Source organism: Erpetoichthys calabaricus, chromosome 2 (assembly GCF_900747795.2).
Source record: "Erpetoichthys calabaricus chromosome 2, fErpCal1.3, whole genome shotgun sequence".
Classification (NCBI taxonomy): domain Eukaryota; kingdom Metazoa; phylum Chordata; class Cladistia; order Polypteriformes; family Polypteridae; genus Erpetoichthys; species Erpetoichthys calabaricus.
This window is the reverse complement of record NC_041395.2, coordinates 97,202,911-97,274,999: the sequence shown is the minus strand read 5'-3', so window position 1 is coordinate 97,274,999 and position 72,089 is coordinate 97,202,911. Positions and strand designations below refer to the sequence as shown.

At 37.8% G+C, this 72,089-nt stretch overlaps 2 protein-coding genes across 2 annotated transcripts; both read right to left on the bottom strand.

The window, feature by feature from the left end:
- Nucleotides 1-28,469: 28,469 nt before the first annotated feature.
- LOC127526686 (intestinal mucin-like protein) lies at nt 28,470-36,647 on the bottom strand. Its single transcript, XM_051922827.1, has 5 exons — nt 35,986-36,647; nt 34,027-34,155; nt 33,073-33,112; nt 29,666-29,789; nt 28,470-28,989 (listed from the first exon to the last, which is right to left on the bottom strand). The coding sequence occupies exons 1-5, from the start codon at nt 36,145-36,147 to the stop codon at nt 28,956-28,958; spliced, it is 489 nt and encodes a 162-aa protein (XP_051778787.1). The 5' UTR covers nt 36,148-36,647; the 3' UTR covers nt 28,470-28,955.
- Nucleotides 36,313-68,876, bottom strand: LOC114645307 (mucin-2-like). The gene is made up of 17 exons (XM_051922500.1): nt 68,801-68,876; nt 68,290-68,551; nt 66,787-66,887; nt 62,964-63,089; nt 58,432-58,549; nt 57,888-58,026; nt 53,383-53,496; nt 52,777-52,846; nt 52,538-52,679; nt 52,288-52,349; nt 47,365-47,459; nt 45,745-45,871; nt 44,411-44,666; nt 40,329-40,411; nt 40,193-40,233; nt 37,926-38,048; nt 36,313-36,384 (listed from the first exon to the last, which is right to left on the bottom strand). The coding sequence occupies exons 1-17, from the start codon at nt 68,874-68,876 to the stop codon at nt 36,313-36,315; spliced, it is 2,007 nt and encodes a 668-aa protein (XP_051778460.1).
- Between the last annotated feature and the right edge of the window lie 3,213 nt (nt 68,877-72,089).

Sequence of the window (72,089 nt, the reverse complement as noted above, 5' to 3'; positions counted from 1 at the left end):
GTATCTATGTATGTGTATATGTACATATGTGTGTATGTATGTGTGTGTATATATATATGTTGATATATATATATGTGGATGTGTATATGTATATATATATGTACATATGTCTATATGTAGATATGTATATATGTACATATATGTTTATGTGTGTGTGTGTATAGCAACACTCATAACAATGACAACACAATTACATTGACAATCATGTTACATTATTTTTAAAATGTTTTCTTTTTCATAACCTCTTTAACACACTACTTCTTCGCTGCAAAACGTGGGTATTTTGCTAGTACAATAATAAAAAAGTGCCTCAGAAGTTTAAAAAATCCATTTACAGTGATCCCTCGCTATATCGCGCTTCGCCTTTCGCGGCTTCACTCCATCGCGGATTTTATATGTAAGCATATTTAAATATATATCGCGGATTTTTCGCTGCTTCGCGGGTTTCTGCGGACAATGGGTCTTTTAATTTCTGGCACATGCTTCCTCAGTTGGTTTGCCCAGTTGATTTCATACAAGGGACGCTATTGGCAGATGGCTGAGAAGCTACCCAACTTACTTTCTCTCTCTCTCTCTCTCTCTCTTGCGCTGACGTAGGGGGGTGTGAGCAGGGGGACTGTGTGCAGCTGCTTCCTGAAGGACATGCTGCACAGTGCTTCGCATACTTAAAAGCTCAAAGGGCACGTATTGATTTTTGACTTTGTTTTTCTGTGGCTCTCTCTCTGTCTCTTCCTGCTCCTGACAGAGGGGGTGTGAGCTGCCGCCTTCAACAGCTTTGTACCGGCGGTGCTTCGCATACTTAAAAGCCAAAAAGCCCTATTGATTTTTTTTTTGACTGCTTGCTTTGCACTCCTTTGAAAAGGAAGATATGTTTGCATTCTTTTAATTGTGAGACAGAACTGTCATCTCTGTCTTGTCATGGAGCACAGTTTAAACTTTTGAAAAAGAGACAAATGTTTGTTTGCAGTGTTTGAATAACGTTCCTGTCTCTCTACAACCTCCTGTGTTTCTGCGCAAATCTGTGACCCAAGCATGACATTCTAAAAATAACCATATAAACATATGGTTTCTACTTCGCGGATTTTCCTATTTCGCGGGTGGCTCTGGAACGCAACCCCCGCGATGGAGGAGGGATTACTGTATAATAAACCCTATTTGATGTGGTAAAAGAGAAGGGCTTTTTCCAACCTACTTGACGGTACATTTACTAGCACTTTTACATCAGAATTAAGAAGAGAAATAGGTCAAAATTAGTCACATTTAATTTTTTTCAGTTGGAGGGAGATTGAATCCTAATATAATGTTGATGGGAGAGCTTTGGATAGGTATAAATCTAAAATGAAAGCCGGGAAAAAGGCAATATCTGATTTTTTTGTTAAAGTCAATGTGGAATCCATCTGAATCTGGGCTCTGCCATTTTGCATTCATTGTATGCTTTCTACCTGTTCAGAAAGAGAAAGTTATGCTTCTAGACTCTAATGTAATTGTGAAGAAATTTTTTGGAATGCCTAATTTAAGAAAACGAAAACTCAGCCAAAGAAAGCAAAGTGGTTACTGACAAATAAGGGTTGATGTAATATTTTTAAATTGTACATTAATTGCAGAATGGTCAGTCATTGGCTGTAGGCACACCAGATATTATTTGAACTTCATTAAATTTGCATATCTGATGAGTCAGTAACAATTTTCTTTATTATCCAAGCCAGAAGTTTTAATTTCCCCTTAGGGACAAATTAAGTATATCTATCTATTGTGACGGACAGCCCATTCTAATGGAAGGACAAGGAGAGATAACCTGCACAGGGTTTTGTCTCCACCAGGATGCTAGATGGTAGCCCCCCTGGGTTATATCATTGCTGTGGATTCCCATGGGGCATCTTGGGAAATAGAGTTTGCTGACTTAGCCATGTTGGGTTCTGTGGGTGCCTCCAGGGGTTACTGAGGGGTTTGGCAAGCCCTACTTTGATTTAGTCTCTAAAACAACAAAAGGCAGATTTTTGTGAATCATAATCACAGCTCCCCTTGTGTTATATTATAGATTAGAGCAATAAAGTTGCCCAATCCAATTACAGTTGATCACAAAGCAAAAAAGAACTCAGTACAAGTGTTAATGGAACAGAAATATATGTTAACAAGACACCAAAGGATGTAAACATGCACACAAATATAAATCATTACAACTAGTAGTAGTAGTTTGATGACATCCATACGGAAACCTGGGAAAATAAAGTTTTAATCACTATGATAGCAAAATGTTCCTTGACAGCAAACTTGTTTGGTAACAATGTCACTATTACTAGTCGTGAATGATGTCTATTGGGTGGTTTCACTATGGGTGCTTGATTTGCTCTATACAACTTCAGAGAAGATGTTAGCACCACGCTGTCCATCAACTTGAGAAAATACATACAAAACTTGAGTACCTTCATATGTAAACCAGTGACAAGACAATACACAGATTTTGTGTTTGAATATGTCCCTCAAGATCTGTCAGTCTCATTTTAATCTTTCCAATATTAGAAGCAAGCCAAACTTTTTTTGCCTCCAGTTCCTGGATATGAGTGGAGAAATCTTCAACTAAGCACTCCAGAGTGTTGATGGTTTGTTGATGTCTTTTTTGAATGGATAGTCTCATTCTTCTTTTTCTTTGAGTCTTTGATGATTTGCATCCAACGACAAGGTGCATGGTAGCCACCTACTGTGGTAACGTTTGAAGCAGACAAAATCAAGTCAATTTTTGTCACATACAGATTATTACCTACAGGACAATATGTAGTGGAATACTTATTCTGCTGTAATGTCGTTGTGCTCTATTGAGGGTAGTTTTGTTATAATTATATTTGCCTTTATTTGTAGTCTTTTGTTCAGAAATGTATTCTAAATATATACTTATTAGCATAATATTGCATACGTTAATGGTTGAGTTTCAGTCTGTGGAATGGCACACAAGAATTTCATTGCACTTTGCATTATGTGTGAGAAACAGCAAACTTCTGAACCTTTTTGAATGTTGAAATTCTCTATCTCTTTTAATCCACTCCAGGGTCACATGGAAGCCATTGTCTGCAGAAGCAGCATCACAAGGCAAGAATCAGCCAAGGTTCATGGCAGAGCCCATGCATACACACACACACTCACATGGGGAAAATTTAGAATCGCTAATCAGCCTGACGAGCACATTTTTGGGGATGTAGACAGGAGACCAGAGTGCTGATACAGACATGGGGAACAATGTGTAAACATTTTAGCATTTTGATTTTATTTCAAGATAGTGACTTCCTAATGAAATTTACTACTTGGCAATTTACTTTTTTCAAATATAAATAAATGAAGGAAAAGAAGAAGAAGAACAAAGGCAAGGCATTTTAAACACCTCTGAAGCTGCTTAATTTTCCACCTCATTGTCTTTTCTTTAAAGTTTAAATTCTTCCCTCTACCATGCTCCTTGCACAAAACTTGTATCTGCAGAGCTGATTAGATATTAGCCACCACCAGCCATTTCCATAAAGCAGTGTACCTTTTTATTTAAACAAAAAAATCTCACTAATTAGAAATGTGATGTGGGCTTTTCATGATATCATCTAACAAAATTAATTAAAACTACTAAAAATTCATCGCCATCAAGCTTTACTAATTACTATTGTACATACTAATCAGAATGCATGGTTACAGACAGCAGTATGAATAATGTATTCTCTTTGCTTTTTCCTTTTAAATAATTGACCACATATAAGTAAATTATTATTTATTATAACAAACAGTGTTTGCAATTTCATCATTTACGTGGATGGTGCAATTTTTTTTTCCCATTTTGCTTTTAGAATTGATCTCATCCTAGCAAATTAACCCTTTTGGATGTGAAGTGTGGAGTGACAGAATTTAGTGCTATGCAATCAAGATGATAATTACACAGTGATGAATATGAGATCCCAAGTCACTGACAGGTAACACCAGAAAGAAAGTGGGGGAGATCATTTATAGTTGTATTAAAAAAGCCTTACACTTACAGATAATGTGACAGTGAATGGCTGTATCTCATAATATTTTATGCCACACATTACCTCAGGTACCAGACTGATAATTTACCTGGATTACAGAGGTCTTATTCTCTGTTAGTTTTTTTTTAAACTGATTGATTACTTCCCAACTATAGATTGACATGGATTAGCAGACATTTAGGATGACTTCATTATGCTTCTTGATGGTGGAGACACAAAAGAGCAGGTCACGCATACTACCACAAGTTAAATGGGACATAATGGTGAACAGCAGAATGAGAAACACATCTTTTTCTATATGGCAAGACAAACATTACCAATTTTAATTTTACAATTGCAAAACTAGTCAAGTCCTGAAACTGGGAGCTGTAGGTCTTTTATTTCTACATCATTTTTACAGACAAAAACATACAGTGCTTTAACAAGAAAAACAATCTATAGCTGACATCATAATTTAAACTCACATTTCTAAATGGGTTTAAGCCTGTTTGTGCCTCAGACTGGTTTCTCAAAGGATTCTGTGTAGGACATTCATATGAGACAACCCCCATAGGATGGGTATAAACTACCTAGCTGGCAAACTTCAGCTCAACAAATGGTCTTGGGGGCCAGTATGAAAAAGCAGTGAGTGCACCCATTCATCTGAGGTATAGCGGTTTTGGGATTGTTTTTGCATTCAGAGGCCATTCTGTGCCACAACACCCTAATGGTATAAGGAATTGGACAGAGAATGTGTACATTTGGTTGCTTTTACCTACCTCCTGTCTCTCACACACTATGGCCTTGAAGAAAAGAACACAAGCAGAAAACACAACTTGGCAGCCATATTGAGACAGGGATGTGGCCTGTCCTGAAGAAAGCTGACTAAAAATGATTACTTAATTAGAGACATTTAAATAACTACAAGTCTGTGTGCTCCCTGAAACTACTCATCTAGCATTTATCAGGTTGTATGGTTGCAAATATTCACATGTACTTTGCTTATTGTTGTTACTTTCTGAATATTATTAATAATACATTATTTAAAGTTGTAATATAACTCCTCCTTGTCCTTTTACCCTTTGTAAATTGCCTGAGGTTATAGATGTAGAAGGGAAGGTGGGGGGAGATTATAAAGTACAATACCTTATAAACTGTGGGAAGTCTATTCTGATAAATTATACACAATAAAGAATAAACAAGGTGTAGTGTAATATAGAACCTACCAAGACAAAAAAATGTCACAGTCAGTAAAGGAAATCAATGAAACGTGTACACAACATCTACTATAAGAATATTAATAAAAATAAAAGTTTCTTGGATAGACCTTATTTGGTGTTTTCAACTTGAATCACAAATAGTTCAAGTTAATACTACAGAAGCAGGCCTAAAATATAAACCTGCTGCCAAACAGGTTGACTGTCATCCATATCTCACTCAAGAGAACCTGGTAAGATGTGTTCATTCAGATAGAATACCTGTTACTGAATATAGTCTCCTGGACTCACCTGAGAGACCCAGAGAAAAACCTGAAGATCCATTATTATTAGAGGATATTGTAATCAAAGCAATTGCTGAAAAACACCACAAAATTCAGGCCCAGGTTTTGATTCTCTTTTACATTGAGAAGAATAACATTATATTTAGAAAGCTGGAGACTCCCAGTTACATTGCAAAAGTCTTTGACTTTGAACTTGCCCAGGAGGAAATGGAGAGAAATCTGCATTAGGATGTGGTTATGCTCTCCACAAGTTCTTCTGTGTTTCTAACTTCATTTTTGGGTTACATTTTGGTTAAGATGAAAGATGGGTTTGATTTTTTGCTTTTGACATCAGCACATTGTAAGTGCCGGACTGGATGGATGAACATTCCGATTAGAGTTGAGGATGATTTAGTACCCAGCTGAGAGGCTGAAATGGATGGAGCACAAGCATGGAAGCATAATTCAGCTAGGATGGCCCTTGGTTTCTATCCCAGGCGGGATACCCAGATAATGGATGGACGAGGGATGAATGAATATTTTGAACAGTTTGTCCCTCAGCACAAGAGGTAGCAGTGCTCTCCCAGCTCCAGCCCAGTCTGGATACCCACAGGATTACCTGGGAATTGTAGTACAGAAGGGTGACCCTGTAGGGGTTCTTGGGTACAACAGAAGAATGGACCTCCCTATTTCGGGGGTCTTCTGTATGACCTAGAAATGCTTTCGACATGCAGTGCCATGACACAAGAAGTGCTTGTGGGTCCGACATAAATGTAGGCATCTTGAAAAAGTTGGGAGGAAGCAGGATGATGCTCATAGAGGAGACACAAAGGGAGACAGAGGTGCTTTATTGGCTGTTGGTATGGTGCAGGACTGATTTGTTACTGTGACAAGGTGTTATTACCAAATAAATAACATTTTTACTTTATCTTGAACTTGTGTGCAGCTGAGTTGTGCCTGGTGTTTGGGCCCTGGTTGCCCCCTAGTTGTCACAACATTTATTTAATTTCACTTCATCTTCCAACCCTTCCTTTCTGCACTTGTGGGCTTTGCACTACAGTAGTATGTTAAAATGTATTATTCGCTTTTTGATGATTAAATTTAAAAGTAAAATCCTTATATAGATAAAAAATCTGTCGATTTATTTCACCCAATAATAAAGGTCTTTGAGTTAGTTCATCCTATACAAATGTTTTTTTTTTTAAATTGTGGAAATGAATTTTGAGTTTTTGCAGCAATCTTCACAGTAAGACTGGGAATGCTCAGTCATGGCACACAAACACATTGGTGCATCATCTAAATGTAGCATTAGGTGGTTCCATTTGAGACATCCACTTATTTTTGCAATAGATCTTTCAACCAATACTTGAGATTAAATGTTTCATAGTTAAAGTGTTATAACACTATAATTGAAATACTGGGTGAAAAATATTGTACCGGTGTGTTCATTTTCTCCTTATTTCCACTGAGAAGTGTAAAGTGCATTGAAAATGGTTAAGATTGATATTTTCAGATGATTTATCAGTTGTTAGCAAGGTCAACATCCACTAACAGAGATTGTTCATCAGATACAACAGAATTGAAAAAGGAGGATTTTTTATTTGACAAAATTTTTACTTTTTCTAGCAAACTTTGGAGAGTTCTTTAACCATGTGGCCAACTTCTGGCTCCTATGATCTCAGAGGTTCAATAACATATGCATCATCTGATCATAAGATGTTTATCAGCCAAACTGATATAAGACAGCAGCAGAATATAGCTTTCTGTGTTATTAAGGCTCCTGCCCTTTTAATTTAAAATTAGCAGTTCAGGTTGTTTTGATACATGGGGCCACCGGGAGGTTGTGGGAGCTCTGGGTAGATGAAATGTGTATTTACTGATGTGCCAATTAAACAAGAACTAAGAACTCAGATAAAAAATACAACACAAATATTACAAACACAATTTGTACACATATCAAATGAAAACATTTGCAATAATGTTTGTTTGAGCATTCACACCCATCTTATGAAGTCCTTGTCTCCTCTTTCCTGGTTTTCTTGAATTGTGGAGCTGGACATCAATGACCTTGCAAAGTTACAGAGTTGCAGTGGGGAGTGGTGGGCTCTCCAGGCTGACATCAAGGTAAGTTTAAGAGAGATAAAGATTGAGCTATTAAATAATCCACCTGAATAAAAGGATATGTGTCTGTCTGTGTGTCCGGCCAGTTGCTATGTCATTTTTGAAGATGGCACATCACAATCATTTTTAGTACCCTAAGTTCTTGTCAATAAGCCGCGGCTTATCTAAGGAAAAAAGTTGTGAAAATGAAAAAATAGAATATCAGCTTATACATAAGTCCGGCTTATACATCCATCGCGGGGGTTGCGTTCCAGAGCCACCCGCGAAATAAGAATATCCGCGAAGTAGAAACCATATGTTTATATGGTTATTTTTATATTGTCATGCTTGGGTCACAGATTTGCGCAGAAACACAGGAGGTTGTAGAGAGACAGGAACGTTATTCAAACACTGCAAACAAACATTTGTCTCTTTTTCAAAAGTTTAAACTGTGCTCCATGACAAGACAGAGATGACAGTTCTGTCTCACAATTAAAAGAATGCAAACATATCTTCCTTTTCAAAGGAGTGCAAAGCAAGCAGTCAAAAAAAAAATCAATAGGGTTTTTTGGCTTTTAAGTATGCGAAGCACCGCCGGTACAAAGCTGTTGAAGGCGGCAGCTCACACCCCCTCTGTCAGGAGCAGGAAGAGAGAGGAAGAGAGAGAGAGAGAGAGAGATAGAGAGAGATAGAGAGAGACAGATAAAAAAAATCAATACGTGCCCTTTGAGCTTTTAAGTATGCGAAGCTCCGTGCAGCATTTCTTTCAGGAAGCAGCTGCACACAGCCCCCCTGCTCACACCCCCCTACATCAGCGCAAGAGAGAGAGAGAGAGAAAGTAAGCTGGATAGCTTCTCAGCCATCTGCCAATAGCGTCCCTTGTATGAAATCAACTGGGCAAACCAACTGAGGAAGCATGTACCAGAAATTAAAAGACCCATTGTCCGCAGAAATCCGCGATATATATTTAAATATGCTTACATATAAAATCACAATTTAAATGACCGCTACGCGCTCGTGTTGACTCGGCGACGCCCAGAGCAGAAAGAACGCGCTCCGGCCGCTCCAACCGCGCCATGCGGTGAGTGAGAGAGACGGCAATATCTCACACTCTCTCCCCCCTTAAAGAAATTAAATGGGCGCGAGTGAGACCACTGACCTCCCTCCCTTCTATTAGTTATAGGTTATAGTACGTTCGGCTTATCCATGAGTCCGGCTTATCTATGATACGATTTTATTTTAAAAATTCGTATGATTTTTGGTCTCCGGCTAATACATGAGTCCGGCTTATAGACAAGAACTTAGGGTAATAAAAATAAAAAAGTAAAAAAATAAAGTAATAAAAATAAAATACATTGCATTTGTCATTGTAATTGATGGTGCATCACAACAATTAATACTGCCATTACGAATTCCATATCAAATGGCATGTAACAGAGACATAGGCACTGCATGGTGCACTGCAAATGGTAACACTGAGGTCTACATTGATTACTTTAATTTCAGCTCATCTTAGATGGGTTGCTATATAATAACAAAAAACACATGAAATATAAAAATTCTAAGCCAGCAAAAATTACAATACAAGAGACAACAAACATGAACCAGAGAACAAATCAATGGCTGAAACATAACAACCTTGGCCTTCTTTGTTATTTTCCTGGGTTTGAGGTCTTGCTAGAAACTGTTAAAAATTACAAACTTACAGACCCCAATGATTGATTCCAAATATGGATTTCGTTGTCCACCTTGAGTTCCACTGGCAGTTCTCTATCTGTATCAGTCAACACTCTGCTGTAAACGGGTGAACAGGAGCATGGCATTGAAGCAGATAAACAATGAGAAACAGGGAATCTTAAAAACAAAAGGTCAATTCAAACACATGTTTGTAATAAATTCAGTCTTTATGATTACTCAGCAGCCCATGAGTTAAGAAAGTGCTTTGTTATATTTATCTATTGATTCTAAAAGTTCCAAATTACTATGTGGACTTTGGAAATCTGCACATTTGTACAGTATCATGGGGATTTTAATGTCTTTCTGTCCTGCCTTTTCTGTCAGCTGTGCAGTTCTATGATTCACATGCTGCTTTCTGAGAAGTGAATAATTCTCTTACTATTGATTGCACACAGCAGATTGCTGAACAGTACATTTTTTTTTTTAAAATAAATTTAGATTTGTGAGCTTAACTCAGTGTTTTATAAAACAATAGACTTATCCCTGATGTAAATTTGAGCAACCTATAAAGGTTGTGAAGGTTTCTCCTTCAATTACAGGGCTCGGTAGTTTCTTGCAAATTCCCACAACTCACTGAGTAAAGAAGTACTTCCTGAGTTCAGTCCTAAATGCACTTCCCCTTAATTTCCACTGGTGTCCTCAACTACGTAATTGACTATTAAATTGAAAAGAATCCTACTTTATCAATGCCATTGAGAATTTTGAAGACTTGAATTAGTCAAGTCTATGATTATATTCTTCTGTCTGCGAGCTGCAGTTTCCCTATCTTTAAAATGCCAACATCTCCTACAAGCCCTACGTGGCCTCACTCTCTATCTAAACAGCAGATCAGGGTACCCCTGGCATCTGCTGCATCACCTTGAATCTGATGGACACTAACTAGTACATTCCATATTCTCTCATTTGATCTGGGGCCCTTGCCTGTTCCTCTTCTGTATCAAGTCAGTAAATCCTAAATTTCAATATTGATTTTACTGTGTTATTTTAAATGAAGATTGATTAACAATCTGGACAGCAGGTTTACTGCTATTTCTTTCTCAGTTCATCTTTAATCTCCTGTTGCAGCTCAGTAGCCAAAGAAGAGCTGATGTACTGTATGCCCTGGCTGATACGCAAACTAAAATGTCTTAAAACATTGCTTTACTTTATTGCCATCATAACACTAGTTGAATAGAATTAGGTTTAATCAAATTTGGCGATGTAAAGATAGCAAAAACTGTAAAAAAAAAAAGTGCCTGTTTATGACAACTAACAGCAACTGTTAAGGTAAAATCAAAATTGTTATGGTGAGAATTCAATCATTCTAAACAGACCTTGATACATAGCAACACTGACATCAGCGTACACTCCACCCTCTGTATGTCAGCAAAGTATAGCAAAATCACCTTCTGAAGAGTTTATTCCCAAAAGGAAAACATTCAGTGGCACTAGCAATCCAGCAAAGACAGGAAAGAAAGATTCACTACTTGTAGCAAAAATGAGAAAATGCAGGCCAAATGTAAGACCAAGTACCACAACGCCGGCTCTACCATTTAGGCAAATTATATCAGCGTGCTCGAAACATCAACCCTTCTGCACTTTGATGTGATAAACGTAAAACAATGCTCTCAAAACATATGTGTAAGGATATATATAAGGTTTGGAGCTACTGTTTGCAGCTTCATCTAGGGTACCAAAAATACTAGAATTGCCCCTAAGTATCCTTTATGCCAGAACCGTGTTGATCACCTAAGAAAAGACAGAGAAGATCTGGTAGAGGGCCAGGATGCTCATATCCAGTTGCTGGAGGTAACTGTAACTGTTGACTGTAACCTGAATTTTAAATCACATATTCATCAGACCACTAGGACAGCATTTTTTCACTTAAGAAATATAGCAAAAGTTAGACCTCTTATATCATTGAAAGATGCTGAGAAATTAGTTCACACTTTTGTTTTCAGTAGACTAGATTACTGTAATGCACTCCTCTCAGGGCTACCCAAAAAAGACACAAATCGTTTGCAAGTAGTACAGAATGCAGCTGCTAGAATCCTAACTAGGAAAAGAAAATCCGAGCACATTTCTACAGTTTTGATGTCACTACACTGGTTACCTGTGTCATTCAGAATTGACTTTAAAATACTGCTTATGGTTTACAAAGCCTTAAACAATCTCTGTCCATCTTATATATCGGAATGTCTGACACCTTATATTCCAAATCGTAACCTTAGATCCTCAAATGAGTGTCTGCTTAGAATTCCAAGAGCTAAACTTAAAAGAAGGAGTGAGGGAGCCTTCTACTGTTATACACCTAATATCTGGAATAGCTTGCCAATAGGAATTCGCTAGGCTAATACAGTGGAGCACTTTAAAACACTGCTTAAAACACATTACTTTAACATGGCTTTCTCATACCTTCATTTTAGTTTAAACCTGATGCTCTGTATATTCAATTAATTATCATAACTATTCATGGTGGCTCTAAAATTCATACTAACCCCTACTCTCTCTTCTGTTTTTTTTCCTGGTTTTCTGTTGTGGCGACCTGCACACCACCACTTAATCAAAGCAACATGATGTTCCTACATTGATGGATTAAAAGCCAGAAGTCTACATGACCATCATCATCAAGTCCTTCCATGAGAACCCTAAATACAAAGAGGACTGTTTCATTTATATTAGGTAGAATGCCCAGAGGGGGCTGGGCGGTCTCATGGTCTGGAAACCCTGCAGATTTTATTTTTTTTCTCCAGCTGTCTGGAATTTTTTTGTTTTTTCTGTCCTCCCTGGCCATCGGACCTTATTCTTATTCTATGTTAATTAGTGTTTTTCTCTTTTTCTTCATCAGGTAAAGCACTTTGAGCTACATTATTTGTATGAAAATGTGCTATATAAATAAATGTTGTTGTTGATGGAGTATAAGGCACAGTACTAAAGTGGGAGGTGATAAATATGGAGCCAGAAAATACTGTACTCACAAAAAGGAGAGAGATGGAGGCAGCTTTAAAATGGTAACTCAAAAAGTCATTTTACTAAGGTCATTACAAAGAGTAAGCATTCATACGCCAATATGTATTCCAGTCTTCTTTCTGTTCAAACTCCTGACAGTTCAGCTTTTCAGTACACTTGCAGGAGCAATGGGATCATGTTGCTTCTCCAGATGAAACCTACTTTGAATGCTGGACCCTTTAAGGGCTACACAGGGTCCACTGGAAAGCACTATATCCCATAGCCAAGGCAGGTTTTCACTAATCCTGGATACATTCTGGTGTTTACTGTTATGATTCAGGGATTTAATGTGTGCAAACTCCATTTTAGTTTCTGTAATTATTTTTTCCCTTATTTTATTTATACTCCATGTCACTAATTTGCATTTGTGTTTTATCACAAGTACACCCATTTTGTGCAGTGTTTAATTGTTGCAACCAGAATCTACTTACTACCACATGCCAGCTGGAAGTTTTAATGCATGACATCACCACTCCACTACTATTTAAGATGGCGGCACACTCTTACTCCCATCCAAGTCTCTGAATACTGAATGGAAACTTTATGAAAAGATAGTAAAATCCAAGGAGTTTGGGATTCAAGTGTTTCTTGATTTTAATTTTCTTTTTTGATTTGGCATTGATTTTTGGATTTTCTTGATAGCCTTGTTTTTATCCTTTGTCGTATTCAGACGTATCATTCTCTCTCATAGATCATGCAGCAATTAGTTTTAATCTTCCCTTTTCTACCCTTGTGACAGAACATTTACCTTGAGATGGAGTTTTTGCCATTAAGAGCTAGAGGTCTAAGGAGTCTGGAGTCAGTTTAGAGGGGAGGGCTCATGGGGTGGTTTCTACATTTAAAAAAGAGTTTTAGTAGGGGTACTTAAAAGGCAGGCAAGTGGGCAAACCAGATAGACAGATATTGATTGCTATAAAGGAAGATCCAGAGAGGAGGCAAGTTTTTGTTTTCTTCTATTAGTATATATTCTCATTTTTTTCTATCTATCTCTTATTTTTCATAATAAATGATTGCACTTGCTTGATCAATTTGGTCTCCTTAATCAAGGGACGGAGACACCAGAATGGCTCCCTCTGTTCAGTATATGTTTTGGAATTTTTTACATTGTGTTGTGAAGGCTCTTCATGGTGTTAATGAATTAATTTAAGAATGGTTACAGAGATAATGAAAAATGGCAGAGAAAAAAATAGGTATTGTTCATTTTCCAGAGTGCTGTGATTCTGGAGTCGATATGTTTTTTAATTTGATTTTATATGATTTGTTAATTGTCTTTTCACATGATCTTTGGGGGTCAGAGTGCAGGGTCAGCCATCTTATAGCACTCCAGGAGCAATTCTTAGGTTAATCAACTTTAGCACATTATGTTGAAGATGATGCAGGTGTATGGTCTGTCACCAGTCATGCTAATGTCTCCTAACTAAAGCTCCGTTCAAGGTCAAGTTGGATATCTTGGTCATGTCAAGAGAAAGAGAAAAGAAAGAGTGTGCAAAAAACTTACCAACAGTTGATCAAAATTGTTATCACAATTACAAAAAGCAACATGAACAGCTATGTTGATCTGTTGGAAATACTGTATACTGTGCTAAAATAACTGTCCTTTAGCATTGATTTAACTTCTAAGACCAATGGAGCATCTTACGTAGGTAGATCTCTGTGCAGTTTGGTAATCTTGTAAATAAAAGGTTAGATTTATTTTTCATGTCAGTTTCTACAGCCAAATGAATGCAATTTTTCCTGCTTTCTCTATTTTTTCACCATCCTTTTTTTCTGGAAGAGTTATTGTATTTTCTTCTGGTTTTCACAGAAGGTCGATCCTGGTGATGTTACTGTAGTAGCATACGTCATGGAGCAGTGCTGCAGGTAGTTGTGTCTGACCACATAGAGTTAGGTGAGTGACACAAATACTTGTCTCCTTATTTGTTTTGTAGGTAAATGTAATGCCTTGTTTTGGATTACTTGTATTGCATGATGCTTTCATGAAGTGCCTTCTTAGGAAAACTTAGGTGATCCAGGGTCACTTTTGCACCTACTGTAAATTGTATTATTTCTCTATGTCTGCTGAATTGTAACACAAGAACAAACAGACAAATTAGCATTCTAATTTATTTATAAAAATAACTGAAAGCTAATGTAAAGAAAAAACAACCTCCTAGTTCTATTTGATGTCTTCAGAGTATGAAATAACAGCAGAGCAGTGAAATAACAATTATAATATCCTGAAAGAAAAGTATTATAATACTAAACACTGCTTCTTGATTCAGATAAATAAGCTGTATCCATCAAATTAAGAAATCCCGTAAATTTTTCTGTTGTTATGCACCTAAAATCTGGAAGAGCTTGCCAATAGGAATTCGCCAGGCTAATATAGTGGAGCACTTTAAAACACTGCTGAAAACTCATTACTTTAACATGGCTTTCTTATAGCTTCATCTTAGCTAATTTCTGATGCTCTGTATAGTCAATTAATTATCATTATTATTCATGGTGGCTCCAAAATCCGTACTAACCCCTACTCTCTCTTCTGTTCTTTTTCCGGTTTTCTGTGGTGGCGATCTGTGCCACCACCACCTAATTAAAGCACCATGATGTCCCTACATTGATGGATTAAATACCAGAAGTCCACGTGACCGTCATCATCAAGTCCTTCAATGAGAACCCTGAATACAATGAGGACTGATTGTGAGGTCATTTACGTTAGGTAGAATGCCTAGAGGGAGCTGGGCGGTCTCATGGCCTGGAACCCCTGCAGATTTTATTTTTTCTCCAGCCGTCTGGAGTTTTTTTTGTTTTTTCTGTCCTCCCTGGCCATCAGACATTATTTTTATACTATGTTAATTAGTGTTCTCTTATTTTAATTCTTAATTTGTCTTTTTCTTTTTCTCTTTCTTCATCACGTAAAGCACTTTGAGCTACATTATTTGTATGAAAATGTACTGTATAAATAAATGTTGTTGTTGTTGTTGTTAAATCATTCAAATAGTATGTGCAAGGAGTAACATATTATGATCAAAGTGCCGACACCAAAACAAATTTAGAGAGGGTTACTGGATTTTCATCAGTGGGTCGATGCATGATTGCAGTACAATTAGAACTTGCAGTATTTTGGATTCACAACAAATATGCCTGAGACACCATAAGCAACATATTAGAATAAACAGAACTTCATCACTCACAATGCCGAACATCAGGTTTGCACTACAGCTGAACAAGTCAAGCTGATGCTATGTCTGACAAACATGTGTTAAGTGGCATGGGCTCTTGTGTACAGGAAACCTAACACGATGCACTGCATATACCATTGAGTGCAACAGAGTATCATAAAGGAAAGAAAATTAAAATAAAACAAATTAAATAACATAGGGATAAAAATTCAAGAATGTCTCATCTGTAGCTCTATCTACCACTGGATGCAGAAAACTAGGCTGCTCAAACAAAATTGGTTAAGACTTACTATCATAACACTTCATTATGGATAAAGTAAAACAGCACTCAAGGTGGCACACACCATTGGTAAGTAAAACACACATTAATAAAAGCTGGTGTTAAACCACTGAACTTACCATTTAAAGAGTTAAACTTTAAGTCTGAAAACTGAATCTCTGCGATGTTATTTAATCAAAATAGTGGTACACCAACAAAACCACAAATGTACATAGTGACAAATGATCTTGATAATGTCTGATCATTTTAAATAAGTTAAATCCTCTTCTCCATTACATATGCAGCGCAGAAATAAACACAGTTTCAATTATGAAATGTGATTTATTAGAATGATGTTTAAAAATGAATTAAAATGAAAAAGATATAGCAACACAAATCATAAAATGTAAGGAATAACACTATACCCAAGTTATAGTTATATGAAATAAAAAGATGTTATGGCATTGCAAGTGTGTTGACTATAATTTTTGATCACTGTAATGCTACCCTGGTGAATAAAAGTATACATTTCTTTCAATAACATGAACATTTCTGAGTGACTCCAAATTGTTTAATACCTTGATTGTGTTGTACCATAACTCTTACTTTAAGGCATATATTTGGGAAAAAATAAAATAGAATTTTTAGAAAGAAAGAAACAAATAAATAAGTCAGAAGGCAATCATTAAACAAAAATGAAGAACAAGACACAAGAGGTCTTCTTCTTCTTCCGTAGCTATTCCCATTTTTATACTGGGTCGCTATTTTCTTTACTAGACTTCTTCGATAGAGGCCCATTTGGCATAATTTTTTCAGCTGGATGCTTTCCCTGATGCCATCCCTCCCCATTTATCCATGCTTGGGCCTAGGAGCAGATCTACTATGAAACTAATAAGTTTAAGCTTCAGGGCCCGTAATCCCAGAGGAGCCCCAGAAGCACCTTTAATTTGAATAACCCCATAACTCAAAAACTATAAGGAATAAGACATTTGTATTCACAATGCAAAACTTTTCCAATCATCTTCACCTACAGGTTGTATATTTGTAAGCCTTCATGTCATTTTGCATTTTTGTGAATTATGTAGTGATCAGCGACATGGGTCTGCATGTAATTCAGGTCATTTAGAATTCAAGTAGATAGATCCTGGCTCAGCTCAGACAGACTTCCCATGTCCTGTGATTGTGGGCTTTAAGAATATGATATATATTAATTTACAGGCTTGTAATCTCTGAGGATTCATACCCCAGTGACTGGTGTGGTGTCTCCCAAACAAAGCTCTGATTGTGTGAATCTCATCATTGTTGTCTAGTATTCCATGCCAAAAAATTAAACTTTATATTATTTTAAGAACCAATTGTCTTAAGCAATGTCTTACTGCAAACCAGACAGGTGCATTTAGGTCTGTCTGGGCATTGTTTTATTAACAGCCTGCATCTTTCCTTGACTAAAAAGGAAATGAGACCCCTGCCATATCCTGAGATAGCTGGACACTTTCACCTTTGCTACAGTTTGTTTGCACAATTTGAAGTGCTAGCGTAAGTTGTCATAAGAGTTTATTGACCTTCCCATTACTTGTGTTGACTTTGTAGGTGCAGCAGTTATGACTAAAATTAAATACCAAATAGAAAATGTACCTCCCAGGATTTAAAACAGCTACTGCCTTTTTTTCGAGTTTGTCAATCTGATTTAACTTCATATGAACTCACTGGGATTTCTTATAAGTGATATGAATAAAATCATTCAGCTTCTCAAAGGAAATTGACTATGTTGATATTGCTATCAGTACATCTTCATGGATGTGGCTGATAACATTTTATCTTATGTATATATGCATATATATTCATTTTCTAATTTCTTTAAGATACAGTGAGAGACTTACTGTAAATGGATATATTATACAGTATTTCATTAAATTAAATTGTATTATACTGACTCCCACGACTGGCCTTTGCTTATGCGGACTTGCACATTTTCTCTGTGCCTAGGTGGGTTTTTTGCCAGGTTCTTCGGATATTCCTTTCACATTGTAAAGATGTTAGATTAATTGGTGTTCCTCAATTCATTTCACTGGTGTGTGCGTGTGATACCTGTGATTGACTGTCGTTATGTTCAGGGCTGATTCTTGCCTTGCTTTCAAAGCAGCCAGGTTAAGGTTTGCCCCTCTTCAACTATGAAATTAGGGCAGAGAATGTAAAGTCTGTTATAATATGATAAATAAAATGTTACAGTGTTTAATGCTGTACAGCTCTGTGCAATGTAAAATTGTCTGTGTGGCTATTCCTTAGTGCCACATCCTAAAGATACTGTATGAATCTTAAGTCAAATAAAGAATATAAATAGTTGGATGAGTGGCTATTATACAGTCTATTTATTATTACATTTCCCAAACTCAAACTCACTTAATCCAGTTCAGGTTCACATAGTTCCAGTGCCTATTCCAGTAGCAAATGGCATTGGACAGGGAGCCAAGCCATTGCAAGGCCTCTTCACACACAAACACACACACATCTCCACTCAGGAAGTCATTAACCAAGTTAATATGTCTTTTGGTGATGGAGGAGGACAAGTGATGTACCTTAAAGAAAAACCCACGCACACATGGACGACTCCACACTGACCGTGACCAGGATTCAAACTATGGATGCTGGATCAGTGATGCACCAGTGCTATCAAATTTGCTTTCTTGCTGCCCAATATTATATACTTAACAAATCTAAATTCAATGCAATGAAAAATATAGGGAAAGCAGTAAGGGACCTTACTATGTTGGTCATGGCCCCTTGCTAAATAATGTAGTAGACAGGTGTTTGTGAAGTTGACTGGTCCTTTAAATGAAAATTTGGATTCAGGATTGCAGGAATTCCCGAGGTCACTGGGAGGATTTGCAGGGTATTCCTGACCATGGAGATGATCCAGAAATTCAATCCAGTCTTAGTTTTGATGAACTTGGAGTAGAAGAGTTGGTGAACGGAAGGGTTAAAGTGAGGCCAAAGGGAATTGGAAAGGTTTGGCGGTGTTTCGATGGAATTTGTGTATTAAATTGTGGGCATGTGAACAATGCAGCCTTCATCTTAGTCAGGGATGATGCCTATGTAGGAAGGCCTAAAGGCCAGTAGGTTATTTGCATTTCCTTTACTGGTTTTGTATAAAATTGTCCTCTGTATGTGCCTCCATCATGCGTGCTTTACAAGAAATTGCTCTTTTTATGTCTTTGCCTCTTTTAATCCTTATATGGGTTCTGGAGCAGCTCAAGAGCACCCTCTATTGGCCAAAATATCTATATCAAAGTTGTTTAGTATGCCTTTAACAGATAATATTAGTTGAGGTTAAACATTAAATGTGTTATTACCTAACTTAGCCATCCCAAAACTGTCACTCAGTTGATCCCTGCAGTAAACAAATCATTATTTTCAACATCTAAGGAATTATTGGACATCCCACCTATTAATCTTTCTGAATTATATCATAAGTATTTTTTGCTTATTCCTGTTTTGAATGCAGCATATCTCAGAGTGATTTGTGTGGGGAAGGTGTGGATGTGGAGTCAACATATAACTGTTTCTCTGGTAATGGTGGAGGAGATGTAAGATGTTGGATAACAAGGTTGTGCTAATAAACAAGCAGAAGGGAGTGATAATGAAATACAGTGCCTATAAAAAGTTTTCACCCCCCCCCCCCCCACCGTTGGAGATTTTCACATTTTATTCTTATACAACATTGAAACATGGTGGATTTAATTTTACTTTTTGACATTGATCAACAGAGAAAGGCTAAAAATAGTCCAAATTAATTACAAATATAAAACACCAAATAATTGATCATGTAAGTATTTACCCCTTTAATGTAACAGACTTAAATCGTCACTGGTGCAGCCCATTGGTTTTAGAAGTCACAAGAGTAGTTACCTGTCTGTGGGTTTAATAGCAGCATAAAATCACCTTAACTGGAAGATCCAGCTTGTGTTGAGTCAGTATAGTGGTCTAACATACACGATGAAGACAAAGAAATAATCCAAGGAATTCAGTGAAATCATGTTTGAAAAGCACAAGTCAGGGGATGGTGACAAGAAAATATCCAAGTCACTGAGCCTCCATTGGAGTCCAGTTAAGAAATGGAAAGGGTATGGCACAGGTATGAGGCTGCCTAGAATAAGCTGTCCACAAAAACTGAGTGATCGTGCGAGAAGATGACTAATGATGGAGGCCATCAAGAGACCTATGATAATTACAAGCTACACTGGATGAGACAGAAGAGACTGTGTATACAACTGTTCCCTGGGTGTGTCACCATTTGTAACTTTGTAGGAGAGCCACTATTAAAACAATAAATGCATATGACACTTTGGCTCGAGTTTATCAGAAGGCACATTGGAGAGTCTGTAGTCAGCTGGAAGAAGGTTCTGTTGTGTAATGAGACCACAATTTAACTTTTATTTAATCAGACTACATGTCATGTTACACTGCACACTATCAAAGGCATGCCATCCTCACCATGAATTAGGTTGGTGGCAGCATCAGGTTGTGTTGATGCTGGCCTGCAGAAGATCCTAGAAGGCTTGTGAGGGAAGAAGGTAAAACGAATGCAGCAAAATGCATGGAAATCCTTGAGAAAAATCTAATCTGGTTTGTAAAAAGTTTGCCACAGGAGGATAAAGGCTTAATAATAGCAATGTTAATGTCCTGGAGTGGCAGAGGCAGAGTCCAGGTCTCAAATCCAGTTGGGAATTTGTGGCTGGACTTAAAAACCGCTGTTCACTCGCAATCTCCATGCAACCTGACATAGCTTGAACACTTTCACAAAGATGAATGGGAAAAACGTACACTGTCCTGATGTGCAAAGTTGATAGAGGGTGTCCTGTGTACACAGATTCCAGTCTGTCATGGCTGCCAAAGCTGTATCTACAAAAAACTGACTTGAATACTTATGCTAGCAGTTATTTTATGTTTTATATTTGTAATTACATTAGACCACTTTGCAGAGATTTGTTTTAACTTTGACATTAATGAGTATTTTCCTGTTGATCAGTGTCAAAAAATCACTTCAATACTTCCAAGATGTTGGATACATTTTCACTGTAAAAAAGATGAAATGTAGATAATGTCTCTCTGTGCTTTATATCTGAGCATCAATGCAATGAATGGTGGTATGTGACAGGAGACCAGATCCTAACAAATAAATATCAATGAAATGGAAGGGATAAGAAGTTTCTCTTACTAATGATCATATTACTTACAGCCACCGTACCCATATTGTGAAACCATTGAAAAGTACACTTTCAACTAATGATGCCTAATAAAATTCAGCATACTGTTTTTATCAGTGTTTACCATACAAGTATACCTGATCCAAGGCTAGAAACAGAAGGGTCTCCACCACCTGCTTTAGCAAAGTTCAATGAATGTGCTCTTTCTGTGCTCTTTCATCCTCCTCCACTATTTAAAACTCTAACACCTTTAAAGAAACACCTCTTCTAATGACTGATTTGTATCAGAAAAGCAGAGGATGAAAACAGCCCTATTCCCATTGAACACTTCATTCTTAGCTTATGAACAGTCAAGAACTAGAGGTGTTCTTCTGGTCTTCTGTGAGGGGTAACAGCTGTGACTGTGATGGGACAAACATTGACTTACTGGGACACTGATCAAGGTAATAGATGTGGAGATGAATGCCTCATGAGTTTAATTTTTACATAAAGTGTCCAGGAAAACACAACATTGAGCATTAATTGGATAGTTATTTTTATTAATATTTCCTTAATATACAGCCACAGTCCAGAATATGATATGTCTTTGCTTTCTCAGTTTTTCTTCAGTGTATGCTTTTCAAATTGACTTCGCACATGTTTTGCCTTTAGCAAAGGTGAGTACCTTGAAAATTCTCTTGCATACAAAAATTTTAATAAAGACAAAACGTTGCTTTTATCCATTCAGCAAAATCGCAACCATGCACTGCAGGCATTAAAAAGGACTCTGTATCCTGTATACAGTGCAGGTGGAGCTGAGTATCTTATCATTGCATCCTTTGTTCGTCAGACGTCAACACACACCAAAAGTAAATACACATTCTGAAATAGGCCTTTTTCTGGCCAAGAACCATAAAGGGTGTGCTCCTGATAATATTAAACAGCAAGTCCTATATCATCTAAGATAGAGTAGTAGTATTGAAACCGCAGTTATCTGAGCAGTGGTGCTGGTTACAGCAGCAGTGAACAGAGCCTTTAGCGCTGACATTGTTTTAATGCCCATACATTATAATAGTGACTTTTTATTAGAAAAAATAGGATTGAATTGAGTATCGATGAATTTCTAGATGCATGAGTCTTTCTACAGTAAACGATGTAATATTACCAGGATGGTGTTTTCCCTACTGTAGTGCTTCTTTCATTGTTCAGATAGTACACATATTATTAAACTTTGCTATTGCTATTCTAACCTATGCTTCAGGTGATATTATAAACATCAGAAAAAGTAAAATCAAATAATGTGTGCTGATTTGTATAATGGTGACATATAGATGCAGAGGGCAATTCTGGTGCATCACAGGATGTGGTAAGGATTCTGCATGACCTCTTCGAGTCTGAGGACCTCTCAAGAGACACATTCAAGCAGATTGTTGACTCTAAGATTCCCCTGTGGCTGTTCAAATATGTGTGCCATGTGGTGAGAGCGGCTTTCTGCACTGCACCTACTGCTAACAGGATAAGCTTTGACCCCATGAAAGCCCAACAAGGAAAAATCGGTTACAGAAAATGGATGATCTGTATTGTCTAACTTCAGTGACGCATGCTTATACGATTTACATTTGGCAGACTTGTTAAACTGTAACCATGTAAATATTCCAGGCTTACACAATAGCACACCAGTTCAATCAGCCATTCTTATTTACTGTTGGGGGGGGGGGTCCTTTGGTCTTTTATGCAATAATGAAAGATGCAATAGAATTATTATTATATTGTAATATTCATCTTTGCCTAATTGTTTTAAAATGTTAAGAAAATATATCCCTTCAATGATTTCAGTATCAAACTGCTATTATTTAACAAAAGAAAAAATGAAAAGTATGGGATGTTGGTATACTATCTCCACACCAGGGGTCAACTTACATTAACTGTTTTACTTAATGGGACACCGAAACAGCAGTGGAAGATTTAGCATCTTGGCTTACAAACAACAAAAAAATGTAAATGCTTTAGTCTTTTTACTCAGCCACACAAGCTAATCTGAACTGCATCTATCTTGAGTGGAGCTGCCCCATTTTCCATGATGTTTTCACTGTGGCACGGCTCAAGGTATCTAACCTGGGGTAGATGGTTAGAATCTATTGGAGAACTGTTAAAACACATACTAATTTAATAAACACTGATAAAGATAAAATACACATTATTATCACCCATGAAATATTCTGAATGAGTGTTATCTTTGAAATCTTAATAATTGGTCTCAATCTGTTAACATCTGTCTGAAGTAAATTAAGGAAATGTTCCCCTACCATTCAAAGTAATGATGATAATCTGCTTGGATAATGTAAGGCAGACAAGATTTTCAAGGTGACTGTAAAGGATAGAAGTGTTGTGCAGTGCTCGATCAATTGGTTTCACAATTAGAATAAACAGGAATTAGAGTAAGAGTGTATTAAGATGGGGTGGTTATTTTTTTTAGTTTTTTGTTATATTATTTATTTTATATTTCAATCTATCTATCTATCTATCTATCTATCTATCTATCTATCTATCTATCTATCTATCTATCTATCTATCTATCTATCTATCTAATTTTATAGATTAAAATCATAATTGCAATTTTGTATGCAATAATCTTGACCCCTCTGCTTTTGAAAATTTCAGACCCATCTCTAACCTGCCTTTCTTAAGTAAAATTCTAGAGAAGGCAGTCATTATGCAGTTAAATGACCACCTCAATAAACATGCTATTCTTGATAAATTTCAGTCAGGTTTTAGAACAAATCACAGCACAGAAACTGCACTCGTTAAAGTAGTAAATGACTTGCGGGTAAATGCAGACAGAGGCCATTTATCTGTTCTCATCCTCCTAGATCTGAGTGCCCCATTTGACATCATTAATCATAATATTCTTAGAAATCGCCTTAGTCAATGGGTGGGCCTCTCTGGCAGTGTCTTAAATTGGTTTGAATCCTACCTGGCAGGGAGGAAATTCTTTGTTAGTTGTGGTAATTATAACTCAAAGACCAATGATATTTTATATGGTGTTCCACAAGGTTCTATCCTGGGTCCACTGCTCTTCTCAATCTACATGCTTCCGTTAGGTCAGATTATCTCAGGGCACAATGTGAGCTACCACAGCTATGCTGATGACACACAGCTGTACTTATCAAAGCACCTGACGACCCTGATTCTCTTGATTCACTAACACAATGTCTTACTTGTATTTCTGAATGGATGAATAGTAATTTTCTAAAGCTAAATAAAGAGAACTGAAATTTTAGTGATTGGCAATAATGGATACAATGAGGCTATCAGAAATAAACTGGATGCATTAGGATTAAAAGTCAAGACTGAGGTAAAAAGCTAACTAGGAAAAGAAAATCCAAGCACATTTCAACAGTTTTGATGTCGCTACACTGGTTACCTATGTCATTCAGGATTGACTTTAAAATTCTGCTTATGGTTTATAAAGCCTTAAATAATCTTGCCCCATCTTATATGTTGGAATGTCTGACATCTTATATTCCAAATCGTAACCTTAGATCCTCAAATGAATGTCTCCTTAGAATTCCAAGAGCAAAACTTAAAAGACGTGGTGAAGCGGCCTTCTGCTGTTATGCACATAAAATCTGGAATAGCCTGCCAATAGGAATTCGCCAGGCTAATACAGTGGAGCACTTTAAAAAACTGCTGAAAACACATTATTTTAACATGGCCTTCTCATAACTTCACTTTAATTTAATCCTGATACTGTATATATCCAGTTCATTATAATAACTATTCATGGTGGCTCTAAACTCTGTACTAACCCCTACTCTCTCTTCTGTTTCTTTTCCCAGTTACCTATTTAGTGGTCTACTCAAAGCACCGTGATGTTCCAATATTGGATTAAAAGCCAGAAGTCTGCATGACCATCATCATCAAGTCCTTCCGTGAGAACCCTAAATACAAAGAGGACTATTTCATTTATGTTAGGTAGAATGCCCAGAGGGGACTGGGCGGTCTCGTGGCCTGGAACCCCGGAAGATTTTATTTTTTTCTCCAGCCGTCTGAAGTTTTTTTTTGTTTTTTCTGTCCTCCCTGGCCATCAAACCTTACTCTTATTCTATGTTAATTAATGTTGTCTTATTTTAATTTCTTACTTTGTCTTTTATTTTTCTTTTCTTCATTATTTAAAGCACTTTGAGCTACATTTTTTGTATGAAAATGTGCTATATAAATAAACGTTGTTTTTGTTGTTATGCATGATAAGCAATAATTTTGGGGATAAAGTTGTTGGTATTCTATAGTATATAATGGATTATTATCATTTTTGCATGCTCACTTTTTTATTGTTACTTTGAATATTGTGGAAAGAAAGATTGTGAAATTTTCTTTATTGACACTTTTGAGATATTTAACAAAGTCCCTTGTGTTCCTGTTAAGTAAATGAAGAACTGGAAAAGAAAACATTTTCACTAAATGCTGCTTGTTACATTCTAGGAAACATACACTTGTTTACTTAAAAGTTTGGTACCCATAGAAAGTGTTGTTGTAAATATCTCTTTTGAGAGTGTCTCCTGTATCTTTACTGTATTCTGAGTAAAAAGTAAACTAAATAGCTTGAGAAGACAGAGAGGAGGCAAGCTCTAGTACGACTGTCCTATTTCAGATTCCAGGTTTTCTGCATTAGGCTCCACTACAGCAGAAGACAAAACTCACAGAACACTTATTGAGTTTTCCCTGCAGTAATAATAACTGCCATTCTGCTATTTTGGTTAATCTTGTTTCTTTGTTATGTATGGTCTGTCTGTTGGTGCCCATAAAAAGTGTAGCTACCATTTCACATCATGCATATTGTGACAGACTCACAACTTTTAATCGATAGCTGCTGCTCTGATATTTTAGTCTTAATAAGCTAAAAGTTTTGCCACAGAAACATCTGATGAGAAAAATCTAACCCAGTAAAACTTAATAAGTGGCTCATCTAAAACCAACATGTAAGAGATGGGTCGACTCTATTCAATGGATGGAGAGTGCGCGTCATGGGCCTAGGTGCAGATATGTTCTGTAGGCTCTGAAACCAACTCTCATGATAGTATTTGAGAATACCCAGGGCAGCTGTTGTAATGTTGTACAGTGTGTTGAGTCTCCACAACTTCTGTTGCCAGAACATGAGTGTGTGCTCCTGACAAGGGGCAGCTGTGTGGACCTGGATGTATTTATGTATTACGGTTCTACTGCCAGACTGATCTCCTGCATATGAAAAAAAAGTCATCTCAGATAAGGGAGCAGTGGAATCTTTGGATGAAAGGATTCTCTTATCAGACTGGACGGCTCTACACAGATTGAATTCCCAGGTTGGGGTAGGTGGCTGGTTGGTCAAGGTCTTCAGGACTGTGATTGTGTCTGACTTTTAGACTTTCTCTTTTACAATTTTATTCTCCATTGTCAACTGGCCATCAGTTAATTAATGAACAGATAATGTTGGTTTCCATTTATGTTAATCAGTTTCTACCTGGTTCCCCATGTGTTTTAACAAATCTGTATCTTTATGTCTACTGATTCTGTATTTAGTAATTTGTGTAATCTATACTTGTATTTTCTCTGGGTTTGTTCACATCACTCTGCGCCTGCACAGAGTGAAGTGCACTCTATAAAAATAAGTTGTATTGTATTATATGTATGATGCGTTGTCACTAATGATAGTCTAGCTATCATGATGATGGTATAATGATGGCTGAACTACAATTTAATTAAGTGAAAAATCCAATGGCTGACTTCATGTATTATTTGGGTCATGATTCATCACCATTAATATTGTTTATGAAATTAACTGATTATTTTCAATACACAGTTTCAGCTTTCTTTTATTCACATTAAACATGAGGGAGCACAGTGATAGCACTGCTGCCTCACAGTAAAGAGACCAAGGTTCATGTCCTGGGTCTTTCTTGCGTGGAGTTTGCATCTTCTCCCCACGGCTGTTCCTCCAGGTGCTCCGGCTTCCCACCACAGTCCAAAGACATGCAGGTTTGGTGAATTGGCAATGCTAAATTGGCCCTAATGTGTGCTTGGGTGTGTATGTGTTCACCTGCAATGGACTGATGCCCTGTCCAGGGAATTAATTGTTCATGCCTTGTGCCCTGTTCTAGCTGGGATGGACTTCAACTCCCCCTACGACCCTGTTTAGGACAATGTCAGTTAGAAAATGATTGACTGATCTTAAAAATGAGCAAAATTCATACACAAAATAATTATATTTCTCATTTACAGCAAACTAAAAGCCAAGTTAATACATATTTTAAAGAAGAACTCTTAAACCAAAGCCAAATTCTCTTCCACAATGACTTATCTTTTATAGCATGAAACTCTAGCTAGAGATTTCTCCCTACAATCTCTACACACATAATGGAAGTTTTGCCTCCTGTCATTCAGGTTGGACCTGTCATGTGGCTGAAACTCGCAATGTGACTGCCTTTATGTTGATATGTTGCATTATACAAGGAGAGACGAACAGAAATCATTACTTGTTTAATTGACGGAACTTTCCTCCTGTTTTGACTCATTTTACACCAGAGGTTTGCAGCACTACCACAGACCCCATTGTCCTTTCACTTTCTGATCTTCTTTAAACCACATTTTTTTCCTTTTGTGGTTTACATATTACATAATTTACGATAAATGATAACTGTATTTTATCATGGTGGCTGGAAATGCAAATTGTTATCTGCTGACACACACAGAACACACCCAATTCTTGCCCCTTTAAAGTCTTGCTCATTTAGAAAGAGAGGGAATGAAAATGTGTTTTTGAGGAATTCCAGATTTGAACAAAAAGAGTGACATGTGGACAGAATGATTTACCTATGCTTTAAGTTATATTTGCTCACCTATCAGTAAAGATTATGATGTTTGGTTTAAATGGAACAGTTGCTAAGGCTGAATAAGTTTACAGAAAAACTCTGGTTAAGTACTTCAGAAACACACAGTAAACAAAATGGCCATATAATCAACAGACAATAACTGAAGATATACTGTACATTCTCCAATCCTGCTTCCCATTCACGGCTTTACATATGGTAACTACATATGTGGAATTACCAAAAATAATTCTCTGAATGATGTATAATTTTAAATAATGCAAATAAGAACATGCCAGGTTATCAAAACTGTAATCATCTTCTACACAATCAAAATGTTAGAATCTGATGCGCAGTATATAATGAAGACACTGGACATTAAACCTCAGGGTCACTGATTTGCTGTGTGATCCTGAGTAAGCCACATAATTCCCTTTTTGTGCCGATTTTTGTATTGTATCCTGATCTTGAAAATCAACTTGGATAAAGGCAGTCCTAGTAATAGTAATGTGGTATAGAAAGCAATCAGAGCTATTGGGGTCTTAAATGATTAACATTTGTCTTTCCAAATCAGACCTTAGCTGATTTTTGTAAGGAAACTGAATTTCCCATTGCATGCACTTGAGGCACAACTTTGTATATTCCTGTGTGTATCTGGATTATGTCAGCCCACAATAATAAACTACATTGCAGAGTTTATTTAATTATTTTTGGAACAGTGTATTACATCCCTGAGGGAATTATGATTATGTCTTTTCATATGACCTCTGGAGATCAGAGTGCAGGGTCAACCATCATTTATGACATACTAAGAATGAGAAATGTTAGACAAGAATATTTCACATTGCTTTTATTTGCTAGGAAAGTAAGATTTATTGATTAATATGCAAGGCTTTAACATCTACTTCTAACACATGAAAAAAGTGACTAATTAGCAGCTGACATTAATAGCATGAAGCAAAAGAACAATAAATAGAGATTTTCATTCAGAAAACACGGTCAAAGTAACAAAATTCATTCAGGTGTTTATAGCGTTTTCAATGAAACTCCTCAGTTGCAATTTTTGGAAGGTATCTCCGGGTCCTTGTTCTCTTGAAGTCAGGCCCACAAGAAGTGGTGCGACAGTCGCACTTGTCCACGTAGATGTAATTATAAGTCTTAATGGTTCCATCGCTGCAAGCCAAACTGATGGTTTCATTGTGGGTCTTCACCTCTGGCAGCAAGTACATCAATGCTGCATGCTGGCTGCTGAGGCAGAGTATCTACAGGACGGAAATAAGAGCAATTAGAAGGCACTAACTAGGAATGGATGGCAAACAAACACACAGTTATGATCTACATAACAAGCAAATCTTTATGGCTTAGAGATTATGCACAATGGCCTACTACAGCATCTACAGGCTTAATTTGTTTATGCATTTTTAGAAACACATTTACAAGTTTATTAGAAAAGTCTGTCATTTTTTCCATTTGTAATTTACTTAATTATTATTTATTTGTTTTTTAGATACTTGCATGATTCACTATGAATATAAAAATTAAGATGTTTCATGTGGAGCTTGACTAAAGATTAATTCACACATGAATGAAAAAATACAGTTGTGTCTTTAGGTGTGAAGGGAAGGGTTTGTAAACTGTATCTGATACAGAGCCACCCATAACTAAATATTTTCCATTCTTTTCCTTTCCACACCTATTCTTGATAAACTGCAGACAGCTTTTCTTCTAATGTACTTACAGCAGCCACGCTTGCCATCTACTGGTCAGAAAGACTACAGAGTATGTGATTCTGACACATACACTGAACATATTATCCTCTAAGGAATTACGCCCAGTGAAATAATTGATCACCCTTTCAGATGATCTGCCAGTTCCTCGAGACCTAAAACAATATATCCAGACTCTTGACTGAAGGGTAAAGCAGAACAGGGTGCTTACTTGGAGTAAGTGTCACAGGCGCCCTCACAGAATGTCATGTCAATGGGTTGTGAAGACTTGCATCCCCTATCACTTATAAAGCTGGTAATTGTCTGAAGCTTACAGGACTTGTTCTTCTCCAGACCTAAAAAGGGAAAAAAACATGGTCAGATTCATCACACTATAAATTGTCTTTCTTTTTTTGTTGGGAATGTTTGCTGTAGATGTAAATAATTATTGGTAACACTTCAGAGTATGGGCTTTAAGGGCTGCCTATAGTGCCATCTATTGGTCACTTATCTATATTACTAACCGAGAATGCTAAACCGGATGATGGACGCAGGCACATCCGGCCATGGGCCGTAGCTGCAAAAAGACGTACTGCGCAGGCGCAAAAAGAGTCCGCGAGAGTCGGCTGAGGAGCCGAGAAAGGCGGACAAAAGAGGGCGGACAAAAGAGGGGCGAGAGAGGCGGATGAGGGTCCGCGAGAGGCGCAGGCACAAAAAGAGTCCGCGGAGAGTCGAAGAAAGGCGGACAAAAGAGGGCGACAAAGGCGGATGAGGGGGCCGCGAGTGGCGGACAAGACCACAGAAAAAAGGAGTGAGCACATACAAAAAGGAGTCACACGAAACTAAACACACCAAAAAAAAGAACAGACGAGCGCACAACAGCAAGGCACGACCACACCCCCCCCCCCACCCTACAGGCACGGGACGGGACACACACCAAGAGGGGGATTCAACAAGCCCATGGAAGACAAAAAAAAAAAGAACACAAAACCACCCCACAGACCCTACAAGCAAGGGACGGGACACACACACACCCAAAGCCACATCTTCTAAAGTGAACGTCGACACCTTCACACTAGGCAGCATAGGTGTCGGCATAGGTGTCAAGCCCATGGAACACAAAAAGAAAGAAGACGCTTGCGCAACAACAATCCTCAACCCCCCCCATCAATAAGAAGTGACACCCAAAACCACATTTCTAAAGGAAACGTCCATATTAAACATACGTCATCTGAACACCTTCACACTAGGCAGCATAGGTGTGAGCATAGGTGGATCTCCTTACAATAAAGCACTATTAACCGTTCAACTGCAGAAAAGGCTACATATTAACAGTGAGTGCGATCCTCCTTATTACTTATCCAATGCATGACGTAGACTGAAACGGACTTTTCGCAAAGCGGTGGCAAATTAATTAAAACTACAAAATAGCGCGTCACAAATAATGTACACGCAACAACGCGGCAGTCAAACGCCACAAGCAAAACATGCCCGTCGCGGACATCAACGCCAGACACCTGCTAAATGCTTACGCCAGTTGGCTGACAACGCCTCAATAATGAGTCCACTATTGAGGAAAATTCATTGGGATTAATGAATGTTATTTGCAATCATTGTCATTCACTTAACTTCCCAGAAGAAACAACTGGCAATACAAATAATGAATTTACACGTTGTTGTCAAAAGGGGGAAAATTAGACTGCCTCCTTTACATATAATCACCACGGACCAAGTGTCATTGAAACAAAACCAGAATAAAGCATGGTCAGAAATTAAAGACAGAGTAGAAAGGAAAGTAAAACGTCATAAACAGGTTGAACAAGGGGGCCACGCACATGGACAGCAGGTTACAGATAATGAAGACCGGAATTCAAAAGCTTGAAAAACATGAGCTCAACTGACCACAGATACAAACTGAAACGAGAAAAACTACGGGGTCCGTAGTAGTCCACAATGCACCACGTAATAGTACGGACGAAGCTCTGTATTACCGGTGGGGGACTCCAGAATGACACGGGCAAACGCTCCGTATTAAACGTGCGTCATCCGGACACGTAGCTGCCCAGCGGGCACGGGTTCAAAACGCCGGGGGTAGGCGAGCGAAGCGAGCAGGGGGCGAAGCCCCCTTGTTGCTATCTAACAAAAGGTCTTGTTATGTGCAACAGAAGAAATGCAAGTAGCCCCATTCTCACCCTCAACTGTTTGTTGTTATGTACTGCATCTGTCTATTATACAACAGGCTAGCAATGTTCTGAAGGATTACCAAATTGTTTTGCTGCAATACCATTTGGATTGTTGCTTTTTTAAAATACTATTAAGCTCAAAGTGCTTCTAAGTACAGTATGTTGATAGATATAGTGTGTGGACAGGGACCCTAATATAAGCCATAATAGTGAAAAGACTACAACTGTTCTTTTATTCTGTGCATATCAGTCAACAATTTAATCAGCACCACTCTGTATTGACACGTTGTAAAAGCGTCTATAGCCTTGCAGCAGCCATTTCTGTAGTATCTGGTTCTGTGTGCAAAATCACCAGAATTCTTCCTGGCATTAAGCCGTCTTGTGTTCAGAATCTCTTTTTCTATACTAGTATGTTCCATCTTCTGAGTCACATAGATGGTAAAATTTGAATCGGGGAAGACTATGAATTGTCAGTGATAACTAGTCGGCCTTCGGTTACCCTTAAGCACAGTAAATTGCCCTATTTGTGAGCCTGTTACTGTTTTGTTATACACTGCTGTCATTCACTACCACTAAAATAATGTAAGAATAGTGGTTAATAGAACAAGGTAGAGTAATTACGTGTTTATACTACAGCACTGCACTTTACTCTGCTATCCTCACCAAAAATGATTTATGAGCATCAAGCATCTAGTCCCCTTACCAAGGTTTGTAAATTTCCCTGTAAAGTTTTTAATTTTTCTTAGGTTCTACTTAACATATTGTGGTGGGAATTCCATTATCTGTCATTATTTAATTGATTCAAAACCTATGTGATAGTGTTATAATTATTTCATGCCTTGACACAGTATTATGATCTTCATTGTGTATTTCCTGGTTGACCAAGATTCTGTATAAAATTAAAAGACTTCTCGTGGTGTTAGTGTGTTTTTAACTTTGAAACATTTCTCATGCGTTCTCCAACTTGATTTCTGAGATTTTACATTACCAAAATGTCTGTCTCTCAGTTTGTTCTAAGGTTCTGGCTCTGCCTTTTTCTATCCATGTCAGAACACCATCTTCCATAATTATTACTTAATAAAAAGAACTGCAGTTTGAAATTACGAGTAACGGAAAGAACTTCCCTGCAAAGGACTGGTGACAAAATTGCTTGTTTTGTTGTACAAGAAGGCAAACCGCCATCTTTTTAAAATGTGCTGCACCAATTAGATGAATTGTTTTAATAATCTGTTGACTAGCTGACAAAGAAATGAGGCAAAAGTACTGGCAAACTTCTTACTTATAATATATGAATAATAAATATAATACACATAAATTGTTAACTTTTCAAAGTATTTATGGAGCAGTGTTGGAGAAATTGAAATATTTAAATCATAAGGAAAAGTTGTGTCATATATTCTGGCGATATTTCCACCTTGATATATAGTAAATATTTTTTCTTCTTGCAAATACATACATGTTTTACAACTGCCATCAGGAGCAGTCTGTATAGTTCCCTACAAAACAAACAAATACAATTATTCAGATTGGATATTGTTTCTTTATAAAATACCATCCAAAAATCACATATACAAAAGAATTCCCCCATGTGTTACATCATTCAGCTATTTTTTAAATTATTGATAAATGTTAAGTAATAGAAAAAAGGAAGCTTGAAACACATGATCCACAGTTTTTAGAAGGTACCACCTTAAACAGTTGCCATTTATAAGTTCAAGGGTCCTTTATGATTTGAACGAGATACAGAAAATGGACAGATGGTCCACATAGCATTGTGATTATCATTTTTATGTGTACATCAATAAATGGAAATTAGGAATCATTTTCTGCTCTGTATAATACATATTATATATGTATACACATAAAATATTATGATAACTGTAAAAACAAAGTCATTCAAATTCCAACATCCATACTGTGTTCCTTGTTTTTGGGTTTGAGGCCTCCTAGCCACATCAGTGGCGATGTTCAAATCAACCTTCAAGTGCATTACAATACAAACTCAATCAGTATGGACAAAAGACCACCCACCAATTAGCCAAACACCAAATGTTTACATTTTCAAGTAAAACTAAACCTCCATGATAGCTCAAGAACTGTTCAAAGTCATGGAGAAAATATAAGGACTCAGTGAACAGTCTAGGTCTTTACATTAATGTTGTTGGGCATAGGTGCTTTCTATTATCCTCTTTTGATTATAATAATGTTTTACTTTATTTGAATCAGCAGCTAAGATCATTTACTTCTCTTGATAGATTAACACCCCAATACCTTACTTCTGATGTCAAAGTATTCTGTCCATCTCAGTGTGACTGCAAATAGCTCATTCCTTTTAAGAAACGTGTTAGTCAAAGTGAAGGACCAGAATTTTATAATTCACGTTTAACCCTACACATTTGGGCAGGCTTACTGGCTGGCAGTTTTCAGGATGGAACGGAGGACACACGATATTTGCTACTGTTGATATAAAGGTATCTTTGATGTGGATGCAACTGTGTACACAGCATTTATCATGTTCAGGAGACCATATTTCACCAGGCTAAAGAAAAAAAAAGAAGAAAAAGTAAAAATTAGAATTTATAAAAGCAAAAATAAAATGCAGGATTATGAAAGAAACTCATTGGTACAGTCCTTTTGAACTTTTGCTTAACTACATTACTTAGTTGTATTTTCATTTACAGGCTAGTGTAATCTTTTGGTTGGAATATAATATTAATAAGAAAAATCATTCTGTGTTTCCTCCCACAGTCCAAAGACATGCAGGTTAGGTGCATTGGCGATTCCAAATTGTCCCTAGTGTGTGCTTGGTGTGTGGGTGTGTGTGTGTGATTGCCCTGTGGTGGGCTGGCGCCCTGCCCGGGATTTGTTCCTGCCTTGTGTCCTGAGTTGGCTGGGATTGGCTCCAACAGACCCCCGTGACCCTGTAATTAGGATATAGTGAGTTGAATAATGGATGGATGGATGGAAATCATTCTGTGTGCCTTACTTTAGAGATTATGGTGATGTTCCTTACTTTTAAAGGTCTTTAACAGATCACCATCAAAGACCGTTTTCAAATTAAAGCAGTAAATATCTTGTCTCATTCTCAAATCTGCTGAACCCAGTTGGAGCCTAACCCAGGAGTAACGGAAGCAAGGCAGGAAACAGACTTTGTACCATCATACCACCCTTGGTTTAATAGCATATACTCAACTACTTTTAACAGTAGACATCATCATGAAAAGCTTTACTTTCTGTGTGCTATAAACATCATAGTTATCTTTAACACTAGACCACAAACAAACTCTGGAATATGTTTCAGGTCTTTAAAGATTATCATTATTAACATTATCATTAGTGCACAATTACAGCTTTATGGGGTTACTACCTGTGTAATTAATCAATGAAGACCTCAGTGTTAACATTTGCAGTGTACTATACAATGCTTATTTTTCTGTTATATGCCATTTGGTTTGGGATTCATAAAATCAGTGTTAGTGTTTGTGATGTGCCATCTATAGGAATGATAACTGCAATGCATTTTATTACTAAATATGTTTGTGATGTGCCACCTGTTGGAATGACAGAGACATAACAACCAGACACTTATCCTTTAATTAAGGTGGATTACTGTCACATGTACAGAGTACAAGGCAGTTCTTACTTGTATGTGCTAATCAACATGCTTCATCCCTTCATTTTACAAGTAGTAAGTTAGCTTTTAATGATTTTTTTACTGATGCAATGATGAGTCAAACGCAGCTTTATTTTCAGCATGTTCTGTTTAATAATAAGAAATGTCAGCCTTGCCCTTCTAGTCTGTTCAATATGCCATTGTGATTGTTGTTGCGTCCCAATTAAGCCTGACAGATAAAAGGAAAGTGAATGAGAAATCCTCCTTGGCTTTAATGGTATTTTGTTTATCCAATCAAAAATTCAGTCCAGTGCAAGTCCTCAGAGTGCAGTAACACACAATAATTTAAATTGTGATTTCGGATTCTCACAGTCTGATCTTCATTTTCATTGTACTAGAAATTATTTTGGTCTATGGTAGGTATCAGGCAGCAGGTAAAACAAAATTAAAAAATAGCATTTGCTAAATTCCTTAGGAACCCTTATTCTTATACTGAATTTCATCAATATTTGCTATTTTTCAGGTGCTTAACAATTCACTTTCTGTTTATCTGTGACTATAAAATGTTTTGCATTATCTTTAAAAATAGTTGCATATAACAAAACATGACTTACTGAGTACACTGGGAATATTTACCTGCTTAAATAAGCAGATCTGCTGTGGTTAAAATAAAGAGAACCACCCCGATGGAACTGAATCTTTGAAAACCCATGTGAAATACTACTGTGAAAGAAAAGGTAACCAGGAGACACATACCTTGATCAGCTGATTGGCTCCACTGTACTGTATATAACATTGCTCCTGGATACACTTGCCACAGCACTCCTTCTTTGATGGGTGATATCTGAATCCCTGGAAGGTGGAGAAACAAAATATGTCAGGTTGCTGTGTGGATTGTGACATGCGTATAGTAAGCATGACTTGCTTTGTCTGCTCTGTGGCGCTTTACACTAAAGCATTGCATTTTATAACATTAAAATACAATGAGGTGTTTACACACTGGTTGAACTTATAAATAGCCCATCTGATTCCCGCAGTGCTGCATGAATCGGGTACGTGTGCCACGGACATGCAAAACCAGAGTCACCGTGAAGCCACATCTCCTCCAGAGATTCGACACACCTTCTCCTCTCTCAAGGTAAGTGTGCCCATTTTCTACATAGCCATTTAAAACAAAAACAACGGTAAGACTATAAATAGTTATAATGTGAAAAGTGATTGTAAACCACATGAAGATGAGAAATAAACCTGCATTTTAATATTTCATTTATTTGACTCTGTATAAATTTCACAAATACAAAAAGAATATTGTGAAGCATGTAGCTTTATGGCAGTGCAGTAATTTCCTACCCAAAAAAGTCTTAGCCACAAATTAAAATTGCAAACACAAAGTGACGGGAAACATTTAAATATTGACGTGGCCCTGTGTCAAAGGCAGCCAGTTTTGAGAGGAAGAGTGTTAACCTTCCATCCATCCATTATCCAACCCGCTGAATCTGAACACAGGGTCACGGGGGTCTGCTGGAGCCAATCCCAGCCAACACAGGGCACAAGGCAGGAACCAATCCCGGGCAGGGTGCCAACCCACTGCAGGACACACACAAACACACCAAGCACACGCTAGGGCCAATTTAGAATTGCCAATCCACCTAACCTGCATGTCTTTGGACTGTGGGAGGAAACCGGAGCGCCTGGAGGAAACCCACGCAGACACGGGGAGAACATGCAAACTCCACGCAGGGAGGACCCGGGAAGCAAACCCAGGTCCCCAGGTCTCCCAACTGCGAGGCAGAAGCGCTACCCACTGCGCCACCGTGCCGCCCAGTGTTAACCTTCTAGCTTTAAATTTGTTTAATCCAACTTAAAATCATAGGATTTCAGGGCACCGTTGGATTTGTTAACATATAGTCACCGATCAAGCTAACAGGCACATCCTCCAAATGTGGGAGAAATAAAAGTTGTCTCAGAGCGCAACGGCTGGGATTCAGAATCTGGACTCACAAACTAATGCGTCACCCATATATTATCAAAGTATTTACAGAACAGTTTCAGTAAACATTTTATAACAGGATTACAAGTTTTATGAAAGTTATCACATTTTAGTTTATTTTATAGAAGGAAGCATTGCTGTGGAGAAGTTGTCAGACTATAACCCTTATTTGGATTTTTTAGAATTTCTTCATCTTGCGTTTTACCGTACATGTCATCATTAACGTAATGTGAAAAACAAATTCTTTGGTATTTCGAAGGTGTTGATTCAGAGGTTTTCAGTGCCCCTGAGTAGTAGTAAGCAACAGCAAAAGAGGCTGCTTCTCAGTGTCCTACGATTGGGCAAATGCTAGGTTAAATTGCTAGATTTTTCTGTTTGACTTTTCCAAAACTTTTTGGATGAAGGCGTCAGCCTTGTATTTTAATGCTATGTCCTTCACAACTATTGTTTTGCTGTCGTTTATCTTTAGTTTGTAAATACCTATATGATTCATAGTCTACCATGGTTATTGGGTTTCTATTTATATTGCAATGTGCTTTGTAAATAGTAAACTATGCACAAAATACTCAGAGACTGATCACTTTGCAAGCTCTAAATGCAAAAGAACACAAAGTACTGGTAATAAGCAGAAAGCTTTACACTCAATTGTAACTCCATTGATGTGAATAAGGCATTATCACTAATAAAGTAGAAGAGGAGGACTCACCGGCTCACAAGTCTCATCACATATCATAGGCACACAGTTAATGATGTGTAGTTTATCTTTAGGATCGATTTCCTGGCTGCAGACACATGTCTGGCATTTATCTAGCGGAACTGGAACTCCAACCTACGGACAAAAGAAGCAGGACAGCAATCAGTGTTACAGGAAATATAATATTTCATGTCACCTTCCCCTTAAGTATCGATTAATGGAACAAGTTAGCAATGAGTGGAGTTGAAGTTGTTACATGAGGAGACCTTCAGATCTCCATGGTGACATATTTGGAAAACAGTATGCGAGTATGAAATAACAATATACTTGTATGTTGGTGAGTAGACTGTTTTTTTGTGATTTTTTTAAGAGGGACTGTCTCACATTTTTAGGACTACCTTGTTCATTGTTATAATAAATCACTTTAAATATAAGCATAAACAAGTTTATTTTAAAGGTTTTTCAAATTCAATACACTCAACATAAGACTTGTTTTAAATTGATTTGCAATGTCTTAGAATGCTACTGTATTTAGCTTGTGCATACTTGCAGATGGCACAATTATTGTAGGATGCATATCTGAGGATGATGAAAACATTTATATCAATCCACTAAAAGAGGTGAATGAACCAATAACCATTTTTCTTTGAATGTTGAAAAGACCAAAGAAATGGTATTATGGCCCCCTCTTGTGGTTGTGTGAGAAATAGCAGAAAAACTATAGTAGAACCTGAATACAGGAAACCACATCATTTACAGTGTTTCCCTGAAAATAAGCCCTACCCCAAAAATAAGCACAACTCAAGATCATCAGCTGAAAAGTAAGGCGCCTAAGGCCAGGTTTATACTTCACACGATGTGGCGCGTGTGCCCAAAACATCCATTAAATTCCGAGGACACCTTGCCACAATATCTCTGAAAAGGATGCTTAATGATTACATCCATCAATTCGGGGATGCACCCATTCCAGCATCATTGTAGGTTCACCAAATCCCCAAACCTTTATGTCTTTGGATGGAAAACTGAGCACACTGTGGAAACCCACCAGGAAAACATGCAAACTCCAGACAGGGATCACAAGGGACGTGACTCCCTGCGAGACAGCAGCGCTAACACTCTGCCACAGTGCCACTCCATATGTGTAACTATTAGCAGTATTTATTATTTAAACAAAGTTAACGATTTATCTGTAAAATGTAACATACATATTTTTAATGCATTTCATCATGAAAGTGATAGCAAGTGTAAATCTAAGAATTCTAAATGTGCAGAGAGCTGGAATATTATAAATTTAATGTGATCTGTGTGGCGATGCTGCTGTCAGGTCAGGAGGAAGCCCCAGAAGCATGTAGCGATTTAACAAGTGGGTCGGTTTAAAGAAGACGTTTATGACAGTCTGCTTTAATGATAAAGTAAACTACAAGGTTAAAGCTGAAATTTCCACTTTAATCACAAAATAGACATTTTTATTATGTCCTTATTTTTTTTTCCTCTATGGCTCAAATATGCCGCCATACATTCTGATGGTATTGTAAAGGTGCAAAAAAAAAAAAAAAAAAGTCCGCACATCGACCCTGGAGGATCCTAAAAGCGGCTGGAGTAGCAAGAAATTCAGGCTGAAATTCAGGGTTTGAATGTGGAGAGTTATGACGATATTCCAGAAGATGATATGACCGTATTTGGATAAATGTACAGTATATTGTTGTACATGAATAAATATAAGATATCCCCCGAAAATAAGCTCTAGTATATCTGTTGGAGCAAAAATTAATATAAGACCCTGCATTATTTTCGGTGAGATATGGTATAATGTTATAGATTATTCATTGTGGACAGGGACCTCATGTTTTCCTTTTACTGCAGAGGGATCCAGTCAGTCATTATTTTCATCTCCATTGCTTGGTTAGTGGAATGAAAAAATTTAAATATAAGCAAAATCCAACAGGATACCAAACAGGCAGACAGAATTATTGGTGCTGATGTAGATGACACAATAAAGGTCCAATTAAGGGTAATGCTGAAGAAAGTAGGAATTATCTCAGTTAATGAAAGACACCCATTACTGTGTTTTAAAATGATTTTTGAAAACTGATCTTAGAGTAAATCTTGTTTTCAATTGTGTACATATTACCTTTATGTGTTTTGTTCCCTTTCTCTGTGAATTCACCTGACTAGACGAATTCTGTTTTTTTGTATTATAATGAGTGAATAAAACCTTAAAACTGCAACTTACTGCTCTAGAATTGAAACGCTACATGGAAAAGTTCCATATGACTTACCTGGTATTCCACAGAATTGAGGACACAAACATCCTTTGGCTCTGCAAAAGGAAGAAGCACAAATGTTAGTACTGAGAGTCTGTCTGTGGGCTCCTCCACAGAAGTTGACAGGTGACTTCTCCTTTCACTGACTTACCACAGGTGTAGACAAGGCAGCATTTCCATTCTTCTATTTTTGTAACTAACTGGAATCCAGTGCTGCATTTTAGGTCATTTGGCCTGCACAAAGAAATGTTGCATCCTGGTAAATCAAAGCAAAATATAAAGTTAAAACAAATTGGCTTCCAGGAGTGGTATTTCCAGATAGAAAAGGAAAGAATTAAAAAGGACACTAACTGCATTTTAATTTGGCTAGCAGAGGCCTTTTAAAAGGCAAAATCATCAACATGAATGGAAGTGATACAGATCTGTGATAAACTGAAAACAATCTTCTAATATGGGAAAATAAATTTGATTTAGCTAAGAATTGTATAGATACTAACATAATTCTAATATGTCAGGATGAAGTATTGTTTGTTTACTGACAAATTATGTGACACTGTGATTTAATGTACAACATTTTGTGTCATCATTAGCTTAGGCAGAGCAAATTATATTGATAGTCACCCATATGATATCATTTTCACTAAATAATTTTTTTTAGACTGAAAATAATAATGACAGGCTTGAACATACTGCAACTGTGGGCAACGTATATCTTTTACAGCTATTTGTTTAATATATTATTTTATAAACCCGTCACCCTTCTTGCCAATTTAACTATAGCCTAAGGTATATTCACATGAGTAAAATATTGCAAGATGATCCTTGGCATGACTTACTGCAGATCAGTTCTGTGCAGCAAGGATCATCCACACTTGTCTCGTTGGAAAGCACAAAGCCTGGGTCATTGCAGTTGGGTTCTGGGATGACAGGGCATGAATGATCTACACACTTGACAGTCTTTGTGTCCTCATCACAAATGCAGTCCTGGCAGTTGTATGCAAACTTCTCTCCAAACTTGTGGAAACAAGTGACAAATATTGATTTTAGTGTGACAGAAATTATTTTGTATGTATTTCTTATATATAAATATTTTTTGTGAAATTTTACACTGGGTAGCTAGCACTGGATATCAAAACATAAGTTCATGATTCTCTTTCAGAAAAGAGTATCTTGTTTTTCTCAGGCAGAAGCCATCCTTATTGGATATAGCATGTTACGAACTTGCTTAGGAATAATAGGAGAGGACTTTGTGCAATTGATCTGTGAATTGCTGTCTGGAAAAGAGAATTCTTTTCTGAAATTTTTTTACCACCCTGCCTTATACTAAATGTTATCTATTTATAGGTAAAATTTAGAGACATGAAATGAAATAATTGATTTATTCTTACCTCCCGAGGTACATTATTGGGATCAAGGCATCCTATGAGAAGAAGAAGAATAACACGTTATTTTTAATAATATTTTAGAATCTTACCATTTTTTGGAGTTGTATTATCATGTAATAATTATAGTTAGACAACTGATTTGAGATATTATAAAAGCAAAACTACAAAATCAAACACTATAGATATGAGCATGGTGCACTGCTACAAGTCACCTGTAGCTCTTCTCTTTCAACTCATAATAAGCTCACAACGTCCAAGCATCTGCTTTCTGTTCATTAATTTACTGTACTGATTTTTATTCTGCCTTGGTGGTTTCTTCATCATTCCTGTTTAAATGTTTCTGCACCAAGTCATGAAATTTTAATATTCAGATGTACAGAGCACATTAGTAACTTATTTCTGCATTAGTGTTTGTTAGGAATTCATTAAGATCATTTGACTGATTTTATACACATAATTAATTGTTATTGCTTGAAATATTTCATATTGCCATTTTGTTTTTTTCCCCATTAGCTTTGCCATTTTGCAGGTTGTTTGCATTTCTCCTACCTTATTTTTATTATAAGTTAAGTTATCCTGACAGGTTGTAAAAGCTGGTGACACACATAAGCTAGACTTCAAAGGAAGACATTGAAATAAATAAGCAAGTGTTTGCAAACGGCATATTGGGGTTTGGAAGCTCATTCACATATGACTTTGGCTTCTGTATTTTGGTTTTGTGATTTGGCTTAACAATTCTCTATGTACTATGTTATGGTATAACAGTTATAAGAGTTGAACACAGTTTTATGAAAAAAATAATACTGTAAAAGGCTGATAAGTAGTTTTGCCTGATTCTTTGATAGACCTAATTAAACCAGACACGAATGAGCCCTTGAAAGATGCCTAGAAATGAAACCCTACAGATACAGTAGCTTGGCAAAAACTGGGCTTGACTGTTCTGCTGTACATGATTTGAAAATGTTTATTGAGCAATGACAGACAAACAAGAAATGTATTATGTGCCAAATTAGTACCACATTTTTAATAACTCTAAAATAGTACAATATAATCTGAAAATCAAATGAACCTATGTGTACGTGCCACATTTCTTCACGCAGATGTCAGAGTTTGAACTGAACAAAGTGGTTCCATCTGGGCAAAAACATCCTTCTGTCTTCAAGTTGCTAACATCATTTGACCTGTAGACAAATTAAACTGCAGGGAGGACCCAGAAAGCGAACCCAGGTCTCCTAACTGCGAGGCAGCAGCGCTACCCACGGCGCCACCGATATCAGAGGCATTTCTGGTAAACTAAATGATAACTCCAAACTATCCTAGTCTGCAAAAGTGTGAGTGCTTCTAAAAGTGTGATTTCATAGTTGGTCCCCTGTCTTTTGCCCGATGCTGCTGAGATAGATCCCAATTATGACATTGGATTAAGCTAGTTTATATGGACTATACTTCTTTATATACTTTATACTTTATATGGACTATCTTAAAGACAGACCTCAGTATGTGCGTCTCGGGAACTGCATGTCTGACATTGTGGTCAGCAACACAGGAGTGCCACAGGGGACTGTACTTTCTCCGGTCCTGTTCAGCCTATATACATCGGACTTCCAATACAACTCGGAGTCCTGCCACATGCAAAAGTCTGCTGACGACACTGCTATCGTGGGCTGCATCAGGAGTGGGCAGGAGGAGGAGTATAGGGACCTAATCAAGGAAATGGTGCGACTCAAACCACCTAAACCTGAACACCAGCAAAACCAAGGAGCTGGTGGTGGATTTTAGGAGGCCCAGACCCCTCATGGACCCCGTGATCATCAGAGGTGACTGTGTGCAGATGATGGAGACCTATAAATACCTGGGCGTGCAGCTGGATGATAAATTGGACTGGAATGCCAATACTGATGCTCTGTGTAAGAAAGGACAGAGCCGGTTATACTTCCTTAGAAGGCTGGCGTCCTTCAACATCTGCAATAAGTTGCTGCAGATGTTCTATCAGACGGTTGTGGCGAGCGCCCTCTTCTATGCGGTGGTGTGCTGGGGAAGCAGCATTAAGAAGAAGGACACCTCACACCTGGAAAAACTGGTGAGGAAGGCAGGCTCTATTGTTGGCATGGAGCTGGACAGTTTGACATCTGTGGCAGAGCGACGGGCACTCAGCAGGCTCCTATCAATTATGGAGAATCCACTGCATCCACTAAACAGTGTCATCTCCAGACAGAGGAGCAGCTTCAGCGACAGACTGCTGTCACTGTCCTGCTCCACTGACAGACTGAGAAGATCGTTCCTCCCCCAATCTATGTGACTCTTCAATTCCACCTGGGAGGGTAAACGTTAACATTATTCAAAGTTATTGTCTGCTTTTTCCTGCATTGTTATCAATCTTTAATTTAATATTGTTTTTTGTATCAGTATGCTGCTGCTGGAGTATGTGAATTTCCCCTTCGGATTAATAAAGTATCTATCTATCTATCTATCTATCTATCTATCTATCTATCTATCTATCTATCTATCTATCTATCTATCTATCTATCTATCTATCTATCTATCTATCTATCTATCTATCTATCTATCTATCTATCTATCTATCTATCTATCTATCTAAAATTACCCCTAACTTTACATTGAACTCTTCTTGAGGAAATCTGTCTAATGGTGGTCTAGAAGTATATGACACCACATGTCAGTGAAGACATATTTTTTATTCTTTATTATTTTGTATTCCTTAATATGATTTGCTCAGTGTCAAAACAGCAAGCCAATAAGAGCATTCAAAGCTAAAAAAGTGTGGTTTATAGTATAAAATCTGAACCACCAGGTTGCAGTGTAAGATTGAAGGCCAATCCTTTTGACTCACCATCTTTCATCTTGTATCATTATAGATTTTCCAGGTTTAATCCTGTCTCCTTTATGGTAGCATGGGCACTTTGCCTTAGGCACACAGCTCCCTTGGTCATTCTGGTAAAAACCTTCTGGGCAAGAGCATCCATCCATGGGTTTGAAATTCATAGTGCAAGCCTGACTACCCATGCTGAGGGAGTGGCAGGTCTGTTGGCAGCTCTTTATACCATAGGAGAAGATTTGTGTAGCAGGACAGCTTTCTGCATACTTAACTGTTTGCAAGGGAAAGGAAAACAAATTATGAGAAGAATAAACTGAGGAATTTGCAGTGGGTACTTAGAAATGTTACATAGTCAATGAACTATTTGTTTCAGGCAGAGCTAACTAAATTTTAACCTGTTATTCTTCCTATAGTTCCCATTTTGGCCCTGTCTTTTACCAGTCTAGTAGAAGTTGAATGTCAAATGCCTCCCAATGCTGGACACCTTTGGTCAAGGTAACAATAAACTTGTCATTACAAGCTCCTGACTAGGATGATATACTGGACATTTCTGCACAAACCAAGAAACACACAAACCTTCCATGCAAAACCTTCTACAGGTGAAATTGGGATATTGAGGAAGGTGGCGGTCAACGAACCTGTGTCAGTGTTGCAGGCTAAAAGATCAAAATGTTGAACTTGCCAGACTTCCCTGACATAACTACTACTCCTAGCCATACCATCAGCTTTTGGTTAGGTGCCGGGATGGACACATTGTCTTTCTACTATTATTAGACGTCATTCATAAACTTACCACAGTCTTTTCTGTGATACGATATATATAGCATATAATTCTTGCCAATTTACAGATAAGGAGAACTTGTCTTGTGTTTCTTCTCTTCAGCCCTGGAGCTCTACCATCCCTGGTTTGAAGAACAGTTGTGTTCAATGTTAAGGGTCTCCCCGGACCCAGAAAAATTTCCCTTTGCACAGTCTTCATATCTGCTGACTTTACCAGCATGCTCAACAGGATCAACACAGCACAGACATTGACAATTTGTTTTTAAAATCTGCGTCCTCCTGGCAATCTTATCTCAGAGGTGACTCTTAGACTGAAGCTACTGCAGTAGTCTAAAGATAAAGCTGATGTACTGTATTCCAAAGGGCATATCAACTCTTGTGCTATTGAGCCGTTGTGCATTTACAAGGTCGAGCCATGATAAAATTACAGCTCTCTTGTTCTAGCCCTCCTATCAGCTATAAGGCCATACCTGTATGTTCTAAGCAACCTGGTTCCCTTGGGATCACACCCTTACATTCCAAGGCATTATTTATAATCCATAGACACAGCGATAGAGCTTTTAACTCACCACAGACATTCTTTCTCCACCCTTCCAAGGTGATGCCCTTAGCCATACAGGCCCTCACATATGAGGACAGTGTTGCACACAAGCAGTCTTCACTCTTCTCAGAGATGCAGGTGGAGTATTTGCATTTCTAACCAAAAATAAATGAATACATTGTAGCATTCTTAGAGATAAATAAGTGCACAAGGAATGAAAAATAAACCTCTGTTTAGTCCAATTCCAGGTGTCTATCCCAACAGCACTAGATGACAGTTGATTTACTGCTGGTCTGTCATAGGGTACACTCATGAACAAAAACATCCTCACTAATGTTGGGTCAAATTAGAGAAGACAATTAACTTAACCTAATCTGTGCAATGTGGACAGAAAACACATACTGTCATGGGAGAACATGGAAATGCAAGGCATCAGGCTACACTCTTGAAAATAACGGCTCCTTAATAGCAATTTATGGGTCTTTATTGGGTTATGTGGTTCCTCATAGAACTATTTCTTGACAAAGCTTAATTTCTTTCTGGGAAGGATTATTTGTATATGAAGTTGGTTCTTTATGTGCTGAAAAAAATGAAATCTTTAACATATGATGGGCTGCCTAGCAGGACAAGTAAAAGAACTAAACAATTAAGAACATCCAAACTCAGTTTGCGTGATTGTATGTAGGAAAAGTCCCTTTACAATCAAGATATATTGGTATTTCAGAAATCTGTTACCATCTATTCATTGTTATTTTCTGTATGGGCCTGTTATGGATCTAAATAAATACAGGGTTCATTCATGTGGATGGGTCTTTTCAAAACGAAAAACAGTTCTCCTCTGGCACCTTTATTTTTAAGAGTGTACTTATGGCTTAAGTAATTGTACAATAAATTCTATGTTGAAAATATTTATACCTCCTTTTTACATACATATTTTAACCTAATCAGTGCCCTCTCACATTCAAAAAAGAATGAACAACAGACAATACACACAAACATGTGACTAGTAAGTACCCAGTTCACAAATCCAATTCTTCCAAACTGGAATTGAATGTGTGGTAAGCTACAATGTTATTCCTAATGCACACTTCTATATTATACTCTTCTACATTATAATTTGCTACTGTTGTTATGTATTACAGACTTAGTAATACATTCTACCTTCTTCAAGACAACTTTCACATATTATTTAAAAAAGTTAAAGAATGCTGGGCAGAATCGCACAAGGAGTTAAATTTGGTGGCCAAACCAACAATCTTAAGCTTTAAAATCAGATAGTCTACTGTATGGATGACATTGATTGTTCAGGTCTCACTGTACAGTAAATAAAATAAATACTTAAATAAAATTATGTTTTACTTCAAATCTTTAGAAATGGAAATTGGAAATAGTGTTGATTAGTAAAATTCACCAAAGCATTTCTCACAGGGGAAGTGCTCTGTTTGTCGGTGATTTTCATTAGGTGTTCAAGGATACATTGTGAAATAAGTTTAACTGGAGCCAGCTGGTTGCAGCACTATACACAATTCCAAAAAAAATGATCAAGAAATGTGTGTTATAGCCTAAAGTGTTGAAGGAATCCATAAACTATGTGGTGCATAGTAAATGATTGTCTCTTTTTAGGTAACAGAAACAGTTTCATCTATACCTTATAGTATTCTTGAGGGTCAACCATAGCATGACATTTAGAAAAGTCTCCTTTTTCAACCCGAAGTTTAGAGCACCAGTGTTCAGCATATTGTTCTAGAAGGGTACAAGAAGTTGTTATTAATATTGTTGTAGATATTGTCCTTATTTATATTAATTACATAAAAGATTACATAGGAATTACATCATTCTCAAACCTGCATATTTCATTACATCATCTCAAGAAGCCAAAGTTTATCCCAGAGGCATCTGGTGTCAGATAAGAAATACTGCTGGCTCGACACCAGTCCATTGCTGGGGCAAATTTAGAGTCATCACTTTACCTAATAAACTTGTACTTGGAATGTGGAACCAAAACTGAAGTACTCAGGAAAGACCCATGCAGCCATGCAGAGGATCTCAAAAATCTCATACCATTAATTATATAATTAATTAAATATGTTATACTGTTTAATGAATCAAATTGTGACCAGGAAAGGATTCCAACTCAGTCACCTCGAGCAGTGAAACAGCAATGGCACTATGGCACCTGTTCTATTAGAGATTATGTTGCTTTCTTGGTTATATTAGTATTACAATTATATAGAAGGTGCTACGTTTGGGCTTGCCTTCCTAATGTCCCCATAAATAAAAGTAATCTACATTTTTGTAATCACACTTTGTTGCTGATCAGGTTTAATTTTCCAATATTACATTTTCTGTTAATTTTCTTTATCTGATTTTGTTCTAATTAGATTAGATTAGACTAGGGGGCTCCGCCCCCTGCTCGCTTCGCTCGCCAACCCCTGGTGTTGTGAAATTACAAAGAGCGTGATGTATGAATGAGATATAGCATAGTGTGAAGGTGTAGATGACGCATATAGGAAGCAAATAAAGTTGTGCATGTCCAAAAACGGGCTCAGAGAGGTAGATGCTAACTTTGTGTATTGTTTGTCCTTGTGATTTGTTGATGGTCGTGGCCAAGGTAGGTTTAATGGGGAACTGTCGCCGTTTAAGTGTAAAAGGTAATTCCAGGTCAGAAGTTGTAAGGTAATTGTAGGAATTAGAACAGTATTGTTAGCATGTGATTCTGTAAGAAGTTTTGCTTTAATAACATTGTGTGGCATGGTGTTGATGACTAAACGTGTAGCATTGCATAAACACTGTTTAGTGTTAAGGTTTCTTAATAGCATGATTATTGTTCCGTTTTTAAGGCTAAGATTGTGTTGTGTTAATCCGTCTGGGTTAATAGTGTTCAAATATTCTAAGGGGAAATTAAGATGGTCATTGTCGTCATCAGAGTCAACTTTGTCAGATCTTAGAAAGAGCTGTGCAACTCCAGGAAGTAATGAAATGACCTGGTTACTAATGTGATCAACATTAATATTTTTTGGACATAATATAGTTTGTTGTGTTAAAAGGGTTATTTGGTGTAATGAGATTGCTGTTCCAAATATCTCCATAACTCTTTTGAAAGCAATGCCAATTGTCTGCGTATTTTAAGGTGGACTGCAGAATAGCCGAGCGCATGGAATGTGGAACAATAGCTAAGCACTGTGTAAAATCTCCCCCTAATAAAAGTACCTTTGCTCCAAAGGGAATATTATTATTTATCAACGTTTGTAGAAGTTTATCAATGGTGTTGAGTAAGTGACTGGATGGCATTAGATGCAAAAGCAAATGAACTATTGTAGGATCTAATGCAGTTCATAAAGTTTTCACTTTCAGGTACTTGGCCAGTTAGAAGCTTCTGTAGATATGCAGGATATGAATGTAAAGGAGGCAGTCTAATTTGACCCTTTTGACAATAACGTGTAAATTCATTACTTGTATTGCTAGTTGTTTCTTCAGGGAAGTTAAGTGAATGATAATGATTGCAAATGACATTCAGTAATCCCAATGAATTGTCATGAATTGCGTTTATTTATTTTGTCCCTTCGCTGCCGTTTTTGTATCTCTGAGACTCGAGGTGTTTCGTTTTGAACCCTTGCCTGTTTCGATGCAGCAGTTTGAGACGCGTGCTGTATGCGTGTACGTTCATTGTGTCTGTCCATCTGCGCTCGTTTCTGTTAATGTGTTAGTTGTGCTTTGCGTTTTTGTAGCCGAGACATTTTTTCTTCCGGGGTTTCAGAAGCGCGTTGTATGCGCTGACGTGTATTGTTTTTTTTTTTCATGCGGGTTTGTGTGTTTAGTCCCGTCACTTGAGCCGTATCGTTTTGTACCTGTGATCGTGAATTCATTACTTGTTTGTTCTTCAGCGTTAGATATATGGATAAGTAATAAGGAGGATCACACTCACTGTTAATATGGAGCCTTTTCTGTGGTTAAACGGTTAATAGTGGATCAGTATAATGAGATCGACCTATGCTGCCTAATTTGAATGTGTTCAGATGACGTATGTTTAATACGGACGGTTCATTTAGTAATGGGCAGGGTTGCCAACCGTCCTGTAAAATACGGAATCGTCCCGTATTTGAGAATTAAATTGCGCGTCCCGTTTTGAATCAATACAGGACGGGTTTTGTCCCGTATTTTTTTTATCATTTTTTTAAAGCAGCGTCTCATGCAAATCATCCCACACGCATTTTATGAAGATGCCTCCTTTCCTACTTTTGATTGGGTAATACTTGATGTCATCGTTATTTTGATTGGTCATTTTAACTGTCCAGTGAGGAGGGCGGGTCTTTTAAGTAGAGTCTGCAAAGTGTTGGCACTGGGATGTGGCCCCCGCTGCAGTATGCGTCCCTTATTTTTTTGTATTAAAAGTGGTAACCCTAGGAAGGTTCTGTGGATATTCAGGATATGAATGTAAAGGAGGCAGTCTAATTTGACCCATTTGAGAACAACGTGTAAATTCATTACTTGTATTGCTAGTTGTTTCTTCAGGGAAGTTAAGTGAATGACAATGATTGCAAATGACATTCATTAATCCTAATGAATTTTCCTGAATAGTGGACTCATTATTGAACGCGTTGTCAGCTAACGCAAGCGTTTAGCAGGTGTCTGTCGTTGATGTCCGTGACGTGTATGTTTTGCTTGTGCCATTTGAGAGGCGCGTCGTTGTATGTCCAGTATTTGGGACGTGTTGTTTTGGAGCTGTAATCGATTTGCCTGTGCTGTGTGAGAAGCTCGTTGTAATTTACGGCGTGCATTGTTTGTATTGAGCCTTGCCCGTTTTTGTATGTCGGTCAGTTGAGCTTTCTCTTTTTGGAGCCTTGCCTGCTTGTTTTCCGGCATTTGAGATGCGCGGTGTAGACGTCTGCGTTTATTTATTTTGTCCCCTCGCTGCCGTTTCTGTATGTCTGAGACAGGAGGTGTTTCGTTTTGAAGCCGTGCCTGTGTCGATGCAGCACTGTGAGATGCGCCCTGCATGCGTCTACGTTCAGTGTGTCTGTCCATTTGGGTTCGTTTCTGTAACTGTGTTAGTTGAGCTTTGCGTTTTTGGAGCCGAGACATTTTTTCTTCTAGAAATATGGATAAGTAATAAGGAGGATCGCACTCACTGTTAATATAGAGCCTTTTCTGCGCTTGAACGGTTAATAGTGCCTCATTGTAATGAGATCTACCTATGCTGCATAGTGTGAATTGTGTTTGGTCCCGTTATCCGAGCGGTATCGTTTTGTACCCGTGATCATGAATTCATGACTTGTTTGTTCTTGAGCGTGAGAAATATGGATAAGTAATAAGGAGGATCGCACTCACTGTTAATATGGAGCCTTTTCTGCGGTTGAACGGTTAATAGTGCCTCATTGTAATGAGATCTACCTATGCTGCATATTGTGAACGTGTTGAGATGACGTATGTTTAATACGGACGGTTCATTTAGAAATGGGGCTTTGTGTGTCATTTGTTATTTATGTTACTGTGGTCGTGGGTGTGAATCGTCGTTTTTGTGTACGTTTCGTGTGCTATGTCCGTAGTCTGTCCCATTTCGTGTCCAATGGGCTTTGTGTGGTACTCGCGGCTTCTTTTTTTTTGTGTGCTAGGGGCTTGTTGAATCCTCCTCTTTGTGTGTGTCCCGTTTCGTGTGCAATGGGTTTCGTGCTCCTTTTTTCTGTGGTCTGACTCCTTTTTTCTGTGCGCGACGCCTCATTTTTTATTTTACGTTGGTTCAACAACTCTTGCCATCTGGGAAGCCAAACAACTGCTAGGACAGAAACAAAGGCAGGATGTTCCCTGACTCAACCAGAAGATGGGCAGAGTGTGCCAATGAAGCCATGCAGATGCTGGCATCATGGAGGGACTCTATAAAACACCCCTACCTGGTTGGGAGACCAGCATAATGGAGAGACAAGGAAAAGTAACTTGCCAAGATAATTTGCTCCCCCAACACGATAGATGATAGCATCCCTGGGCTTCGATACCTGTTTTGATGCCCACAGGGCATGCTGGGTTTGTAGTCCCATGGGGCAGCCATGTTGGGTTCTATGGGTGCTGACAGGGGGTGGTGTGGGATTTGCCACCCTACTTTGTGGGATTTCTGCATAACATTGAAGTACTTCTAACAGACCATGTCCTAGCAACAGAACTCTTGAGTCCTGGATAAAATGAGTTGATCTGTTTCACCTCAGAGAGTCAGAGTCTGGAAGCAGAGGCCAACACTTGCTTAAAGGAAGAGGACTTGGGCACAGAAGGAGGAAGATCTCTGTTGCTGTGCTGTGCTCTTTGGGAGAATTCTAGTAAAGATCCTGGATAGAATAAAATCATTATATTTCAACCTGTGACTGAGTTTGTGTCAGTTGTGTTCAGGGTTTGGGGCTGCTGCTAAGCTCCCTGGAAGTTGCACAGTCTACATAAGGGTCTAGGCTAATGCAGTGTCTTTATTTATTTTTAAAGGTATTCTTTGCTATGTTGTGGTCATATTCATTCATCTACAATGATAAAGGCCATACAAACAAAACCAACCATTGTTTCCATTTTTGTTAGCTTGTGAATAAACCTTTACCTATTTTGCACTTTTCCGTAGCATTCACAATATTGGAAGCAGAGTTTGCATAATTGGAAATCCTGGTCAACAATACTTTTAGGTTTGAATTTCTTTAAAACTCTGAAAAATTATTTTGGTCAAATAATATACAAAAATATTTGTATAATAAAATAATATACAAAAAATATATTAACTGTTTTATATTACTTAAAATTACTGTTTTTAGAAGCATTTCCATCACATCCAGCCACGTTCACAAATCCCTCACATACCTTCCATCTTTTTTTTGTTGGACTGATCCAATGCAACGTAAATTTGCATTATGGGAACCAGTTGTAGTTGAATCTGAAGGCCAGCCTCTGTCTGGATCATGATGTGAAAAGATGAAGGCTTGAAGATCTTAATGTTGGCTGATTTAAAAAGTATGGCAAGAGAGTTTTAAAAGAAAGAATGAAAATATACTTTCATACCAGAAATTCAAGTGCAACCATGTCATCTCTTTTTTACCTGTTACGTAGGGTAAGTGGATTTCAGCATTATTCTGAAAAACTCTCCCGTCTGTTTTAAAAGACAATGCCTGCAATTAGAAATCAGTAATTGAATACTTTGAAGACCTTAGATTGTTTTGTTATTTCCCAGCAGAAAAACAACGTTATTTTGTGCCACTGTAAGCTGTATGGGTGGTATGACAATAAAGCTACTTGACTCAACTTACAATGTCAGTAACATGAAAATATAAAGGTATCTATTTCTAAATGTTGCTTCAAGTGCCATAAAGTGGGAAAAAGATGTAATTAAAACTGCATCCAATTTAAAATTCTAGAGGCAGGTGTGCTGTACCAGCGTCACCAAAGTGCCACATCAAAAACTGTCATCTCTATATCTATCCACTTAGTTTTTAATGGAGCAATACAATTATCTTCAAATAAGAAAACTATTTTAAATAAGTTTTTCTGTCTTTGTAATAACATGTATAAAAATAAAATTATATTTTAAAACAAAGTATTCAAATTACCATTCAGCATTAACTTGATTAACAGAGAGATAAAAAAAGCCTTTTCATTACACAAAAGGCAGTCTAATGTGACATTTTTGCAAAGAGCCTTCACTTACGTTGTTCCTGTTGTTATCTGGCAGAAGTACCATAGTTTTCATACAAGCATCCAGCTGCTGAGTGCCACATGGAATTAGTTCTACTAAAACAGTGAAGCCCTTGACTCCAGGAATCTAAGGGAGCGCATGGAAAAGAGAGAGTGAGAGGCAGTGCATTACCTCCACAGAACATATCTGATATTGAAATTTAGATAGATAGATAGATAGATAGATAGATAGATAGATAGATAGATAGATAGATAGATAGATAGATAGATAGATAGATAGATAGATAGATAGATAGATAGATAGATAGATAGATAGATAGATAGATACTTTATTAATCCCCAAGGGGAAATTCACAAACTCCAGCAGCAGCATACTGATAAAAAACAATATCTATCTATTAAATTAAAGAATGATAAAAATGCAGGTATAACAGGTGGAATTGAAGAGTCGCATAGTGTGGGGGAGGAACGATCTCCTCAGTCTGTCAGTGGGGCAGGACAGTGCAAGCAGTCTGTCGCTGAAGCTGCACCTCTGTCTGGAGATGATACTGTTCAGTGGATGCAGTGGATTCTCTATGATTGACAGGAGCCTGCTCAGCGCCCGTCGCTCTGCCACAGATGTCAAACTGTCCAACTCCATGCCTACAATAGAGCCTGCCTTCCTCACCAGTTTGTCCAGGTGTGAGACGTCCTTCTTCTTTATGCTGCCTCCCCAGCAGACCACCACGTAGAAGAGGGCGCTCGCCACAACCATCTGATACAACATATGCAGCATCTTATTGCAGATGTTGAAGGACGCCAGCCTTCTAAGAAAGTATAGTCGGCTCTGTCCTCTCTTCCACAGAGCAACAGTATTGGCAGTCCAGTCCAATTTATCATCCAGCTGCACTCCCAGGTATTTATAGGTCTACACCCTCTACACACAGTCACCTCTCAGTTCTCAGTACTCGTAAGATGATGCAGAAACTGTAACACCAAAAGGATCGTGTAAGATGCCCATAAGTTGTCCCCACACTTCACACCCATGCCCAACTCTAAGTGAGATACCTTTTGTAGACACTACATGGCAGAATGAGTATCAATCATTAGGAGAGTTAAAACCCAAAAACAGTATGTGTTAAGTATAACAAAGGGTATGAGTTATAAGAAAGAAAGAAAGAAAGTTCAACTCTTTTCATTGTTGTTGTTGTTTGTTACAAAGTGAAAAGGTCATTGCGGTGTGAGGCAGCCAGCATGCTTCAACCCCATTCCTTTAAGAAGCAGTTATAGATAAAATGGTAGCTCTTAAAGAGATCTAGGTTATTTTATTTTATCATTCCGTGGCTTAAATTTAAAGTTTAATTATTATTAATTATTTAACTCTTTATCCAGTCTGAAGCCTCAAAGGTGTTGTGGGCATAGCACTGTCAGTTAAAGACCAATTTAACACCACAACTGTATAACAGTAATAACAAGTTCAGGTCAAAGTTTCTCACTGTTCACCTTCACCACTTTACTTGCGTATATTTTAATTGTAAATATGCAAAGTCTATCCATCCATCCATCCATTTTTCAACCCGCTGAATCCAAACACAGGGTCACGGGGGTCTGCTGGAGCCAATCCCAGCTAACACAGGGCACAAGGCAGGAACCAATCCTGGGTAGGGTGCCAACCCACCGCAGGACACACACAAACACACCCACACACCAAGCACACACTAGGGCCAATTTAGAATCGCCAATCCACCTAACCTGCATGTCTTTGGACTGTGGGAGGAAACCGGAGCGCCTGGAGGAAACCCACGCAGACACGGGGAGAACATGCAAACTCCACGCAGGGAGAAACCGGGAAGCAAACCCAGGTCTCCTAACTGTGAGGCAGCAGCGCTACCACTGCACCACTGTGCCACCCTGCAAAGTCTATTTTAATGTATTTTTGCCTTCTATTAATTGTACCATATTAAAAGTATATATGCAGACAATCTCTCTTGTGTCATGGCAAATTTTATAGAACCTACAATACTACTTGAGATGATAGAAGGATGGTATCAGAGAACATTGTCAAGCTGACAGGTGGTGGCCATACATTTCTAGGGGAGCGATGTTTAGGAAGTTGGTACTGTTAAACAAACATTATAGTCTGCACAGGGTTTCTGACATGCAAAAATGAATTATTTTAAGGAAATGGACAACCAGGAAGGTACTGTGGAGATCTGAAAGTCTAAGGGTTACTGTGGCTGCAGAGTGCAAGGATACTATAATCTTCTAGGTGAAGATCTTTCCTGATGTCCAAAGAAGTCAAAGTCAAAGAAGGGTCATTGCTTACTTTAGAACTGACCTTGTGAGTGGGTTTAAAGAAATGCTCCACTTGAAAATTATATTTTTTAATATGTTACGTAACCCATATAGTTTGTAGTGGTGTCTCAAAAAAAAAATTCATGTTTTCGTGGATAAAGGAGAGAGCAAAGTTTTGAATAAAACATGCCCCAACAGAGAACACTGCTCGACAACAGCAAAAAACAATCACAAATTCCATGAAAAAAGTCTCATACTGTATTTTTCTTGTGTTGCATAATTCACATATCAAGTCATCCAGTCGTATGCTCACAACATGTAGAACACATGCATTTTTTTGCTAAAATATTGTTAAAAAACTCTGAAAAATGAAAGTAGTCCACAAACAGGAAGCCCTTTTATGCAGGGTGGCAGTTTTGAATTGAAGGACTTCACACATACCCTATTCGTTGGTCAAGAGACTTGCCTTCAATTCAAAAGCATGACACCATGTGAGTGGGCTTCCTGTTTGTGTGACAAATTTTAGAAGTTCTTGCACCACAAATCATGTAGTTTTTCTCAACCACCATTACACATTACATGGGGTAAATACCTAATAAAATATATCATTCCTTTAAAATCACTTTGTGCATGAGGCTTGGATGAGTTTGGAATCAAGAGAAAAGTAGAATGAGGCCTCACTGGTGGAGGAACAATGCCAGAGTCAATAGAAAATTAAAAAGATTTAATGGGACAGTGTCACCTGAGAGAGAGATAGATAGATAGATAGATAGATAGATAGATAGATAGATAGATAGATAGATAGATAGATAGATAGATAGATAGATAGATAGATAGATAGATAGATAGATAGATAGATAGATGAGTGGCTGGGGGTGGTACCCAGCTTACGCCTCCTCCAGACCACGAGGGGGCGACCTCCCTGGTGGCTTTGGGGACCACAGGAACATAAATTAGAAGCTCAACCCTATAGGGGCCCATTGTCACTGCCAGGGGGTGCCCCAATGCCTGAAGAGCCCTGGAAGTGCTGGGGGGAAGAAGACCAGGGACACCTTCCGGGTGCGCAGCCAGTACTTCTGCCACACTGGGGAGTGCCGGCGGAAGCTATTCGGGAGGCACCTGGAGCACGTCCGGGTGTGTATAAAAGGGGCTGCCATCCTCATTCGATGGCTTGAGTCGTAAGTGGAGAAAGACGGAGCTCGGGAGGAGAGGAAAGGAGGCGGCTTGAAGAGAGGAAGAGGCATTGTGAGGCATGAACTTTGGGGGAGTTTTGGGGTTGTGTGTGTGGCACTTTACTCTGTAAATAATGTATAATAAACGTGTGTTGGGTGAACCATCGGTGTCCGTCTGTCTGTGTCTGGGAGAGTTTCCACAATAGATAGATACTTAGATAAGAGTGACCTACATGCATCTCTGTTAATTAAAAATATGTATCTTAGTAATTTATTTTTTGAGGTTGAGTGACAGAAAGAGGAAATGCTTGATGAAATCTGAAACCATAAGATATATTGAACTCATCATGGAGAAACAAAATTGTAAACCTCATGTTCTTAATCTCATTTGTTTATTTCTTGATGGAAGACAAGGCATTTGGCCCCCTTGTTCTTCAATAAAATGGTGACTATCATATCACCAAATAACACATGCACCGTGACAGTGCTGTAACATGCATGTATTCCTGGAAACCATTATGAAGAAGAAGCCAGTGCTATCATCAAGTATGTGAGAAAAATTAAAGATAAACCAAACAATTATGAAGAATCTACATGTGAGTATGTAAGTACTGACCACAAAAGCTACTAATCCAGAAACAAGTAAAATATTTGACCAGAAAGAAAAGTTATCATTATTGTTTTTTAACGCTTTTGTTTGTAATAGTTCTTTAATGATTTATTCATTCTGTAACTTTACAAGATAACAACTGATAAGATAAAGAGTTGTTTTTTGCTAATTTGAAAGTAAAGCCTTTGATTAATCCTTTAATTTACTGCATATACAGTACCTATAAAGACATTCTTGATATATACCACTGTTATGCTTTAAATAACTGTTTCAGTATAGTTACTTACACAAAAATGGAATCTGATTCAAAAATGATTACTATATTGTGAAATATTTCTAAATAATGCATATTTTGAGTGAACCTTAAAATACATTTTCTATGAAGTGCCTCTTTTGACGAGCTGATTGCATTACCCATACCCACTATTCTAAGGCGGATACCCAGAGTGTATTCTACATTACCTTTGTCAGGATGTAGTAGCAGTTGCCATGGAAAGTATAGGACTTTCCATCAAAGGTGGTGATGTGGATTCCACCTTCCACAGAGCAGGTTGCAGAACATGGCAGGTTCTTACACATCCATTTACCGGCGTTACACAGGCTGGTGGTACATAAGCAATAGACTCTAAGTGTTTAAGACATTTACACAAGAGTGCTCACTCCACATAACCTCAACCTGAGTTTATGTTATGCTTAATGGCTTATCTTCTAAGGCAAGCATGTCATCACTCTTGCCTCAGGCTTTGTTTGAAATATGTTTTGAATTCCGGTCTGTCAGTAATGCTTTTTCAATTTTTCAACTTTCTTTTTAAGTTAGTTTTGCTCTTTGGTGGTATTTTGACCAACAATGCACCTAATACTTGACATATATTTCAAAACATATAAATGATCTACATTAGAAGAATGTTAAAGGGTCCAGCATTCTGAGTATAAAATGTTATTTGTCACATTTTCTGAAGCCTCATTGATCCAAGCAAATTGGGAAGAAAAAGTTACAAATGCTCACCATTCCTCACACTCCTGCTTGACGATCTCTCCCAGGTTGAACTGTGTGTCATGCAGTGAGCATTTGCACTCTGTGGCTGGTATGCAACCAGTATTTGAAAGGTCATCCAGAACCATTCCTAAAACATACAAATACAGACAAATTGAGCACTTGAAAGTCATTCAAAAGTCAACATCAGTCATTTTGGATGCATACAAGAACAACAGCAAATGGAAGCATTGTAACATTACCTTTTTTCTGTTGGCATTTTAATCCAAAAATTTAATTAATACTTCAATCTATATTTTTTTATATTTTGAGTCCTAAACAAAAATACTTTGCAAATCAATATTTTAAAAAAATGAACTGACTGATGACTGGGAGCTAGGACTAGTGAATAAGACCCCCAACAGAGTCTAGCTGCGGACCTTCAGAGCTCCACTCCATTGAGGAGTTTGTTGCTTTATATTACTCATCAGTGATAGCACCTGGTTACACTATGGTTAAGATTAAGGTTGGGGGAGGGTTATCTGACTCAAGTGAACTGAACCAAGTGACAAAAAACTGCAATCCAATTGGCTGTCCAGCAGAGCTACTGAAGGTCTGCAACTGCACCCATCTACAATAAGGAGCTGGATTTAAACGTTCAGGTCTCATGGCTCAATTCTAAACATTTCTGCTTTCTGTGTCCATGAACAGGGCCAGTGTGTGGAATGATGCCATCTGAGGCAAAGTGCATTTTTGTCACTCACCAACTCGCACATACCTGCACAATCCCAACGCACACATACCCCAAGAGTTATCCTTGTTAGGTTTGAAACAACACTCTTAATTCACATATATTACAAATAGCTGTACAGGCTTCACGGTACAATGCATTCTCTGAACAATGGGCAAAAGTAAGTAAATATTTTTTCTTTTGGAGAAAAATATAAATATAAAACAACATAAGAAGATTAGCTTTAAGACAATAAAACACAAAATAGACATTAAAAACAACTGAAATGTTTAATATGATACTCATACCACATGCTTATTTAAACACCTTTGCTCGTTTTAAACTCTGTACTGCAAGCTAAAAGTTGAGGTGCACACTTAATGAGACTCAACTTTTTAACAATGTGTCCCGTTTCCACTTCATTGTAAATAAATGTAAATTATGAGATAATACATTTCTAATTGTTGCCATGTTAAATATTGTAATTAAATAGCACATTAAATACTTCAGAACTACAATTATGCATGGTCTTCAGATTTTGTGAGATATTTTCGCTGTGAAGTTCAGAGTATGGAAATGAAAAGATCAAAATCACGTGACTAAAACAGAGTCGAACTGAGAAGCATTCTATCGATCGAAGTCAACAGAGTGTAACTGCAGCCCATACTGCTGAATCTACAAATGACAAAGAATTGTGGGAAATCGAGGTCTAAGCCCTGCTTCATGACCCACGCTATTTTCATGTTGAGAAATTGAAAATGAAAATACACAGTGGAAAATGAAGATTCAATGGGCAGTAGGTGGTACCAGTGCATATTTGCATTTTATTTTCCATTTTTGCAGCTTCATTGCTCTTCAGGCTGAAAATGCAATTGCAAATGCTGTTATCTTATATTTTGTTTTATTTTTTCAGCATTCTTGCTTGTATACTTTGAAAATGAATTTGCAAATGACTTTTGCAGAAAAAACCTCCCATAAACTATGTGACTGCAAGCAAGTTACATAATCCACAGTTGCTCCAATCCTAGAATAAATGAATGATGATGTCAAAAATTACACTGTACCCTTTCTTTATAATGTGTCTTGTGTTGTTACCATCTTCTTGTAGTTAATCAATTAGTTTATTTATGTTCCCCTTATCTCCTGTGAATTATATCATTAATTTTTTGATTGGTTTTACATGGAGGCAGGGTGAGACCTCTAATTAGATTGCAGGCTCCACTTGCTTTAATTAGCATTGCTGAAGTACTCTGGAGACTGTTTCTGATTCTTCCTGCCACTAGATCAATGCAGTGTCATTAGTTAATTCTAATTGTGCACTTCTATTCCTGTTTATGCAGTTTGCTTTTTATTTTTATTTCTTGAATGGTCTCCTTGATACAGACGATTTTCAGTCATGTTTATGAAATTGTTGTGAGAGTTTCCCAGATTTATGACATTCCAACTGAAAATGCTAATCTGCACAAACAGCATGTATACTTCCACCAGAAAAAAGATTCATCTGATATTGCAAAAATATACAGATCTTCCATGATAATCATATGTTTCTGTCCTTGTATCAAAAGACCTAATGTCTGAAATGAAATGTCAACCTACACCATTACAGTACCCCTACCAGTCTTCCTTGTTGACACCTGACATGTGGTTTTCATCATATCATTTTCCTCCCATCTAAGAAAATGAGCAAATGACCACTTGTTATCTATACTAATAAAAGGCAAAGCCCTCACTGACTGACTGACTGACTGACTCATCACTAATTCTCCAACTTGCCGTGTAGGTGTAAGGCTGAAATTTGGCAGGCTCATTCCTTACAGCTTACTTACAAAAGTTAGGCAGGTTTCATTTCGAAATTCAAAGCGTAACGGTTATAACTGGAACCTCTTTTTTGTCCATATACTGTAATGGACTGCAGCTCGCTGGCCGTAGGAGGCGGAGTTGCGTATCGCGTCATCACGCCTCCCACATAATCACGTGAACTGACTGTGAACGCAGTACGTAGAAAACAAGGAAGAGCGCTGAAGAAAACATTCATTACACAATTGAGAAGGCAGCGAAACAATAAGAAGCGAGCGAGTGACGCATACAAGCATATTTATAAGTGCAGCTAAGGCGGAAACAAAGCACGGTGTAAACCGTAAGTTTAAATTAAGTTTGGCAAGATTGCTTTTCTCCTGTACAACTATACGTTGCATTCTCAACAGTAAGCTTGCACAACTTGGTCATATTACAACCGGAGTGCTGAACTGACAACGTGGTATACAAAGAGAACTATAACAATCGTAATAAACGAACAAAAAAACAGCGGAGAACCCGTGGATTAAATAAAAAGGCTGCTTCCTTGGCGAAGCAAGGAAAAAGGAAGACCTTATATGGCGTTCGTTTATAAAACAGCGGAAAAGCTGTGTAAAGGCTGCTTCACAAAAAAACAGCAGAGCGCCTTATATGAGTAGGCAGTCAGCTAAAGAAGGGAATCAATAAATAACTATAATCGTAATAAATGAACAAAAAATAGCAGAGAATCCACAGACTACATAAAGGAAATGGGTACCTGAACAGAAAAGTGAGTCTCAAATAGCTACACAATAACTATAACAATCGTAATAAATGAACAATAAAAGAATACAGAACCGCTAAGCAAGGAGAAAGGACGGCCTTATATGGCGTTCGTTTATAAAACAGCGGAGAGACTGTGTAAAGGCAGCTTCACAAAAAACCAGATCCTTAACATATATATGTAGATATGTATATATATGTGTATATATATGTAGATATGTATATATATATGTGTGTATATATATGTAGATATGTAAATATGTATATGTATATATATGTGTCTGTATGTGTATATATATATGTGTGTATGTATGTATGTATGTATGTGTGTATATATATATATATGTATGTGTATGTATGTATGTGTATATGTATATATGTATATGTGTGTGTGTATGTATGTGTGCATATGTATGTGTATATATATGCTGATATGTGTATATGTAGATATGTATATATATGTATATATGTATATGTATATATATGTTTACATAACCTCTTTAACACACTACTTCTCCGCTGCGAAGCGCGGGTATTTTGCTAATTTAGGATAAAAGGGAAAAACTGTTGAGTTGTTTTTGTTCCTACTAAACCCACATTTCCTTGTTTCTCCTCTAATTGGAGTAGAACTTAATAGGAAGATCTGCCATACTCCATTCTTGACGAAGAATGACAAGTTATTGATAACTCTTTGGTTTAAGACAACTTTGCATAAAATTTGCTAGCCTCTTTTGGAATTCTTCTTTAGTTGTCTGTTTCCAACCACTAGACCACTGTTGGCTTTATATTTTCTAGAAGGTACCCAAATCTCAATACACCCATAACACTGATTTAGCTATCCTTGATACACTCATGTTAGTCAATGATTTCTGGCATTCAAAGCATTTTAAATCTTCAGTTTTGCCAATTTTCCCCCTCTGTTGTACACACATGATCTATTAGTTTGTGTTTAAGCAGCACTGCACATATCAGAACTCAATTAAATGGAATGGGAATGTGTACCTAAAAAAGCCAACTCAGTACACCCATCCATCTATCCAACCATCAAGAATCAAAACTGTTTAGTCCAGATCAGTGAGGTGGGTCATTTAGATCAAACTGAGCATTATTCTTTTATACCAACATTCTTGGAAAAATTTTGAACCATCATATTGCATTAGTGACCCCAACATTTTCCTTTTATTTTACCGTGGCACATATGTATTTAAAGAGTTAGAGGGTAATAACTATGATAGTGACTGAGCTGGGCCCAAACATAGCACAGAATTTAAATGAATACCTGGGGGGCAAAAGCAGCCGCCCATAGCATGTTCTTCACACAGTTTGCTGGCATCCTGATTAGAACAGGTATCCAAACATGGAGAACGGCTCTCTTCATAGATCATGTTGAATGGACATTTCTTGGCTAAAACAAAAATACCAATGAAAGTGAGAAAAGAAAAACACTCTACAACTTCCCTGAAGCAACATTTACAAATTGTGGGCATTGAATGAAATACAGTTAGTTAACAAATATGTTTACTTATAACAGACTAAAGCTGAATTATAATAAACTAGCAAATAATGCTTTCAAAAATTTAGTAATAATAAAAGCATTAATGAAATGATGAGAAGAACATCACACGTTACTGTAAGAAAGAAGATTATTTTAATAAGTAGTGACTTGTGAGAGGACTCAAAATTAGAATAGTCATATGATTAGTATGGGATATTATTATAGTCACTTATAACAGCATGAATATTTACAATACAAATTGTAAAATGAACAGGTTAACAGAACACATTGGATAAGAAGGCAAATGCAAGGCCCCTGTGCCCCTGTGAGGCACTTAACATGAACTGCTGGTTTAACATAGTTTGGAATTCTAACATTCCTCACTATGGAATCACCAATTATGAGCACTTTCTTATTCTCAGTTTCCACAGGCACGCTGCGGAGTGCTGAGAATCTGTTCTGGGTCCAAATTGGTGACCTGGGTGCCGGGGGACTACATTTTGGATTCTTAGACCCCCGTCTTACTGTTACCCACTCGCCCTGTGGCTGAATTGGTGCTGCTGACTTCGGCCGCACACTGACTACAGTGGGACCTGGGGAGACTGAAGCCGAATCAGAAGTTGCCGAATTGTCTAAACAAACCGAGTCCATCCAATTTTTGCTTTGCCTAATCGCTATCAGATTCCTAACGCGGTCTTCCAATTCACGTATTTTCCCGACCAACTCTAAATTAACTAAACACTTTTGGCAGGTGAAGCTGTCTTCACTGTCGGCCGGAAAACCTGAACTGTACATGCTGCAAGACACACAACATATAAACATGCCCTCAACAGGCAGAGAGCAGATAGAACTTACGTTTAGTGGTGATGTCATCTTCTCCGTTTTTTGAAGTAACTTAAGTGCTTTCCGCGTTCAGCTGAATCACTAAGAGACCGTCGGCTTTAAGTTGGCACTTGGTGCCACGGCCCACCTGCCAAGTTGTTTTGCCTGCCTAAGGAAAAGTCATCCCAGATGGAGGATCGCAGGAATCGTGGGAGAGAGGGGTCCTTTCATCGGATTGGCTGGCCCAGCACTGTTTCAGCTGTGGAATGGCCAAATGGGGGAGGCAGCTTGAAGGATGAGGTCTCCAGGACTCTATACAAATACAAATCTTATTATGGGATATATCATCTACTGTTAAATTCTGCTCTGTACTTCTAAAATTTATATTTTTTATTTCTTACTATGAAATTGTTCTGTGTACTGTACTGTACTGTATTGTATTGACCCCCTTCTTTTGACACCCACTGCACGCCCAATCTACACACATGTACACACAAATTGGATCTGCCTATTAACCTAATATACACATCTTTGAAGTTGAAGTTGACATTGGGTTAAAATGAAGGATTCAAACCTAGGAAGCTGGATCTATGAGGCAGTGGAAGCAACTGCTGTGCCACCATGCTGCTCCCAGAGGCAATCAAGAAGTGCTCATTTATGGTTATTATACTAAGGGTTGTTTATCTTTCTTTTTAGCAAACTTTTCCCCAATGTTTTGAGGCACTCTGTGTGTTTTACATCATTTCACAGAAAAAAATAGTGGTAGAATTCATTGACATGCCAGGCCTAGCGAAGGAGCAACAACCAGTAAATTGAAGCTTATTTATAGTGATTATCCTTGTATACACTGATTAAAGGAAACAAATGTAGGAGGATAGCAATGGGGTACGATAAGTAAAATATTGAAAGTTCTCCAGAGAGGGAGGAGAGGAGAGGAACATCTAGTAAGAAATCTTGTAAATAGGAGGAGATCATTTAGGGTTAGCTAATAACTAAATTGTTGCAATATCTCATTTCCTTATTTTTTTTTATTTTATTTGTGGCAAACACAGTGATAAACAAGTGTGCAAAGCAATTGTGCAAAACAATTTATCCAACATATGTAAAGATAGTAAAGTCTAGTCCACCAGAATGGAAGGCAGGAATTTTAAACACTAGACAACAGTGAGCACCAGGGTGTAGCTCGTTCCTTTAAATAACAGCGCAGGCTCAGGGGTGCAGGATGACCTGTGGCCTCTAGGGGGCTCTCTAGGAGGATGGCCTCAGGGCTCTCAGAGCATATTTGTGACACCAAAAAGTAGCACAAACATGGAATATAATGCCAAATCTTTCTCATTTGAGGTTGAGAGATGAGTCAGGTGAAGAGCACAAATGAAAGTAGAAAGAAAAGCCATCATTAAGAGATATATAAAATAAAAATAATAAATAAAAAATAACAGAGGGGCTTGTTTAATAAATGAGTCACAATGTATGGTATATGGATAATCTGACCAACTACCCCACAAACAGTGATGGCTGGGGGCATGCACTAAGAAAACCTAAGAGATATTAGGTGTAATTTGTCTTATTACTATTGTCTGTTTGTTAATCTGTTAATTAATATCAACTTGTTTTGCCCATATTAATATATTAAAAAAATAAATAACAGAAAGTGGTGTATTCTGATTTTCACTATTTTTTTTCACGACTTATAGGCGAAACTTTAATAGGCTATGAAGTAATCTGAAATCCAAAATAGGAATTCAGACCAGAAAAGGGATATCACCAGGAACTTAGCAGAGTGATGGAATCCATCCTACTAACCGAAGGTTGTAAACCGGGCATGGACGCAGGGCGCTGGGCACATCGAGGCGCACGCACACTGCTGCACTGCACCGAAAACACAGAAACGAGAAGATTGGAAACTGGATGTCACGCGCGCATGCGTGCCTACAATGCGCTTGCAAAAGGAGTCACGGCTCAAACCAATTGTGACAATGCACGCGCCTACAACGCGCTTGCGAAAAGAGTCAAGGCTCAATCCAAAGGTCCATGCTGTGACAACGCGCGCGCCTACAACACGCTTGCGAAAGGAATCACGGCTCAAACCAAAGAAAACACAGAAACGAGACTACGACCTGTGAACTACACCTCAGGTAAAGCGTGCATGCCAGGTTGTACGGCCGCCCGGACGCGACCGCCCACATCACCGCATATACCCTCCATTATATGTCTTCACGCAGCGGCTTCCCACCGAGTTGCATATTCCGCTGTGGCGCTCGCCTCACAGTCAGACGCAGCAGCCTCCCAGAGTCAGTAGGTGGCCCCCAAACAACACAACCTGTTCAAGCAGTCGGTGTCAGCGAAGGCAACAGACTCACGTCTCCACAAAACGAAACCGCTTTAGTACAGATATGCCTATTGGATTAAATGACATTTCCCCAGACGCACGCGCCCTCCATGATATGTCATCCATTCACATATCAGACGGAACAGAAACTGATTGCCACTCTTGGATTTCCGATTCGCTAGCGAATCGCGGGGTTTACTTGTGTAACCATAGAATGAAGAGCAGAGTTTCTTACATTGAAGCAGGAAAAGAAATCCCTGATTTCTGCCCTAAGTAGATTGTAGACAGTTGCATGGTTTTAAGTCAGTGTTCATTGTATGTGCTTTATGGTGTGTTTGATAACTAGATGGGCTCTTGAGACCATAAATTTGTTCTGACAATGTACACAAAGGGAAGATACCAACAGGATGTGTGCCCTGTTGCCACTTATGTCAGGGCCCTTTCCTAAATGCTTACCTTTTAACAGAATTTCCAGGTTAAAAGATAAAGTAACACTAAAGATTGCTGAGGAGTCGGGGTATGATAGGGGTACTATGGCCTTGTAGTCTGCACAGTTTCTAATGAAGCAAAAATAATTTTGGGAGACACCAACAAAGTCAGAGAGGGTTGAAACATCTCCCTTCCTTAGAAGAATAGCCTCTGGCACAAGAAAAATGCTCAGAGAAAGAGTGACAGCGGTACAACATTAACAAAGTAAGCATGCAAGTTGCTTTCTTGGTCAGAATGAATATTAAAATTCCTGTATTGTTAGACTCACTTGGTTACTGTTACTGTATTACACTCTGTGTACTTTGTTTTAGGTGTTTCTTTCAATTGTTTTTATTTTGCCATTTATTTTTATCCCAGGTAAGTGTATCACAAAACTATAACATTTGTAAATAGAGAACAAACTTTTAAACTTGAAAAGAGATCTCAAACAGTACCACATAATGGTCCACGTTAGTGTTCACATTGCACACTATTGATTATTAAATGCTGACAGAATCCCATATCTTAGTCTTGTGCTCATTCGTTGTCCATGACCTTTCTGTGAACTGTCTGTTTTTCTGCCCATCTCCCAAAGCTTTGTGAATCAGCTTAACTGGAAACTCTAAATTGGCACTAGTGAGAGTGAGGGAAGGTTTGTTCATGTGTGCATGTGCGTGTGTGTGTATGTGTCCTGTCAAGGTCTGTATCCTGCTCTGTGCCCAGGAATGCCAGAATAGGAGACCCTGAATTAGATTAAGTAGGTTTGAAAATGTTTATATGCATTCAATGCTGAGATCTTTTGCATACTATGTTGAAAACATAACTGTGGTTTGCCTCTTATTTAAAGGGAATAAACATTTTTGAATCTCAGTTTATTTTTTTTTAAATTCTTCTGTATAGAAGGCACATAACTGAGAAAGACCCCATGATAAAACACTAAGAGTTAATTGTACAAATAAGTGTGGAAACTGAGGGTCTGCTGGAGGCTGATACTCTCCGCACATGTGCTGATCTGGAAAGAAGACAGGCAGGTTCACCAGTACAAGTGTAAAAGAGATGAGACTTAGTATGCTATGCTTTCCTGTGGCATTATGGAGTAGGGAATCCTGCCCTGGACAAGGACATTCTATGCAGAAAGAGAGTGAGGCTAATAAGAGCTAGACTGGGGGTTTTGTCCAATATATGGCCACACAAGACCTCTACCTAAAGAACGTGGGGCTACTGTATATAGCACTTGAGGTAAAGCAAAGCAGAAAAAACAAAAGATAATATATTAAAGACATATATATGAATCATTTGCCTGTTCAATACAATTATTAGCTGCCTGCGTGCAGATTTCAAATTAATTCACACTGACAGCACAAAGTTGTTTCTGTATTATTTAGATTTCACTTTCTAACAAAACCACCTTTATAAAAGTATGGAAGTAATGAAGCAACTTTTAATCTCTGTTACTTTTCCCCTTTCAGATAAAATGTTTAAATTACTTACATTTCCCCATTGACAACAGCAGTGTCCTTAGTCAAGAAGATGACATAATCTTTGATGGTTATCACCACAGATTCAATGAGAAGTTTGCCCTCTGTATCTGCCCGCTGGATGTGAACAGAAAACTTGGGAAGTGAGTTGTGACAGTCAGAGGCAAAGTTGTAGTCACAGGTGCTAGTAAACTGGTAGACATCTCCATCAAAGGTCTTAAAGTGGCTGTTTCCCCAGGTGCTACAGATTCTCTTGTTGTGGTTGGGAGCTCTTGCTGCAGTGCGAGAAACAAGACATTTAAATATCCAGACATTTAAATCATACAGGTATGGGTAAATCATTAAATGCCTACTTTAGCATTTTTCTTTCTATATTCTATAGATTTAATTGAATAAAAATGTCATGCATTGCAACAAGGGTCTCATTACACACTTCAGCACTGAATTTGACCATTTGGCATGCATAACCTCTGCCAGAAGTTCCATAAATGAGTTTCATGTGCCCTCCTGTTGTTGTCACTTACCTGGTTTCAGAGACACTCTCAAAGCACATGCCACCGAGAGCCTTACAATCCATACTGCTAATTCTTTCATCCCCATGGCAAAGCAGAATGGGGTGTGCAGAGCACAGCAATGGATTTCTCCTCCCTGACCACGACTAAAGCCACAGACTCTTTTTATATGTGCAAGGAGAACGGTTATCTTTTTATGATAGGGAGGGTCTTTGACGGAGAGCAGCCTTTTCTTGAGAAACTGCAAGCATACTTCCTAAAACATTTGCATTATTTTTTATAGTTTCTCTGAATATTTTGACTTATAGGTAAGATTTAAAACAAATAAGAGTTTAAAATGTCAAATTGAACAATCCAAGGTAAGTGTAACTGAGACTGTCCACCCTATATTCTATTCTAAAAATGACCAATCTAATATAGACACCTTTTTCAAAGTGTTCACTGCATTTTTTCAGAATTATTATATTATTGTCATTATTTTTCATCCATCCATTCATTCATTACTGAGTCACTTTAATCCAGATCAGGGTTTTGGGGAAAGAAGCATTAGGAACAAGGAAGTAATCTAAAATGGAAAGCATATCGGTTCATTACAGAATACACTCAAACACAATGACACTTAATTGCACAAGGCAAGTGTAGAGTTCTTAATAAAAATGACTTGTACATCTTTTGGGATGGGAAAAGGGTATCATAATACCCAAACGAAAACCCACAGCAACTCTAGAGAATATTCAAAATTCACACAGACAGCGCCCAGACCAATATTCAAAGAATTGACACTACACGAATGAGGCAGCAGAAGTAACCATTGCACTACAGCTTTACCATCATCATGACGACTAATATCATTAATATTAATTATTGTTAGTATTAGTATAGTAGTATTATTGCACACAGCAATTTTGAAAGTGGATGTAGGGATGGATCATTATCATTATTATTAAAGGATAACTTGTTTCAGTGGCAGCATAGGGAAAAGATCTTTGACGACTGTGAATGATTTCTTGTGTTCATGTCACTTTTTCTAGTTACTCCAGTTTCCCACCCCAGTCCACTTATGACTCTAAATTGGTGATGGGAAACCCACAAATGACTCATTTCAATGAATCATACAAGTTGATTTTCAAGCACGAATAGGGGAGCTGAACAGGAGTGCTATAGCTCATGTGTGTCCTGCATGATGTCATCATCGTTTTGTTTTGCCGACGCTGGTAGGCTTGCTTCACTTATGGTCCTTGTGAGTTCAAACTATATCAGTGTTAGTGAAAAAAGCTGTCATGAATGATTCTCTCATGCATCATACCACTGCAATAAAATAACAGCATACTTACATTAGTATCCATTAATTGTTGGATTTTATACAATTTGTTAGTAGAAAGCACTTTAAGCATGGGAAGGGTGCTATATAAGTAAAACATATTATTATCATTGTTATTTGAATTGCTTTAAACTATACATAAGCACTGTGGTGGGCTGGCGCCCTGCCCTGGGTTTGTTTCCTGCCTTGTGACCTATGTTGGCTGGGATTGGCTCCTGCAGACCCCCGTGACCCTGTAGTTAGGATATGGCAGGTTGGATAATGGATGGATGAATGGATATAGCTAAGCAACATTAAAATTAATATGTTTATATTCCTTTGTACATTCAACAAATTACTCACCCCAAACTGAACCTTATAAGAGGTCAGGTCAGGTTGGGGAGCATGCACTAGTATAGCGTGTTTCCATGCCCACCATATGACAAAACAGCTCAGGATCCTGATTGGCAACCTCCCAGGCAGACACGCAGTCCAGTCCTACCTCTCAGAAATTATCTTCTATCTGCCAGGTGTTATGTTGGCGTCCCCTTGGCTTGGTCCAGCTGCTTGGGTGCTCAACAATGAGGATGTATAAATGGTGCATACACACAAAAATGTTGTGTACGCCTTTTTCCATGCTCACTTCGACATATATTAAAATTAAACTAGCCATGAATATTGTCAAGCATTACTCTGTGCGTACGAATGTTTCCATTTCATTTTGCAAACTGGTGGCATAAAAGCAGTGCTACTGTTCCTGCATGGTTTCCCTTTCTTTTTTTGATTCACCTCCCTGACGGGGTTTATTAAATACTCTGAAATTAACTACATATTGTTTATAAATTTAAGGCATCTGATTGTAATCAACCTGTAACAATATAATGGTCCATAGAATTGCCAAACTATTCCAAATACCATACCTGCTTTAGCGTTTTTATGCTCAGTGCACCACTCTGAGTATTTTAACCCACTGTATCTGAGTGTGGAATCACAGCTGTACAGCAGCTGATTGGAAAGATTTACAGCGGGCTGTGTCGAGAACACAGAGGATTAAAGGGATATAGCATCTACCCTGGAGAACATTTATAGCACACACTGCCTCAACCATGCGCACAGTGTATTTGAAATTCTCCCATTCAGCAAATGCTTCAGAGCCTTTCCTGCACAAACCTGAAGGCTCAGAAACAGTTTCATTCCAAGAGCTATAAGTGCACTCAATCAGTCCATCAAGTGCTCCCGGTAGAACTGATTGTACTTAGAATTACAATTATGTCACTGTAAACTTGCACTTCAACTGTAACATTGCACAGCCTGAGCCACTTTATGAACCATCTGCACTATATGTACATGTATATTGTACTTATGCTTTCAGATTGTATATTTTTCATTGTTTTTTATCATATTATTATTTTTTTTATCATTTTATAGAATATAAGTTTATGGAGGATTTGCATATTGAATCTCATTATACCATACAATAACAATAAAGGATTTCAATTCAATTCAATAGAAGAGAGCACGTATTTACAGATGATAACGACTTGCTTCTAAGTCGATTTAGATTTCCAAGAGCTACCTTCTTGGAGCACTTTATATCATTTTTAAGATGAAATGCATTAAAGTATGTATATTAGATTATACAGATACATTTTTAACTTAATTTAAATAATGTATGTTGTTAATAATTAAACGTGGGGGCACAATTGCGCATCGGTAGCAATTAGCCGGCACCCTGTCCAGGGATTATTCCTGCCTTGCGCTGTATGCTTGATGGGACTGGATGGATAGATGGATAGAATAATTAAACATATATTACAAAGGTATTTCAATGTTCCTTAAAAGTTTTGAAGAATCTGCGTTCTAAGCTTACAGATGGTTTGAGATTTATTAAAGAGCTTATTGTGTGGCGATTGGTTACATGCAGAAGGACAGGAATTGGGGGTCGGTATGTTTGAAAAAGACAGCACTGCTGCATTAAATTATTTAATCAAGGGTCGCGCA

Bases quoted from the DNA above. Each gene is read 5' to 3' on its own strand.
- LOC127526686 (XM_051922827.1), bottom strand. From the start codon at position 36,147: ATGCTTACTATACGCATGTCACAATCCACACAGCAACCTGACATATTT. The intron at 34,156-35,985 runs GTATGTGTCTCC...TTTTTTCTTTAG, and splicing joins GAGCCAATCAGCTGATCAAG to CCTGGTGAAATATGGTCTCC. The intron at 29,790-33,072 runs GTATGTATTTGC...TTCCCTTTTTAG, and splicing joins TGATGGCAGTTGTAAAACAT to GTCTGGAGAAGAACAAGTCC.
- LOC114645307 (XM_051922500.1), bottom strand. From the start codon at position 68,876: ATGGGGATGAAAGAATTAGCAGTATGGATTGTAAGGCTCTCGGTGGCA. The intron at 52,680-52,776 runs GTAAAAAAGAGA...TTTTTAAATCAG, and splicing joins CCACTTACCCTACGTAACAG to CCAACATTAAGATCTTCAAG. The intron at 38,049-40,192 runs GTAAGTCATATG...TTTTGTCCGTAG, and splicing joins TCAATTCTGTGGAATACCAG to GTTGGAGTTCCAGTTCCGCT.